This window comes from Leucoraja erinacea, unplaced genomic scaffold (assembly GCF_028641065.1).
Source record: "Leucoraja erinacea ecotype New England unplaced genomic scaffold, Leri_hhj_1 Leri_334S, whole genome shotgun sequence".
Classification (NCBI taxonomy): domain Eukaryota; kingdom Metazoa; phylum Chordata; class Chondrichthyes; order Rajiformes; family Rajidae; genus Leucoraja; species Leucoraja erinaceus.
In genome coordinates, this window is record NW_026576235.1 from 427 (window position 1) to 72515 (window position 72089).

General features: G+C 47.2%; 1 protein-coding gene across 1 annotated transcript; it reads left to right on the plus strand.

Annotated features, from left to right (window-relative positions):
• Positions 1-16966: 16966 nt before the first annotated feature.
• On the plus strand, positions 16967-36642 carry leng1 (leukocyte receptor cluster (LRC) member 1). The gene is made up of 3 exons (XM_055630340.1): positions 16967-17171; positions 34517-34678; positions 36432-36642. The coding sequence occupies exons 1-3, from the start codon at positions 17040-17042 to the stop codon at positions 36564-36566; spliced, it is 429 nt and encodes a 142-aa protein (XP_055486315.1). The 5' UTR covers positions 16967-17039; the 3' UTR covers positions 36567-36642.
• The last annotated feature ends 35447 nt before the right edge of the window (positions 36643-72089 follow it).

Sequence of the window (72089 nt, forward strand, 5' to 3'; positions counted from 1 at the left end):
ATAAAGATACACATCCAACTGCTTTAAACCCCTCATCAACTGTTTCCCCGAGTAACCTCTCAAAAAATCAAGAAGATTAGTTCAAACCCATGACCTTCCAGGCAACAAATTCCATGTTTGGACTGTTTCCTAATCAGACCCTGTTTGTTGTTTCCAGAAAATGCTTTAATCTATATATTTATCTCTAAGTAATATCTGTCCATTAATTTTCCCCTCACCACCCTGACGTCAAACTAAAACAGGTTTTCTATAATTTGGCTAGGTTTACTCTCTTGGAACCCCTTTTCAAAAACCAATGGCAACACCATGCGCGCAGTACGCCAATTTCCTCCGCACTTATCCATTCCCATTTTCTAACTGACATTTTTGAAATTATTTTCTGTCATAGCCCCATGCTATTTTTCAACACTAACTTCCCTCAAATGTCCTAGGGAATATCCTGTTCCGGCACCTGGAGACCCTATCCACTTTTGACTATTGCTGCCACAAGTGTCAGTACTCTTCCCTCTTCTTTGAAAATCTCATAGTTCCCAATTCTACTCTATTTGTTTCGCCCTTATACCCAGCACATAATTCATATCCTTCTCTCCTTAGTGAAAACCGAAGAAAGAAATGACATTTTTCAATATCTCCCCATACTCTGGGGTGGCTGTGCAGATAGCGGTCCCTCTAGACTCGCTATGGACCAATGTTATCCTCGTTCGCTAATTGCTATTAATCCCTCGTTAGAAACCATTTGGATTACTTTCGGCTTACTTAATATAAGCCACCTATAGCTTCTTACCCTTGGAAGTCTTTGAGATTCATTCAAACCTTAACTGGCTTCAAAGCAAACCCCATTTACTACGTGCTGCCTATAATTATTGTAACTCTTTTTTTCCGAACCGTGTCAATTCCCTTGAAAACCAGGGCTCTTCCAATTTTTTTTATTTTCCTTTCAACCGAACAGGAACATAAAGATTCTGTACTCTGAAAATGTTCCCCTTTAAATGTATTCATTTCTCTCCTACATCTTTTCCCAAATAAACAAACTTCCCAGTTCACATCCTTTAAATCATTTCGCGTCTCATCAAAGTTAGCCTTTCTCCAATCAAAATTCAACCCCTAGGTCCTTTTTCCCCCTCTCCATAAGTATATGGAAAAACTAATGGTATTGTGAATCACTGGACCCGCATGCTGTTTCCAGTACCCGGAGGTCCGCCACCTGTCTGTTCTCATTTCCTAACAGGAGGTCCAGCACGGCCCCTTCTCATAGTAGTGTCCTTCTATGTATTGCTGCAAAAAACTATCCTGCACCACATTTTACAAACTTCCAATCCATCCAGCCCATTTACAGAATGTGTTTCCCATTCTATGTGTGGAAAGTTTGAAATTTCCCAAATCACTTACCTTGTGCTTAATACGCATAGCTGCTTTTCCACTCCTTACCATATTTGTGTCTTCCAATTCCTCGTTCCCCCATTTGGCGGTTCTATAATACACCCCTATAAGTGTTGTACAAACCTTTTTCCACTTTCTCAGTTCCACTCAGAATAGTCTCCCTAGATGAGTCTCCAATATCACCTGCCAAAGCATGCTGTTAATATCTTCCCTGACTAAGCAATGTCAACACGTCCACGTCTTGGCCCCTCCAAGTTCTATCACATCTGAAGCAGGAAAGTTGGGGTGGACGTGCTGTTCTTGGAATTACTTGATTTTGTTTGAAGGTGTGTTTCTGCACCATTGTTTCGCACTGATTCGCCACAACATCCATACAGGAGGTGTTTTGGTCATTGGGGTTCATTTTCATTGTTTTTGGTTTTTTTCTTACTTGTTTTGTAGGGGGGGTGCACGAGAAAGTGCACATTTAGAGACACCCCCCGTACCACTTTGGCTCTGGTTTTGGTGTTGTTTTTTTTTTTTTTTTGTGGTTTTGTCCCCGAAGGGGTACCCAATTTCCCCCATGGAGTGACCCGCCGCCCATTCTGTTTTACTGAGCTTTCACTATGTCAATCAAACCCCTTCGTCTTTTAACCATCTATTTTAAAGTCTTCCGAGTGCCTATGCAAATTTTCCCGATACAGTGAGGATGCGAATGGTTCCATAAAGAGTTCATGGGCAACCCATCCTTAAAAAATGGTCCACCTTCCCCAAAGAAGGTATTCATGCTCCAGTTAACTGACATCTGCCTCCCCATGCAAACAAGTGGGGAGAGCAAGGCTTTACTCTCCTGCCCTACCGTAGGGTTACCCCTTCCTTTTAAAAATCCTTTCTGTCCGCGTCTCCTCGCAGTTAGCGTTTTAAATTGTTTAATTTTTTGGTAAGTGTACAACTTTCCTAGTCCCGAAAGTTCTGCCTTCTGGCCCCTTCCCTTTATTTAACTTGGTCATTGTACCTATTGTTATCACGACCTGGCTCCTCTCCCTCTGTTTTCCCAACGAATATCTTCTGTGACGTTGGACATGACCGTCCTCATTAGCCTAAGGGAGGTTACCAGCACCCTGGTCTCTCCCGCTGCGTCTCTAGTTAGTTTATCCTTCTATGTAACAATGCTGCAAAAAATTACTATTGCCCGCTTCTTCTTTTTTTTTTTCACTACTTGCGTTGGTAAGTTAGGCCATGTTCTGTGTTTGGTAAGTGTTTTTGTCTGATGTGTTTGTTTATTAGTGTAGTCTTAAAGTGTCCCCCCCTTGTGTTCGACCTACTTGTCGTTTTATAGTTTCTGTCTCCCCTTATTTCATTTAAGTCTTCCAAATCCTCGCTTGTACATTTGGCCTGGTTTGGACACATTTTAACCCAATAAGTTGTTGCTCAATTTCAGAGCCTTGGTCCCATTTCTCATAGCACCCGAGTAGCCTCAGCCTAGGTGACGTTCCATCATGTTTTACAATGCCCATGCTCACTGCCAATGTCCAATCGGAATGTTCATGTACATATTTCCTTTGATAAGCAATTAGCAACAACCTCCACCCTCTTTTGCCCCTCCATCTATCCCACCACCCTGTGTCGAAGCTCGGCATCACGTTTGGAAAAGATGAAGAGGATTCCCCGTTTTTTGGAATGGGGATTGTTATTGTGTATTAGTGTTTCTGCGCCCTGACATCGCTCTGCTGTCCAAACTATTTTTATTGTGGTCAAACATGAAAGGATGCCTACATTCATACGTGTTCATTGATATATAAATTTCGGCCTGTATATTTCGTCCCTCCTTGGAGTGGCATGAAAGTGCCTCCCCTCATTGTTTTATCGTATCACCATCCCAGAAAACCATGGGGTCTCTCCTCACCCCTCTCCATTACGCTCTCCTCACCCCCCTCACCCCCCCCCCCTCCCCCACCCTGTTTTGAGAGGTGGGGTCCCCTTCCACCCAAGTTTTTTGAACCTTTACTTTTTATTAACTTTCCCCTTCCGGTAACCCTCCCAATGTTTCCACCACTCCCCCTACAGTGTTAAACCCGAACTTTTTTTCTGGTTTGTTTTCTTCTGGGTGGTATAGAGGTTGAGAGGTCGGGGGGGGGTTGAAGATGGGACGTGCGGGTCTCTCCCCCAGAGGAGGTGGGGGTAGAGAGGATGGGGGAGAGAGGAGGCGGAGAGAGAGAGAGAGTGGAGAGTGAGGGTAAAAAGAAGGTGTAGAAAGGCGGGTCCAGGGGGAGAGGGGAAGGGAGTTGAGGGGGGGGAAAGAGTGATGGGAGAGAGAGAGAAGAGGGACGAGAGGGGTGGGGAGGGGTTGAGGGGGGATAGGTTGAGTAATTTGAATAACCTGTGGGGGGGGGGGAGGGAGGGATCAAACAGGGGTATGGGGGAGCCAGCCCTGAGTCTTTGAACGAACGCGGGGGGGGGGGATGAGGAGAGAGGGGTGTTCGCGGGGGGTAGGTGATTCACTTGCACTGCGTGTGTCAACACAAACATTACCACAAACGTTGCTCAGTGCTTCTCGGGCTCCACTCACAGAACAAAGTTAGCACAATTAAAGATTTTTCTTAACAGTAAAACACTCCTACCAAGTCTGAATATAGCATGATTGAAAGATTCGATATCTTTTCAGAATTTAAGAAAAGCTGGATCCAAATCAAGCTCATCCTCAGCCTACAACGCACATCATTACTTATCTCTGGAGCGTCAGCTATTTTTTTAAATCTTGGCTTCTTTATGGCCTTGAAAGAAGCACATGTTATTGCACCAGATTCCATCTTCATGTCTTTATTAAAATATATTGAGCCGATATTGGGGTTGTGCCATAAAGTTTGCACCTGTCTGAGGGTGTTGCCAGTCTCTTTGGAGAGCGTTGCACAGGTGTGTCCCCCCCCCCCCCCCCCCCCCCCCCCCCCCCCCTCAGCCTGTGGTGGGGTTCACCACCTTGAGCGAGACGCTAGCCCATCCATGGGTTTGGACAGCTTCTCCCAGCAGGTTTTAGGTGGCCTGTTTCCACATCACCAAGTAGAAGCGCCTGCTGGACTGGAAGCCAAAGACAAAGCCACTGTATATTGTGGTCTGGGTTGACGTAGAAGGTGCCACTGAAGTTGATGGCGTTGAACTCCTCAAATTCGACAGCAAGGCCAGGGTCAGAGTTGGCGTTCTGCAGTAACTCCCTGCCCTTGTTGCGCACTACCCAGTTAGGATCGATCTGCATCCTACCCTTTGGAACTTCCTCAGGTCAGTCTCACTGATGGCGCTGTTCTCGGGGCACATGTCAAAGATATCTGGGATGTTGTCAAAGTCGTCCTTGCAGGTTTCTCCACTACTGTCACCATCGCATTGATCTGGTCAGGGTTGGGAACAAAATGTCAATTTTTCTTCTCATCAGAAACGTCATCATTGCCATGCTCATCAATGACCTGATTGTCATCACCCACCACACCTGAGTCATTGGCTTCCTGGATAGCGTGATGCATATCTCTTTCAAGAGGTCCATCAGTTTCGAAATGTTTAGCATCCGTTGATTATACGATAGAGCTCAAAATACTTCCAGATTGTTGATCAAATGTGGTTTGTCTTTCCGAAGTTGTGACCACTTCCTCCTGATCTGCAAAGATGTTCTTTCTTCTATATGGATCAGCTTTACATGGAGCTGCAGGTCACAAACACCTTGATACCTCCTGGGTGGGGGCAAGGTCTTTCACACACCTCTTCATGCTGCTCTTTTTTGTGTTTCTTAAGTCCGTCAACTCCTCTGTAAACAGCACAGCAACCCTTATACTGACATCGATACACGGTGGGGAAATCTTTCCTTTCCAAGTTTGACTTTGGTTTCCGGCCATGTTTTTGACCAGATTGTTTCTTTACATCCTTAATATTGTACTTCTTAACTGGTAACTTACTCTTCTTCTTCTAATATGGTTGAAAAGACTAATCTGAAGAGCCGTTCTTAACTTTTATTTCTCTGTCATCTTCACTTGATAAATACCTTTTAGACAGATCACTGGACCAATCCATCCACATCATCATTTCTTATATAACAAGATGCTTCATTTACTTGAGTGCTTCCCCTCCTCCCCCACCTTTCCCCCCCTCACCCACCCTCCCTCTTACCCTCCTCTCCACCCCCCCTACCCCTATTGCCCCTCTCTCTGTGTCTCTGTCTCTCTGTGTGTCTGCCCCTTCTCTCTCTGCCCTCTCTCTCTACCCCCCCCCCCCTCTAGATGTGACTTTGGGGGCTATGCGTCAGTAGATAGGGTGGTTATGGGGTAAAAGGAGCAAATTAATAATATTAATATAATATCAAGGGGGGTAATTAGCGTGAGTGCGGGGGGGGGGGGGGGTGGGGGTGGGGGATAGTTAATGTGTGACACTGCATGCCGCCTCCACACACCACACAACCGCACGTTGGGGGGAACAGACCCGATGGGTCTGCACTTGGTCTAGTAACATATAACAATTACAGCACGGAAACAAGCCATCTCGGCCCTACAAGTCCGTGCTGATCAACTATTTTCCCCTAGTCCCATCTGCCTGCACTCAGACCATAACCTTCCATTCCTTTCTCATCCATATAACTATCCAATTTATTTTTAAATGATAAAATCGAACCTGCCTCCACCACTTCCACTGAAAGCTCATTCCATGCAGCTACCACTCTCTGAGTAAAGAAGTTCCCCCTCATGTTACCCATAAACTTCTGTCCCTTAATTCTGAAGTCATGTCCTCTTGTTTGAATCTTCCCTACTCTCAATGGGAAAAGCTTGTCCACATCAACTCTGTCTATTCCTCTCGTCATTTTAAAGACCTCTATCAAGTCCCCCGTTAACCTTCTGCGCTCCAGAGAATAAAGACCTAACTTATTCAACCTTTCTCTGTAACTTAGTTGCTGAAACCCAGGCAACATTCTAGTAAATCTCCTCTGTACTCTCCCTATTTTGTTGACCTCCTTCCTATAACTGGGCGACCAAAATTGTACACCATACTCCAGAATTGTTCTCACCAATGCCCTGTACAATTTTAACTGCGGCAAGCCTCAACGACTTCCGCCCAGTTGCACTTACCCCCATCATCACCAAGTGCTTCGAGAGGCTGGTCCTGGCACACCTCAAAAGCTGCCTACCCCCCACAGTGGATCCCTATCAGTTTGCCTACCGCAAGAACAGGAGTACGGAGGATGCCATCTCAACGGCACTTCACTCCGCCCTCTCCCACCTTGACAACAGAGACACTTATGTAAGAATGCTGTTCATCGATTACAGCTCAGCATTCAACACCATTATTCCATCAAAACTGATCACCAAACTCGGTAACCTGGGCATCGACCCCTCCCTCTGCAACTGGATACTGGACTTTCTAACCAACAGACCCCAGTCTGTGAGGTTAGACAAGCACACCTCTTCAACCCTCACCCTGAACACCGGCGTTCCTCAGGGCTGTGTGCTGAGCCCCCTCCTCTACTCCCTCTTCACCTATGACTGCACACCTGTACATGGTACTAACACCATCATCAAGTATGCAGATGATACAACGGTGATTGGCCTCATCAGCAACAACGATGAGCTGGCCTACAGGGAGGAGGTCCAGCACTTAGCAGCATGGTGCGCTGACAACAACCTGGCCCTTAACTCCAAGAAGACCAAGGAGCTCATTGTAGACTTCAGGAAGTCCAGAGGCGGCACGCACACCCCCATCCACATTAACGGGACGGAGGTGGAACGTGTTTCTAGCTTCAGCTTCCTGGGAGTCAAGATCTCCGATGACCTCTCTTGGACCCACAATACCTCTACTCTGATCAAGAAGGCTCATCAGCGTCTCTTCTTCCTGAGGAGACTGAAGAAGGTCCATCTGTCTTCTCAGATCCTGGTGAACTTCTACCGCTGCACCATCGAGAGCATCCTTACCAACTGCATCACAGTATGGTATGGCAACTGCTCTGTCTCCGACCGGAAGGCATTGCAGAGGGTGGTGAAAATTGCCCAACGCATCACCGGGTTCCACGCTCCCCTGCATTGAGTCTGTCCAAAGCAAGCGCTGTCTGCGGAGGGCGCTCAGCATTGCCAAGGACTGCTCTCACCCCAACCATGGACTGTTTACCCTCCTACCATCCGGGAGGCGCTACAGGTCTCTCCGTTGCCGAACCAGCAGGTCGAGGAACAGCTTCTTTCCGGCGGCTGTCACTCTACTAAACAACGTACCTCAATGACTGCCAATCACCACCCCCCCCCCCCCCCCCCCCCCCCCCCCCCCCCCCCCCCCCCCCCCCCCCCCCCCCCGGACACTTATTTTTTTTTTTTAATTCAAATCGTTTGCTATGTCGCTCTTCAAGGGAGATGCTAAATGCATTTCGTTGTCTCTGTACTGTACACTGACAATGACAATTAAATTGAATCTGAATCTGAATCTGAATCTGAACATTACATCCCAGCTTCTATACTCAATGCTCTGATTTATAATGGCTAGCATACCAAACGCTTTCTTTACCACCCTATCTATATGAGATTCCACCTTCAGGGAACTATGCACGGTTATTCCCAGATCCCTCTGTTCAACTGTATTGTTCAATTCCCTACCATTTACCATGTACGTCCTATTTTGATGTGTCCTGCCAAGGTGTAGCACCTCACATTTATCAGCATTAAACTCCATCTGCCATCTTTCAGCCCATTTTTCCAAATGGCCTAAATCACTCTGTAGACTTTGGAAATCCTCTTCATAATCCACAACACTCCCTATCTTGGTATCATCTGCATACTTACTAATCCAATTTACCACCCCTTCATCCAGATCATTGATGTACATGACAAACAACAAAGGACCCAACACAGATCCCTGAGGCACCCCACTAATCACCTGCCTACAACCCGACAAACGGCCATCCACCATTCCCCTCTGGCTTCTCCCATTCAGCCACTGTTGAATCCATCTTGCTAACCCTGCATTTATACCCAACAGTTGAACCTTCTTAACCAATCTTCCACGAGGAACCTTGTCAAAGGCCTTACTAAAGTCCATATAGATAACATCCACTGCTTTACCCTCGTCAATTTCCCTAGTACCTCTTCAAAAAATTCAAGAAGATTAGTCAAACATGACCTTCCAGGCACAAATCCATGTTGACTGTTCCTAATCAGACCCTGTTTATCCAGATGCTTATATATATAATCTCTAAGTATCTTTTCCATTAATTTGCCCACCACTGAAGTCAAACTAACAGGTCTATAATTGCTAGGTTTACTCTTAGAACCCTTTTTAAACAATGGAACAACATGCACAGTACGCCAATCCTCGGGGACTATTCCCGTTTCTAATGACATTTGAAATATTTCTGTCATAGCCCCGGCTATTTCTACACTAACTTCCCTCAATGTCCTAGGGAATATCCTGTCAGGACCTGGAGACTTATCCACTTTTATATTTTTCAAAAGTGTCAGTACTTCTTTTACTTTGAAAACTCATAGTATCCATAGCTACTCTACTCGTTTCCCTTACCTCATATAATTCAATATCCTTCTCCTTGGTGAATACCGAAGAAAAGAAATTGATCAATATCTCCCCCATCTCTTTTGGCTCTGCAGATAGCTGCCCACTCTGTCTCTCCAATGGACCAATTTTATCCCTTGTGCTATTAATATAGCTGTAGAAACCCTTTGGATTTACTTTCACCTTACTTGCCAAAGCAACCTCATATCTTCTTTTAGCTTTTCTAATTTCTTTCTTAAGATTCTTTTTACATTCCTTATACTCCACAAGCACCTCATTTACTTCATGCTGGCTATAATTATTGTAGATCTCCCTCTTTTTCCGAACAAGATGTCCAATTTCCCTTGAAAACCAGGGCTCTTTCCAATTTTTACTGTTTCCTTTCAACCGAACAGGAACATAAAGATTCTGTACTCTTAAAATTTCCCCTTTAAATGTCCTCCATTTCTCTTCTACATCCTTCCCATAAACCAAAATGTCCCAGTTCACTCCTTTTAAATCCTCGCATCTCACCAAAGTTAGCCTTTCTCCAATCAAAAATCTCAACCCTAGGTCCAGTTCTGACCTTCTCCATAATTATATTGAAACTAATGGTATTGTGATCACTGAACTCGAAGTGCTCCCCAACGTATACCTCCGCCACCTGTCCCATCTCATTTCCTAACAAGAGGTTCAGCACTGCCCCTCCCCTAGTAGGTACCTCTATGTATTGCAGCAAAAAACTATCCTGCACACATTTTACAAACTCCAAACCATCCAGCCCATTTACAGAATGTGTTTCCCAGTCTATGTGTGGAAAGTTGAAATCTCCCACAATCACTACCTTGTGCTTGCTACTAATATCTGCTATCTCCTTACATATTTGTTCTTCCAATTCTCGTTCCCCATTTGGCGGTCTATAATACACCCCTATAAGTGTTACTACACCTTTCCCACTTCTCAGTTCCACCCAAATAGCCTCCCTAGATGAGCCCTCCAATCTATCCTGCCAAAACACTGCTGTAATATCTTCCCTGACTAGCAATGCAACACCTCCACCTCTTGCCCCTCCAATTCTATCACACCTGAAGCAACGAAATCCTTGAATATTTAGTTTCCAATCACAGCCCTCCTGCAACCATGTTTCACTGATCGCCACAACATCATACTTCCAGGTGTCTATCCAGACTCTAAGCTCGTCCACCTTTCTTACAATGCTCCTAGCATTAAAATATACACATTTAAGAAACCCCCCACCTCTTATTCTCTGTTTATTTCCTTTTTTTTCTTTCTCCTCTTGTGTCCGAGTGCTTCCCTTTTCTGCTTCCTGCCTCCCATTCTGTCTACTAGCTTTCTCTATTTGAGTCTCTCGCCCCAACCATTCTAGTTTAAAGTCTCCCCAGTGGCCTTTGCAAATTTCCCCGCCAGGATATTGGTCCCCCTCGGGTTCAAGTGCAACCCATCCTTTCTGTACAGGTCCCACCTTTCCCAAAAGAAGTCCCAATGATCCAGAAACTTGAATCCCTGCCCTCTGCACCAGTCTTTCAGCCACACATTTATCCTCCACCTCGCTCCATTCCTACTCTCACTGTCGCGTGGCACAGGCAGTAATCCTGAGATTGTTACCTTTTTGGTCCTTTTCTTTAACTCTCCTCCCAACTCTCTAAATCCTCCCTTCAGGACCTCTTCACTTTTTTGACCTATGTCATTTGTACCTATATGTACCACGACCTCAGGCTCCTCTCCCTCTGATTTCAGGATATCTTGGATGCGTTGAGACACGTCCGAGACCTTGGCCCCAAGTAGGCAGACCACCATCCTGGTCTCCTGACTGCGTCCACAGAAATGCCTATCCGACCCCCTAACAATAGAGTTCCCAATTACTATTGCCCTCTTCTTTTTTTCCCTACGTTTCGGGGCAACAGGGCCGGTCTCTGTGCTGGAGGCCCGTCCGCTGTCGCTACCCCCAGGTAGGCTGTCACCCCCATCCGTACTCAAACAGGAGTACTTATTTGCAAGGTGTACCGACATTAAGTACTCACTCGTTCCTGCCTCTGCCCCTTGCCCTTCCTTAGCGTGACCCACATGTCTCTCGCCCGTGGTTTTGGAGTGACCACCTCCCTATAACTCCCCTCTATGACCTCCTCACTCTCCCTGACCAGACAGAGGTCATCGAGCTGCTGCTCCAGGATCCTAATACGGTCCCTTAGGAGCCCCATCTCAGCTTGGCATAAGCTCAGGGGCGACCACACCTTTAAAGCCCCTAGACTGTGGAACAGCATCCCCTTTCCCATCAGAACTGCCCCCTCCATCAACTCCTTTAAGTCAAGACTAAAAACTCATCTATACTCCCAAGCCTTTCCTGACGTCCACTGAGCGAGGGCTATAGGGAGGTTTCACGGCAGTCAGGTCACGACCCATGACGCGTACTGTTGCTACGCTACTCCAAATGTATTACACGCGATGAACTGCAGGTAGGCACTTACGATTGTTTCCAGCGTAGCGGGCCCGTTAAAACCCCACCGCTGAAATTGTCCATTTTTGCCTGTAAATAATTATGGAAATCGGGATAAGCGTGTGAGACATTTAGCCTACTTCACAATTCCAAAAGTGAGGAGAAATGACGGTAGATAAAAACAAGAGCTGAAGGGACAACAACAGACAGAGTGCTTGGCGAACATTGCCGTTTGCTCACTACATTTCATCAACTAAGGCATTATTTGTGTTTTTTCTTGATTCCTTTGGCATCTAAAAAGTTTCAGAAATTATAAATCTGGCTGTAATTTTTTTTTTAAATCGCCCATGGTTCTCGTGGGTTTTTACATACAAAATGAAAACGCATCTGAAGAAAAATTTATAGCCAGATTTATCACCTGAGAATTTTTAGATACCAAAGGAATCAAGAAAAAACAGAAATAATGCCTTACTTGATGAAATGCAGTGAGCAAACGCGATAATTCCCAATATTTTTCAATGTTTACCAAGCACTTTAGCTGCTGTAGTCCCTTCAGTTCTCGCTTCTCTATGCCTTCATTTCGCTTCACGTTTGGAATTCTAAAGTTGGGTACATGTCTCTCACACTTAACCCGACTCCCACAATTTTTTTCAGCGTAAAAATTGAACATTTTGGCGGTTTTTAACAGGTAGGAAAGTACGCGGATCTAGCATTAATAACATATACCGGAAGTGACGGATGTCTTCCAGTTGGATTTAGCGGCTCCGTGCGTCGAGCCCTATGACCCAGTGACCTTTCGTGCAACCTCCCTATATGCATATATGTATGTAGTTTGTTTGTTTATACTATTCTTATAATAAATGTAAAGCACTTTGGCCAACAAGAGTCGTTTTTTAAATGTGCTATATAAATAAATGTGACTTGACTGAGTTACTCCAGCTTTTTGTGTCTACCTTCAGTTTAAACCAGCATCTGCAGTTCCTTCCTACACTCATACCAAGCCAATTAACCTATAAACCTGTACGCCTTACAGATCTCGGAGAAAACCCACATAACTCACAGCGAAAGAGATGAAAACGCCATATAAACCAAAGATCCTATAGCAGAGCAAGATGGCTTACTCTCACGCAAACGCATAGTACGGTCATGGGCAGATTCATGGGTGATTATAGGACTAATTTTAGCAACCACCCTCCGCCATCTTGTTCCGCTATCTTGCTCCGCCATCTTGTTCCGCCATCTTGCTTCCGGTCAAAGATCGGATCTTTGCTTCCGCCTCCGCTCCCATATCTTCGCTTTGGTCTTTGACTTGGGCGGGGAGAGGGGGTGTGCGGCCCGGGGCAGCGGGGAGAGGGAGGTGCGCGGCCCGGGGCAACAGAGTGAGGGGGGTGTGCAGCCCAGGGCAGTGGGGAGAGGGGCATAGGAGGGGGGAGAGACATTGTAGCGTGGGGGGAGGCGAGGGAGTGCCAGGGGGGGGGGGGGGGCGAGAGAGAGTTGAGGGGTGGGATAGGGCCTAGTGTGTGTGAAGTTGCGGGGAGGTTTACAATGTTTCTTATTTAATGTCCCTTGTCTAGTCTGAAATAAAGTTCATCATTGGATATAAAAATCAGAAGAAATATAATTGTGTGTGTTATATGAATATACACATTTATATCACATTCATGTATGTGTGTTTATAAACATTTTATTCTTTAACAAGAATTAACAGAATTATGAACTAACAGAATTATGAATCTAACCCTATATCACGCACAAAAACTGTTCCCCACAACGTTGATTACACTGCGAGTCGGGTCGGGTAGGTTCAAAATCAACTCAAACACAGCTTGTGAGCCATTTAAAAAGAAATAATTTAAAAAACATTTAAAAAAAAAGACAATTACCAGTGTGGTATTATGGAATAATAGTGTAAGGAATACCTTTATTTTGTGGTGGCCGGATGTGACGTGGGAACTGGGGGTGGCAGTTGAGGAGATGCCCGGGCATGCACACGAGCCTGCGGCTGCTGTACAGAGTTGCTAAATAAGACAGGCTCCGTTTACATCGTCGTACGAACCTTATTATAAGAATAACTCGACATGTTGTCAGAAGTGGGAGATTAGTAAGCGAAAAAAAAGAAGAAGGAGGTGTATCGTTTTGGCGGGAAATGGGAGAGGAGCTGGCAGATATGGCGCAACCCACACCAACTGCTACGTTCACAATACAAACTCCAGAGCCATTCGATTTCACCCAGCCTCAAGAATGGGAGCGTTGGATCAGGAGATTCGACCGCTTTCGGCTTGCAAGCAATTCAAACGTTTTTCTTTTCTTTTTCTTTCTTTTCTAGGGTCTACTTTCTCACTTTACTTCCTTCTCTAACTTCTGTTCTAAGGGGCTTTCTTTTCCCAACACTCTTGCACTTCACGACTCTTGCGCACTTTCTTTACTTTCTTTACTTCTATCTTTTTCTTAAAGCTCAAAAAAAAATGAAGCGGTACAAAAAATGTATTAAGATATATGTGTTGTGTAGTATTGTAATTTACCGTACTTCTAATAAAAAAAAAATAAAAAAAAATAAATAAAAAGAAATTACCGTACTTCTAATAAAAAAAAAATAAAAAAAAAATAAATAAAAATAATTTAAAAAACATTAAAAAAAAAGTTGGATCAGGAGATTCGACCGCTTTCGGCTTGCAAGCAATTTAAACGTCGGCAGAAAACCAGGTGAACACGTTAGTGTATTGCATGGGCGATGAAGCAGAAGATGTGCTAAAGGGGCTAACGCTAACTGCAGATGAGAGGAGGATGTACACGGATGTCAAGGTGGGCTTTGATGCATTTTTTGTACCTAAAAAGAATGTAATCTACGAAAGAGCCAAGTTCAATCAGCGTGTTCAACTGCCAGGAGAAACGGTGGATTCCTTCATGACTGCTCTATATGGATTAGCTGAACACTGCAACTATGGACAGTTACAGAACGAGCTGATCCGCGACAGGTTAGTGGTCGGGCTGAGAAACGTCTCATTGTCAGAAAAGCTACAGCTAGACAGAGACCTAACCCTTGAAACTGCTATAACAAAAACAAGGCAGTCTGAAGAAGTTAGACGACAGCGGTCTGACAAGAAGAGAAAATAGCGGTGCTGGCAAGGGCTCTAATGTTGATGCTGTGCATGCTAAAAGCTACAGAAAACCCAAATTTCCCTCAAAGCCTCAGCCACAAGCACAAACACCAGGCAAAAATAAACTTAATACACGGCCACAGCCAGGTTTAAAGGCCTGTTATAGATGTGGAAAAATGCCCTCGCATGGAAAATTGGAATGCCCTGCTAAAGATGCTGTGTGTCACAACTGTGGCAAAAACGGACATTATGGCAAAGTGTGCAGAAACAGTGCAAAATCTCTCAATGCTGTCACTACAGAGGAAGAAGAGAGCTTTTTCCTGGGAGCCGTGGATGCTGGAAAAGACCCGTGGACGGTGCAGCTACAAGTGAGACAAAAAAAAGTGTGCTTTAAAATAGACATTGGTGCTGATGTCACTGCCATGCCAGCGGAGGTGTACCATGACATTACAGAGGGGCATGATGTGAAGTGCCTGGCAGTGTCGACACGCCCATTGTTTGGGCCAGGGGGCAATGCACTCTCTGTCCTGGGCGTAGCCAGAGAAACACTGCGCAGAGGCAAAAAGACAGCCATAGAGAACATTTATGTAGTCAAAGACCTGCACACTGCACTGTTGGGAAGGCCTGCCATAGAACGGCTTCAGCTTGTGTGCAGGGTTGACGGCATCACCGTGGAATCAGTGAAACAACAATATCCGAAGCTGTGTAGCAGCTTGGGTCTTGTTCGGAGGCTATACTCAATTAAATTGAAGCCAGAGGCTGTGCCCTTCTCTCTCCACACGCCACGCAGAGTCCCTCTGCCGCTTATGGGAAAAGTGAAGGAGGAGATAGACCGTATGGAGAAGATGGGCGTAATCACCAAGATTGAGGAGCCGACTGATTGGTGTGCCGGGATGGTGGTGGTGCCGAAAAAAACAGGTGATGTTCGCATTTGTGTGGACTTCACAATAATGAATGGATCAGTATGCAGAGAAAAGTTTATCCTGCCTTCTGTCGCGCACACTCTGGGCATGCTAGCTGGCGCAACAGTATTCAGCAAATTAGATGCCAACATTGGCTTTTGGCAAGTACCATTGACAAAAGAGTCTGCCAAATACACCACCTTCATCACGATTTTTGGGCGCTACTATTTTAACCGTCTACCCTTTGGCATAGCATCAGCCCCCGAGCACTTTCAAAGGATGATGATGACAGAAGTGACTGGTGGCCTGGAGGGGGTACTGTGTCATATGGATGACATCCTGGTCTGGGGACAGACGCAGGAGGAGCATGATGTGCGGCTACATGCGGTGCTAGAGAAGGCACATAAGGCCGGCATTACACTCAACATGGACAAATGTGAGCTCACACGCCACACAGTCAGATTCCTGGGTCATGTGATTTCAGCAGATGGAGTGAAGCCAGATCCGGAGAAGACGAGAGCAGTACAAGAGATGGATGCACCCAAAAATGTCAGCGAACTCAGGAGTTTTCTGGGCATGGTCAATCGGAGTGGCGGCGGTGGTCCGGCTCAGGGCTGGAAGAGGTTGGGACGCTCCCGTGAGGGCGGCCAGCCCGAGGGTGGAACGAGGCTCCCGTCGGAGCAGCCGAGCTCGGGGCGGTGCGGCGCTTGCAGCCCGAGGGAGGTTCGGCGCCCAAGTCGGGGCAGCCCGGTCCGGGGGAGAACGACGCCCAAGTCGGGGCGGCCCGATCCGGGGAAGAAGCGACGCCCATGTCCGGGGCGGCCCAGCCCGAGGCTGAAGACGGCGCAGTACTCATGTGAGGGTGGCTGGGACGGTGTTCTGGGGGCGGTGGCCTGAGTCCGGGGTTCGGCCGCGGGCCAGCAGCTGCTTCTGCAGGACTGGTGGGCGGCAGCTTCAACCACCCCGGGCCGCGGTGTTTGAGCCGCGTGACTGTTCTTAACATCGCCGGGGGGGGGGGGGTATCGCCCCAGCGCAGAGGGAGAAGAGGAGGGAAGAGACTGCGACCTAAGACTTTTGCGTCCATCACAGTGAGGAGATGCTGGGTGGACTCACTGTGGTGGATGTTAATGTGTGTTTATTGTTGTTTTATTGTATGGTATTATATGTATGACTGCTGCAATTTCGTTCAGACTTCGGTCTGAATGACAATAAAAGGCTATCTATCTAAGCTGCAACCCGACCGGATCCCCGGCGCTGTGACGCAGCAATTCTCCCGCTGCGCCACCGACCGCTCCCCCACTGGACCTCCCCACCGGGGATTGCACTGTCGCTGGTCCTCCCACCCTTCCCCCACTGGACCTCCCCACCGGGGATTGCACTGTCGCTGGTCCTCCCACCGCTCCTCCACTGAACCTGCCCATCGGGGATGGCGCTGTCGCTGGTCCTCCCGCCGCTCCCCCAGTGGACCTCCCGGCCGGGGGTGTCGCTGTTTCTGGTCCTCCCGCCGCTCCCCCACTGGATCTCCCAGCCGGGCGTGGCGCTGTCGCTGGTGCTCCCGTCGCTCCTCCACTGAACCTTCCCACCGGGGGTGGCGCTGTCGCTGGTCCTCCCACTGCTCCCCACTGGACCTCCTAACCGGGCGGTGGCGCTGTCGCTGGTCCTCCCAGCAGCGCCTTCTCCCTCGGAGGCGCTCCCTCACTCCCTGAAGGTCCTCCGAGGCTCTCCGCCATGAACATCCTGCCTAAGAAGAGCTGGCATGTCCGCAACAAGGACAACGTGGCCCGGGTCCGGCGCGACGAGGAGGGAGCGGCCGAAGAGGCACGGGCGGCCGAGGAGGGAGTGTCGCGGGCCTCCAGGGAGGTGAGGGGGCGTCTCAGCGGTGAGGGAGCGTCTCGGGGGGGGGGGAGCGTCTCAGGGGGGGGGGGGGGGGGGGGGTGAGGGAGCGTCTCAGGGGTGAGGGAGCGTCTGGGGGGGGGGGGGGGGGGAGGGAGGTCTCGGGGGTGAGGGAGCGTCTCGGGGGTGAGGGAGCGTCGTCGGCGGGTGAGGGAGCGTCTCGGGGGTGAGGGAGCGTCTCGGGGGGAGGGAGCGTCTCGGGGGGGATGAGGGAGCGTCTCGGGGGGGATGAGGGAGCGTCTCGGGGGTGAGGGAGCGTCTCGGCGGGTGAGGGAGCGTCTCGGCGGGTGAGGGAGCGTCTCGGCGGGTGAGGGAGCGTATCTGGGGGTGAGGGAGGCTTCATTCTGTGTGTCTGACCCCCAGGAGGAGTCGAGAGTGTTTTATTGTCATATGTCCGGGATGGGACAATGAAATTCTAACTTACTGCAGCACAACAGAATATGTGAATATGTAAACATAGTACATAACGGGGGAAGAGATAAAATGAAAAAGTTGAATAAATGACAAATACAGTGCAATAATAATATAGTCTTTTGCAGTTCAGAGCTCAGATCTTATTCGTTGTTGTGATTAATAGCCTGATGGCTGTAGGGAAGAAGCAGTTCCTGAAACTGGACGTTACAGTTTTCTGGCTCCTGTACTTTCTTCCTGATGGAAAATGGTGAAACAAATGCGTGGCCAGGATGGTGTGGGTCTTTGATGATGTTGGATGCCATTTTGAGGCAGTGACTATGATAGATCCCTCCGACGGTGGGGATGTCAGAGCCGGTGATGGATTGGGCAGAGGTCACAACCTTTTGTAGTCTTTTTCACTCCTGGACGTTCAAGTCAGAATGCTCTGTGCACCTGTGGAAGTTTAGGAGAATCCTCTTCGATATGCTGAATCTCCGCAATCTTCTCAGGAAGTAGAGTCGCTGATATAATAATAATTATAATCTTTATAATTGCATCGGTGTGCGGGGTCCAGGAAAGATCTTTGGGGGGTGTAATGGGACAATGCGGAGGGAGCTTCACTCTGTGACCCCCTGGGGAGGAGTGTGAGATGGGACAGTGCGCAGGCTTCACTCTGTGCGTCTGACCCCCAGGAGGAGTGTGTGATGGGACAGTGTGGAGGGAGCTTCACACTGCATAGGGTGGGTAGGGTAGCTCTGCCAGTAAGGAATTAAATTCGGCCCTTGGCAAGGTGAGATGTAGGATCAGGAGATATAGAATCCTTGTGGGGAAAGCTGGAGTAACTCAGTTGGTCAGGCAGGCAGCATCTCTGGAGAGAAGGAATGGATGATATTTCGAGTCAAGACCATTTTTTCCGAAATGTCATCCATACTTTTCCCCCAGAGCTGCTGGCGGACCCGCTGAGTTTTATGTGTTTATCTTCGGTTTAAAGCAGCATCTGCAGTTCCTCCCTACCATTTTGTAGTGGAGCCTACCAGGGAGTATTCAACCCACAGTTTGTGAGGGAGGTGAAATACGGGATACGTTGGTATTACTGTTGAGCAAGTGTACATGCACGCGCGAGGAGCTGGCTAAATTTGATTGATAAAGGGACCCTGGCAGGAATGACAGTGGGACAGCAATAGGAAGAATTTCTTTGAATAATCTGTAAGACACAGGATCTTTTCATTCTAAAGTGGAAGAGATATTCTCTGGGGTGAATGAGGTGACCGTAGCTGACAGGGAAAGTCAAAGACGGTCTGGGTGCGGGAGGGAAGTGCCCTGTGAGAAAAGTGCGAGTCTTTGGCTGCGAGACTTCGGCGAGGAGGCTGAGGGAGGAAGTCACACCAAACGGTGGAGAGGGAGAGACGAATGAAGGAAATGTCAAGCAAGCTGATTCAGTGTGATGTTTGTGGGATGTGGGAGGTCAAGGACACTGCTGGTGCCTCTGGCTGCTGCAAATGTGAGAAGTGCATCCAGGTACAGCTCCTGAAGGACCGTGTTGGGGAACTGGAGAAGCAAGTGGATGACCTCGGGTTTGTCTGAGAAACGGAGTCGTTCCTCGACAAGTCCTACAGTAAGATTGTTACACCTAAGGTACTGGAAAAGGGAAGGTGGGTGACGGTGAGAAAGGGAGGGAAACATGGAATGCACAGGTCCCCGGGTGTTGTTACCTCTTGAGAACAGGTTCACCCACTGATAAGTTGTCGGGACAGAAGATGTTAACACACTGAGCAGCAGGCTGGCGAAGCAAAAAGTGCTGTTGAGCCAAACCAAAGATGCCAACGTCAGGCAATGCCGTGGTAGTTGGAGACTCCATTGTGAGAGGTACGGACAGTGGTTTCTGCGGCAACAGACGGGATTCGAGGATGGTGTGCTGCCTCCCTGGTGCCAGGATCCAGGATGTCATGGACAGAGTGCAGAAAATCCTCAAGGGCGAAGGTGATCAGCCGGAAGTGGCAGTGCGTGTCGGAGTTGAGGAATTGTAAAGGCAATTAGACACTAATTGGTGTTATCTACAGACCCCCAAATAGTAGCCTGGATGTAGGGTGTTAGTTGCAGCAGGAGTTAAAACTGGCATGTAAAAAAGGTAATGCCACTATGGTGATTGATTTCAATATGCAGGTTGATTTTAATAATCAGTTTGGTTCAGCACCCCAAGAAAGAGAGTTTGTAGAATGCCTCTGAGATGGATTCTTACAGCAGCTTGTAATGGAGCCGACCTGAGAAAAGGCAATTCTGGATTTGTGTTCTCCAATGAACCAGATTTGATAAGAGAACTCGAGGTAAAGAAACCGCTTGGAGGTAGTGATCATAACATGATTCGTTTTAACCTGCAATTTGAGAAGGAGAAGGTTAAATTGGAAGTGTCAGTGATGCAGTTGAACACAGGGGACCATGAAGGCATGAGAGAGGAGCTGGCCAAGGAAGACTGGAAAGGGATCCTAGCAGGAATGATGGTGGAACAACAATGACAGGTCACAGGGCTCGAAATTAACGGTTGCCCGGGTGCCCAAAGTGCCGCCCAGGACAGAGAGGTCGGATATGGAATGGGAAGGGGAGTTGAAGTGCTGAGCCACCGGGAGGTCAGGTTGGTTAATGCGGACCGAGTGGAGGTGTTCGGCGAAACGATCGCCAAGCCTACGCTTGGTCTCACCGATATAGCTGACATCTCGAGCAGCGGATGCAATAGATGAGGTTGGAGGAGGTGCAGGTGAACCTCTGTCGTACCTGAACGAGTGCTTAGGTCCTTGAATGGAGTCGAGGGGGGAGGTAAAGCGACAAGTGTAGCATCCCTTGCGGTTGCAAGGGAAAGTGCCCGGGGAAGGGGTGGTGCGGGAGGGAAGGGAAGAATTGACATGGGAGTTACGAGGGAACGGTCTTTGCGGAAGGCAGACGGGGGGAGATGGGAAGATGTGGCGAGTGGTGGGGTCACGTTGGATGTGGCGAAACTGACGGAGGACTATTTGTTGTATGTGCCGGCTAGTGGGGTGAAAGGTGAGTACCAGGGGGACTCTGCCCTTGTTGCGAGTGGGGTGGATGGGGAGAGAGAGCAGTGTTACGGGGTATGGAGGATACCCTGGTGTGAGCCTCATCTAAAGTAGGAGAGGGGAACCCTCGTTACCTGAAGAATGAGGACATTTGCGATGCCCTGGTATGGAACACCTCATCCTGGGAGCAGAGCGGAGTAGACGGAGGAATTGGGAATAGGGGATGGAGTCCTTGCAGGAAGCGGGGTGGGAGTAGTCAAGCAAGCCGTGGAAGTCAGTAGGTTTATAATGGATGTCGGTCAGAAATCTATCATCTGCGATGGAGATAGTGAGGTCAAGGAATGGTAGGGAGGTATCGGAAATGGTCCAAGTGTATTTGAGTATTTAATGGAAGTTAGTGGTGAAGCGGATGAAGTCAATCAGTTGTGTTTGGGTGCAGGAGATGGCACCAAAGCAATCGTCGATGTAGCGGAGGTAGAGGTCAGGGATGGGGCCCTGGTACTCCTTGAACAAAGATTTTTTGACGTATCGGACAAAGAGGCAAGCATAGCTGGGGCCCATGCGTGTGCCCATAGCTACGCCTTGTATTTGGAGGATTTGGGAGGAGTCAAACGAGAAGTTATTGAGGATAAGGACCAACTCCGCTAGGCGGAGGAGAGTATCAGTGGACAGGTATAGGTTGCTCCTCCGGTCGAGGAAGAACCGGAGGGCTTCGAGACCATCCTGGTGGGGGATGGAGGTGTAGTGACTGGGTGTCCATGGTGAAGATGAGAGGATGGGGGCCTAGAGAATGGAATGCGCAGAGACGACGGAGAGTGTTTGAGATGTCTGGAACATAGGTAAGGAGGGATTTAACCAAGGGGGACAGAAGTGGAGGGGCAAGAGGTGGAGGTGCTGCATTGCTTGTCAGAGAAGATATTACAGCAGTGCTTTGGCAGGATAGTGCTCGATTAGGGAGGCTATTTGTGTGGAACTGAGAAGTGGAAAAGGTGTAGCAACACTTATAGGGGTGTATCATAGACCGCCAAATGGGGAGCGAGAATTGGAAGAGCAAATATGTAAGGAGATAGCAGATATTAGAAGTAAGCAGAAGGCAGTGATTGTGGGAAATTTCAATTTTCCACACATAGACTGGGAAACACATTCTGTAAATGGGCTGGATGGTTTGGAGTTTGTAAAATGTGGGCAGGATAGTTTTTTGCAGCAATACATAGAGGTACCTACTAGAGAAGGGGCAGTGCTGGACCTCCTGTTGGGAAATGAGACAGGTCAGGTGGCGGCGGTATGCATTGGGGAGCACTTCGGGTCCAGTGATCATAATACCATTAGTTTCAATATAATTATGGAGAGGGTCAGAACTGGACCTAGGGTTGAGATTTTTGATTGGAGAAAGGCTAACTTTGATGAGATGCGAAAGGATTTAAAAGGAGTGAATTGGGACATTTTGTTTTAGGGGAAGGATGTAGAACAGAAATGGAGGACATTTAAAGGTGACATTTTAAGAGTATAGAATCTTTATATCCCTGTTCGGTTTGAAAGGAAATAGTAAAAATTGGAAAGAGCCCTGGTTTTCAAGGTAAATTGGATATCTTGTTCGGAAAAAGAGGGAGATCTACAATAATTATAGCCAGCATGAAGTAAATGAGGTGCTTGTGGAGTATAAGGAATGTAAAAAGAATCTTAAGAAATAAATTAGAAAAGCTAAAAGAAGATATGAGGTTTCTTTGGCAAGTAAGGTGAAAGTAAATCCAAAGGCTTTCTACAGCTATATCAATAGCAAAAATATAACAAGGGATAAAATTGGTCCATTAGAGAGACAGAGTTGACAGCTATCTGCAGAGCCAAAAGAGATGGGGGAGATATTGAACAATTTATTTTCTTCGGTATTCACCAAGGAGAAGGATAGCTATAGCGGTAGGGTAGCTATGGAAACTGAGATTCAAAGAAAAAAAAGTACCGACACTTTTGAAAAATATAAAAGTGGATAAGTCTCCAGGTCCTGACAGGATATTCCCTAGGACATTGAGGGAAGTTAGTGTAGAAATAGCAGGGGCCATGAGAAATATTTCAAATGTCATTAGAAACGGGAATAGTGCCGGTAGGTTGGCGTACTGCACATGTCGTTCCATTGTTTAAAAAGGGTTCTAAGAGTAAACCTAGCAATTATAGACCTGTTAGTTTGACTTCAGTGGTGGGAAAATTAATGGAAAGGATACTTAGAGATAATATATATAAGCATCTGGATAAACAGGGTCTGATTAGGAACAGTCAACATGGATTTGTGCCTGGAAGGTCATGTTTGACTAATCTTCTTGAATTATTTGAAGAGGTTACTATGGAAATTGATGAGAGTAAAGCAGTGGATGTTGTCTATATAGACTTTAGTAGCCTTTGACAAGGTTCCTCATGGAAGGTTGGTTAAGAAGGTTCAATTGTTGGGTATTAATGCAGGAGTAGCAAGATGTATATAACAGTGGCTGAATGGGAGATGCCAGAGAGTAATGGTGGATGGCTGTTTGTCAGGTTGGAGGCCGGTGACTAGTGGGGTGCCTCAGTGATCTGTGTTGGGTTCACTGTTGTTTGTCATGTACATCAATGATCTGGATGATGGTGTGGTAAATTGGATTAGTAAGTATGCAGATGATACTAAGATAGGTGGTGTTGTGGATAATGCAGTAGATTTGCAAAGTCTACAGAGAGATTTAGGCCATTTGGAAGAGTGGGCTGAAAGATGGCAGATGGAGTTTAATGCTGATAAGTGTGAGGTGCTACATCTTGGCAAGACAAATCAAAATAGGACGTACATGGTAAATTGTAGCGAATTGAAGAATGCAGTTGAACAGAGGCATCTAGGAATAACTGTGCATAGTTCCCTGAAGGTGTAATCTCATGTAGATAGGGTGGGAAAGAAAGCTTTTGGTGTGCTAGCCTTTATAAATCAGAGCATTGAGTTTAGAAGTTGGGATGTAATGTTAAAATTGTACATGGCATCGGTGAGACCAATTCTGGAGTATGGTTGCCCAATTATAGGAAGGATGTCAACAAAATAGAGAGAGTACAGAGGAGATTTACTAGAATGTTGCCTGGGTTTCAGCAGCTAAATTACAAAGAAAGGTTGAATAAGTTAGGTCTTTATTCTTTGGAGCGCCGAAGGTTAAGGGGGGACTTGATAGAGGTCTTTAAAATGATGAGAGGGATAGACAGAGTTGACGTGGATAAGTTTTTCCCATTGAGAGTAGGGAAGATTCAAACAAGAGGACATGACCAGAATTAAGGGACAGAAGTTTAGGGGTAACATGAGGGGGAACCTCTTTACTCAGAGAGTGGTAGCTGTGTGGAATGAGCTTCCAGTGGAAGTGGTGGAGGCAGGTTTGGTTTTATCATTTAAAAATAAATTGGATAGGTATATAGATGGGAAAGGAATGGAGGGTTATGGTCTGAGTGCAGGTAGATGGCACTAGGGGAAAATAAGTGTTCGGCACGGACTTGTAGGGCCGAGATGGCCTGTTTCCGTGCTGTAATTGTTATATGGTTATATGGGATAGAATGGAGTCAAGGTATGTGGAAATTAGTTCGGTAGGGCACGAACAGGCAGAGACAATGGGTCTACCGGGACAGTCAGGTTTGTGGATTTTGGGGAGAAGGTAAAATTCGGGCCGTGCGGGGCTGGGGAACGATGAGGTTGGAGGCCTGGGGAGGCAGGGAGTCGGAGTTGATGAAGACGGTGATGGTGCTAGAGATAATGTCCTGGTGCTCGTTAGTGGGGTCATGGTCCAGTGGTAAGTAGGAGGAGGTGTCCGAGAGTTGGCATGTGGCCTCAGCTTTGTAGAGATCAGCGCGCCAGACTACCACGGCACCTCCCTTGTCGGCAGGTTTGATAACCCAGTCTGGGTTGTTGCTGAGTGTCGATGGCAGTACGTTCAGGGGCGGAGAGCTTGGAGTGAGACGGGAGTGGCGAAGTTGAGGCGATTAATGTAGCGACGGCAGTTTTGGATCAAAAGTTCTAAAGCCGGAGAGCCACGAGGGGGGTCCAAGAGGAGGGGGTTTGTTGGAGACGGGAAAAGGGATCATCAATGGGGGGCGAGGACTCGTTCCCATGGAAGAATGCTGTGAGGCGGAGGCGACGGTAGAAGAGCTCCAAGTCGTGGTGGGCGTGGAACTGATTGAGGTGGGGACGGAGGGGGACAAAGGTAAGACCTCTGCCGAGGACTGACCGTTCGGTGTCAGAGTGGGGGAGGTCGGAGGGGATGATGAACACACTGCAGGGATGGGGGTTGGGGCCGGAGGAAGGTAGGTGGGTGGATGGACTGAGGACGAGGCGATGTGTGGTGAGGGTGGTAGGGGCTGGCCAGGGGTTGGGGGGTATGTGGACTGTAGTATGGGTGGGGAAGAGCAGGGGTCAAATAATTTGAGGGGGATGGGCAAGACCCAGTGGAACAGCCACTGAGGTTACCAGGGTTGGGGGGACTAGACTAGGACCCAGTGCAGTCAAACCCAGAGGAGTGGGAGTTAGCAGCGTGGAGGCTTCAGGCCCATTGTTGAGTCCAGTTTGCAGGTAAGGCGACGGCTGCGGGCTGCTGGAGGGCGGTGGAGTGGCGAGGGTCGGCGGACCCGATGGTAGGAGGGAGGGCAGTGGAGTCCGGGTCGGCGGGCGATGCATGGGAGGTTCCGGTGATCGGTGGGGCGGTGGGGTTCGGCCAACCCGGTGAGGCGACGAGGTGAGTACGGTACGGCAGCGATATTCGGCGGGCCGAGTGCGACGCCGATGTTAGGTGGGCCAGGTGCGGCTGTGATATTCGGCGGGCCGGGTTATTCCTTTGGCCATCTCTTGTCAGGTAGTGTAATGTTTAACCTGTCAGATGGGTATAGTCGGTTTTAACAGCTATTATCATAAAATGCCTTTAAAAATGTCCTTGCAATCTGTATAACACAGCAAAGAGCAGCTGGTAGCCAGAGGATTGGAAAACTTTCATATGATTTGAATAGGTACTTCGGATCTGTCTTCACTAAGGAAGACACAAACAATCTCCCAGATGTAATGGAGGACAGAGGATCTAAGTGGGTAGAGGAACTGAAAATTGTTTTCATTAGGCGAGAAATATTATTGGGTAGGCTAATGGGACTGAAGGATGAAAAATCCCCTGGGCCTGATGGTCGGCATCCCAGGGTCCTCAGGGAGGTAACTCTAGAAATAGGGGACATATTGGTGATCATTTTCCAATGTTCAATAGATTCAGGATCAGTTCCTGTGGATTGGAGGATAGCTAATGTTATCCCACTTTTCAAGAAAGGAGTGAGAGAGAAAACAGCGAATTACAGACCAGTTAGCCTGACTTCAGTGGTGGGAGAGATGCTGGAGTCAATTATTAAAGAGGTAATAATGGGGCATTTGGATAATTAGGTGCAGTAGGAAGCCATTTGGCCCTTCGAGCCAGCACTGCCATTCATTGTGATCATGGCTGATCGTCCCCAATCAATAACCCGTGCCTACCTTCTCCCCATATCTCTTGATTCCACTAGCCCCTGGAGCTCTATTTAACTTTCTCTTAAATCCTTCCAGTGATTTGGCCTCCACTGCCCTCTGTGGCAGGGAATTCCACAAATGCACAACGTGAGAAACATGAGAAAAAGTTTTTTCTCACCTCAGTCTTAAATGGCCTCCCCTTTATTCTAACTGTGGCCCCTGGTTCTGGACTCGCCCAACATTGTAAACATTTTTCCTGCATCTAGCTTGTCCAGTCCTTTTATAATTTTATGTTTCTATAAGATACCCTTCATCCTTCTAAACTCCAGTGAATACAAGCCGAGTCTTTTCAATCTTTCCCCATGTGACAGTCCCGCCATCCCAGGGATCAATCACAAGGGTGTCCTTCCTCAAATTAGGAGACCAAAACTGTACGCAATACTTCAGATGTGGTCTTACCAGAACCCTATACAACTGCAGAAGAACCTCTTTACTCCTATACTGAAATCCTCTTGTTATGAAGGCCAACATTCCATTAGCTTTCTTTATTGCCTGCTATACCTGCACGCCAACTTTCAGTGACTGGTGTACAAGGACACCCAGGTCTCGCTGTACCTCCCCCTTACCTAACACCATTGAGATAATAATCTGCCCCCTTGTTTTGCCGCCAAAGTGGATAACCTCACATTTATCTATGTTATACTGCATCTGCCACGCATCTGCCCACACACTCAACCTGTCCCAAGTCACCATGCAACCTCCTAACATCGTCTTCACAGTTCACACTGCCATCCAGCTTTGTGTCATCCGCAAACTTGCTCCTAGTGTTGCTCCTAATTCCCTCTTCCAAATCATTAATATATATGGTAAACAGTTGTGGCCCCAACACCGAGCCCTGCGGCACTCCACTCGCCACTGCCTGCCATTCTGAAAAGGACCCGTTCACCCCTACTCTTTGCTTCCTGTCTGCCAACCAATTTTCTATCCATGGTAACACCCTACCCCCAATACCACGTGCTCTAATTTTAGTCACCAATCTCCCGTGCGGGACCTTATCAAAGGCTTTCTGAAAGTCTAGATACACTACATCCACTGGAACTCCGTCATCCATTTTACTTATAACCATATAACAATTACAGCACGGAAACAGGCCATCTCGACCTTTCTAGCCCGTGCCGAACACATAATCTCCCCTAGTCCCATATACCTGCGCTCAGACCATAACCCTCCATTCCCTTCCCATCCAAATAACTATCCAATTTATTTTTAAATGATAAAAACGAACCTGCCTCCACCACCTTCACTGGAAGCTCATTCCACACAGCTACCACTCTCTGAGTAAAGAAGTTCCCCCTCATGTTACCCCTAAACTTCAGTCCCTTAATTCTCATGTCATGTCCCCTTGTTTGAATCTTCCCTACTCTCAGTGGGAAAAGCTTTTCCACGTCAACTCTGTCTATCCCTCTCATCATTTTAAAAACCTCTATCAAGTCCCCCCTTAACCTTCTGCGCTCCAAAGAATAAAGCCCTAACTTGTTCAACCTTTCTCTGTAACTTAGTTGCTGAAACCCAGGCAACATTCTAGTAAATCTCCTCTGTACTCTCTCTATTTTGTTGACATCCTTCCTATCATTAGGCGACCAAAAATTGTACACCATACTCCAGAATTGGCCTCACCAATGCCTTGTACAATTTTAACATTACATCCCAGCTTCTATACTCAATGCTCTGATTTATAAAGGCCAGCACACCAAAAGCTTTATTTACCACCCTATCTACATGAGATTCCACTTTCAGGGAACTGTGCACAGTTATTCCCAGATCCCTCTGTTCACCTACATTCTTCAATTCCCTACCATTTACCATGTACGCCCTATTTTGATTTGTCCTGCCAAGATGTAGCACCTCACACTTATCAGCATTAAACTCCATCTGCCATCTTTCAGCCCACTCTTCCAACTGGCATAAATCTCTCTGTAGACTTTGAAACTCTACTTCATTACCCGCAACCCCACCTATCTTAGTATCATCTGCATACAATGCTTCCGGGTCACTGCTCGTGCGGTCGACCGGTCGGTGCAGAGAGTAGCTTTGAATGTTTGTCTCTTCGTTACATACGTTACGTGAGTTGCGAGAGTGTTTGTTTTTGTTTTAAGTACGAGAGTACACACTGGGGAAAAGGACGAGTGCGAGAGTGTTTGTTTTTGTTTTAAGTACATCGGGTGTCGATTGGTTAATTGCTGCCGTATAGTTCAGTACTTTCGTGGTGTGTTTGTGCGGGCGCTGCCACTACCTCACACACACACACACACCGGACCAACGAGCTAACGCTAATTAGCCAGCTAGCTTCTTGCGTTCACTGCTCCAAAGTATGGACTTCACATGGACACTATGGACTCTTATGCTTCTACTGTTCGTCTTGGATTATCTGCCCACTGCATCATATGGATATACTCTTCCGGATAACCAACGGATTACTTACTGCAGGGACTTTTTACTTCAGCTGCAATTACACTCTCACCAAGCCCCTGCCATAGACAAGTTGCCGGAGGAGCTACAATGTAAACTCCCAACCAACCGGACAGGCACCCAGCACAACAATAGAAAGAAGGTAACGAGACGGGGGAGGAAGAAGAAGGGTGGAGTTAAAGCAAGACTTAGGCGAGGAGAAAGTAAGCACCGTGCACTTCCCTCAGTGATCCTTGCTAATGTGCGCTCATTGCGTAACAAGACTGATGAACTGCAAGCTAACGTTTTTCACATGTATGAATACCGGACTGCTTCCATTCTTGCTTTCACTGAAACATGGCTGACTGGGAGTGACAACAGTGACAGCATGCACATAGATGGCTTCGGGTCTCCTGTAAGGTTAGACCGTGATACTGAACTGACTGGCAAGCACCATGGCGGTGGTGTCTGCCTCTACATCAATCCACGCTGGTGCAAAACAGTTGTTGTCAGAGAAGAACTGTGCAACCCTGACATTGAACTCTTGGCTGTCTCCCTGCGTCCCTTCTACCTTCCCAGGGAATTCCCACAACTGTTTTTCATTCTGGTTTATATCCACCCCAGAGCAAATGCATCCACTGCTACGGAACATATAAGAAATATGCTCGACAGACTCGAACTGATATCTCCGGATGCCCCTAAATTCATCATGGGTGACTTCAATCACTGTTCAATTGACAAGTCACTTAAAGGATTTTACCAGTATGTCAACTGTACCACCCGTCTAGGGAAAACACTGGACAAATGCTATGGGTCAGTCCCAGACGCCTACAGAGCCGTCTCCCTCCCTCCCCTAGGCTCTGCTGACCACAGCAGCATACTGCTCGTTCCTGCCTACACACCTGTGGTAAAGAGAACAGAGAAAGTCATCAAGGACATCAAACAGTGGACACCGGACAGTATTGACAGGCTTCAAGGGTGTTTTGAAATCACAGACTGGAATACCCTCACATCCTCCTCCACCAACATCAGTGAGCAAGCGGATATAGTCTCAGCATACATCACTTTCTGTGTAGACAATATTATCCCCTCCAAGAAAGTCACAATCTTCCCTAACAATAAACCCTGGGTGACTAAAGATCTGAAAAACATACTGAATAAGAAAAAGAGAACATTTTTTACCGGTTCTGAAGCTGAGAAGAAGGAGGTAAACAGAGAGGTCAAGCGGGCCATAAAAATTGCCAAGCTGAAATATAAGAACAAAGTGGAGCAGACCTTTGGAAAAGGGAACCTCCGTGCGGCTTGGCAGGGCCTCAAGAACATGGCAGCAGTGAACTCTGTCTCTACCAGCCGCAAGCCCATTCAGGTAGCAGGAAGCAGCTTCACTTCACTCCCGAATGATCTCAACTCCTTCTACACCAGATTTGAAAAGGACAATAGCACCCAGCTAGAATCAATCGTCTCCACACTCAGACCTGATGACTCCGGCCTCAACATCAACATATCTGAGGTGGTGAGAGCCCTCAAAAGGACTAAAAAGAACACAGCTCCAGGGCCAGACAACATCTGTGGGCGGACCCTATGGCATTGTGCTGAGCAGCTGGGAGGTGTGTTTCAGCATCTGTTCCAGGGCTCTTTGACCAGCAGCACAGTCCCCGCGATGTGGAAAAACTCAATAGTGATTCCCATCCCAAAGAAGGGCACCACCAAGGTCCTGAATGACCTTAGACCGGTGGCTCTCACCTCCCTGATCATGAAGGCCATGGAGAGGATCATCAAGGAGCACATCACCAAGGCAACTGGCTCGATGATGGATCCATTGCAGTTTGCTTACCAGGCTGGCAGGGGTGTCGATGACGCAAAAATATTCATCTTAAACACCATCCATAAGCATCTGGAAATCCCCAAGGCCACAGCCAGACTTCTGTTTGCAGACTTCTCATCAGCATTCAACACCATGCAGCCACATATTTTGGCTGAGAAGCTCATCACCCGCTTCCACCTCAACCACCAACTCACTCTGTGGATTATAGACTTCCTCACCAACAGATCACAGAGGGTGTTGGTGAACCACACCTTGTCCGACACCCTCTTCACCTTCACTGGCTCTCCACAAGGCTGTGTCCTCTCCCCACTTCTCTTCATTCTCTACACTGATGACTGCAGATCCACCCAGCCAAACTGCCACTTCGTAAAATTTGCTGATGACACAGTTCTCCTGTCTCTTCTTCCCAGCCACACACAACATCACAGCTCAGCCCTGCAGGACTTTATAGTATGGTGTGAAAAGTCTTGTCTTGAGCTAAATATAAGCAAAACCAAGGACATGATTGTGACTTTCCCCCCCCCAACAGAGACAGATGGCTGAGGCAGCCACCACTATCATCCAGCAGGAGCCAGTGGAGATAGTGGAGGTATACAAATACCTGGGAACAGCCTTCGACAACCTGCTAAGGTTTTCCTCTAACATAGAGGAAATCCTTAAAAAGTGCCATCAGAGACAGTACCTACTCAGGAAGCTGAAGTCATTTGGGATTAACAAAGACATTCTCACTACATTCTACTACGCATTCATTGAAAATGTAATAACCTTCTCTTTCACTAGCTGGTTCCACTCCATCACCCTGCAAAACAGAAACCGCCTGTTGAATGTGGTCAAGGTCTGCTCAAAAATAATTGAGCAGCCCGTCCGAACTCTCACTGCCCTATGCGACCAACAGTCTTTAAAGTTAACACGCAGGATTCTTCAGGACCCCTCTCACATCCTGTTTCCTGAGTTTGAGTGGCTCCCCTCAGGACGCAGACTCCGCTGTCCGGGTTGCCGGACACACAGGAGGAAGGCAACCTTCATCCCCAGGGCTGTCCAGCTTTTTAATGCTGATCACTGACTCATGAACATATGAAATGAAATAACCTTCTATATGCACTTTTTTAATTGAAGCACTTAGAAAGCATTTTAAAACTATTACTATGTGTTGAATGTTGATGTGTGATTGTGCAGTGTGTCTGTGAAATGCGTGTGCTGGTTGATTGTGCAGTATGCGTGCTGCTTATGTTTGTTGATTGTGTCCCTTTTTAAAAAGCTACTGTAATGCGCCTTTTTAAATTGCCCCTCGGGGACGAATAAAGTGCTTTGAAACTTGAAACTTGAATACTTACTAATCCAATTTACCACACCATCATCCAGATCATTGATGTACATGACAAACAACAGTGGACCCAACACAGATCCCTGTGGCACCCCACTCGTCACTGGCCTCCAACCTGACAAACAACCATCCACTATTACTCTCTGGCATCTCCCATTCAGCCACTGTTGAATCCATCTTGCTACTCCACCATTAATACCCAACCATTGAACCTTCTTAACCAACCTTCCATGAGGAACCTTGTCAAAGGCCTTACTGAAGTCCATATACACATACTTGTCACATCCTCAAAAAATTCCAGAAGATTATTCAAGCATGATTTCCCTTTAAGATGTTTGTGGAATTCCCTGCCACAGAGGGCAGTGGAGGCCAAGTCACTGGATGTATTTAGGAGAGAGTTAGATAGAGCTATAGGGGCTGGTGGAATCAAGGGATATGGGGAGGAGGCAGGCACGGGTTATTGATTGGGGACGATCAGCCATGGGCTCGAAGGGCCGAATGGCCTTCTCCTCCTGCACCTATTTTCTATGTCTATGTCTATAAATCCATGTTGACTTGGACTAATCCTTTTACTGATCCCCAAATGCCCCATTATTACCACTTTAATAATTGACTCCAGCATCTTTCCCACCACCAAAGTCAGGCTATCTCGTCTGTAATTCCCCGTTGGGTATGGGGAATGATAATGGGGAATAAAAAAATCACAGAGGCATTGAATAACGTTTTTGAATAACGTGCTCAGTAGAAGGCACCAGCAACGTGCCTGAAACTCAAGAGAGTCAGGGGGTGGAAGTTAGTGGAGTGGCTATTACTAAGGAGAAGGTGCTTGGGAAACTGAAAGGTCTGAAGGTGAATAAGTCACCTGATGAACTCTCAGGTTCTGAAAGAGGTGGCTTTAGAGATTGTGGAGGCATGAGTGGTGATCTTTCAACAATTACGAGTGTGTTTCCAGATGATCGGAAAATTGTAAATATGATTCTGCTGTTCAAGGAGGGTCAGTGGCACAACGGTAGAGTGCTGCTGTACAGCCTGAGACCCAGGTTTGACCCTGACCACGGGTGCTGTCTGTAGGCAGTTTGTAAATTCTCCCGTAACTTACTTGGGTTTGTCCGGTTGCTCCAGTTTCCTCCCACACTCCAAACACGTAGATTAATTGGCTTTGGTATAAATTGTCCCGAATGTGTGGGGGATAGTGTTAATGTGCGGGCATTGCTGGTCGGCACGAACACGGAGGGCTGAAGGGCCTGTTTCCATCCCATATCTGTAAAGTAAACTAAACTAAGGGAGTGGGGAATAAGAGAGGAAATTATAGGCCGGGCAGCCTGACTTCAGTGGTTGGTAAGATTTTGGAGTACTTAGAATAATGTGATAAAAGAGGCCAAAGTCAGCATGGTTTTGTGAAAGGGAGATCTTGCCTGACAAACCTGTTGGAATTCTTTGAGGGAGTAAATTACAGGACAGACAAAGGAGAATCAGTAGATGTTGTGCACTTAGATTTTCAGAAAGCCTTTGATTAGGTGCCGCGTGTGAGGCTGCTAATGAAGATGAGAGCCCGTGGTATTGAAGGGCAGATATTAGCCTGGATAGCAGGTTGGCTGGAGTGGCAAAGAGTGGCAATAAAGGGAGCTTTTTCTGGTTGGCTGCCAGTGGCTAGCGGAGTTCTGCAGGAGTCGGTGCTGAGGCCGCTACTCTTCACGACTGATGATATGGATGAGGTGATTGAGGCTTTGTGGCCAAGTTTGCAGATGGTACGAAGATAGGTAGAGGGGCAGGTAGTGTAGAGAAAGCAGGGATTCTGCAAAAGGACTTGGACCGGTCGGGAAAGTGGCTGTTGGAATATAGTGTAGCAAAATGTGGAGTCGTGCATTTTGGCAGCGGGAATAAAGGCGTAGACTATTTTATAAATGGGGAGAGAATTCAGAAATCGGGGGTGCAAAGGGACTTGGGAATGCTGGTGCAGGATTCCCAAAAAGCTAATTTGCACGTAGAATCAGTTTGGCAAATGCAATGCATTTATTTTTGAGATGACTAGAATATAAAAACAGGAACATATGTCTGAGGCTTTTTAAGCCACCCAGGGAAGATTAGGTTAACATAAGATGAGCGTTTGACAGCACTGGACCTGTAATCGCTGGAGATTTAGAAGGGTGAGGGGGGACCTCATGGAAACTTACCAAATAGTGAAAGGCCTGGCTAGAGTAGATGTGGAGAGGATGTTCCCACGAGTGGAAGATTCTAGGACCAGTGATCATAACCTCAGAATGAACGGACATACCTTTTGGAAGGAGATGAGGAGGAATTTCTTTAGTCAGAGGGTGGTGAATCTGTGAAGTTCATTGCCACAGATGGCTGTGGACAACAACTCATTGGGTATTTTTAAGGCAGAGATTGATAGATTTTTGATTAGTACAGTTGTCGGGTAATGGAGAAGGCAGAGAGGGGTGAGGAGAATGATCTTGGAGAGGATCATAACCTCAGAAGGCTAGATCATTGCTGGCATGATTGAATTTTTGATTAGTACAGTTGTCGGGTAATGGAGAGAAGGCAGGAGAATGGGATTGAGAGGAAAGGATAGATCAGCCATGATTGAACGGTGGAGCAGACTCGATGGGCTGATTGACCTAATTGTGCTCCTCTATCTTATGAACATGAACTCTGTGTGTCTGACACCCGGGAGGGGTGTGTGACGGGACGGAGCGGATGGAGGGAGCTTCACTGTGTGTGTGTGTGTGTGTGTGTGTGTGTGTGTGTGTGTGTGTGTGTGTGTGTGTGTGTGCGCGTGTGTGAGGACGCATCTTTACTCTGTGTTTTCCTCTCTTTGTTCACCAGGCAAGGACAGAATTCCTCCGTAAACGTGCGCGCCTCTCGCTCCCCGATGCCCCTGCAGCCGAGGTGTCCCCTCAGAGTCTTAACTTGTTCAGCGACGGGGAGGGGGGCGAGGGGCGGATGGGTGGGAGCAAGGAGTATGAGGAAGAGAAACGGCAGGAGAAGGTGAGTGACTTTGGGGGGGAGGGGGAAGGCGGAGCTCTGCCTTGGGGGCAGTCTAGAGTTCTGCACCAGGGCCCTTCGCGCTGCTTCGCGCGTCGGGGCCCTCCTCTCAGCTCTGCGCCGGGGTCCTGCTCGCAGCTCTTGGCTGGGTCCCTGCTCACAGCTCTGCGCTGGAGCCCTCCTCGCAGCTCCACGCTGCCCCCCCCCTCACAGCTCCACGCTGAGGCCCTCCTAGTTAGGGCCCTCCTCACAGCTCCACGCCGAGGCCCTCCTCACGATGGGACCCACATACAATGTGCTGGGGACAACAGAGAGTCCCATGATGGGGACAGTCCAGAGCGTGCTGGGGCCTGCCTTAGAGCAGTGCACAGGGAACAGTTGGTTGCTCTGTGCTGGAGACTATAGACAGACCTACACTAAGGACCTTCTAGCTCGGTGCTGGGGTCCTCCTTACAGCTCTGTGCCAGGGCCCTTCATGCAGCTCCACATTGGGGAGAGGGGAATCTCCAGCACGCTCAACTCCAGTGGCTCAGAGTGACAGAGGGACGACAGTGGAGAGGGACTGGGTGAAGAGGAGCTAATACCAGCAAGGCACCAGTGGCCTCCCCTGACCCTGTTGCTCATATGGGTGTGGATTCTCCTCTGGAAAATAATTATTCTCTCTCCCCCTCCTATAACCATATAACCATATAACAATTACAGCACGGAAACAGGCCATCTCGGCCCTACAAGTCCGTGCCGAACAAATGTTTTTTCCCCTTAGTCCCACCTGCCTGCACTCATACTATAACCCTCCATTCCCTTCTCATCCATATGCCTATCCAATTTATTTTTAAATGATACCAATGAACCTGCCTCCACCACTTCCAATGGAAGCTCATTCCACACCGCTACCACTCTCTGAGTAAAGAAGTTCCCCCCTCATATTACCCCTAAACGTCTGTCTCCTCCTCTCTCTCCCCCCCCTCTCTCTCCCCCCCCCTCTCTCTCCCCCCCCTGTCCCCTCTCTCTCTCTCTCTCTCTCCCCCCCTCTCTCTCTCTCTCTCTCTCCTCCCCCCTCTCTCTCTCTCCCTCCCCCTCTCTCTCTCTCCCCCCTCTCTCTCTCTCCCCCCCTCTCTCTCTCTCCCCTCCCTCTCCCTCTCCCTCTCTCTCTCCCCCCCTCTCTCTCCCCCCCTCTCTCTCTCCCCCCTCCTCTCCCTCCCCCCCTCTCTCCCTCTCCTCTCTCCCCCCCCCTCTCCCCCCTCTCTCTCCCCCCTCTCTCTCCCGATTCCCTCTCTCCTCTCTCCCTATTTCTCACCTCTCTCTCTCTCTCACTCCCTCTCTCCCCCCCTCCCGCCCCCCCCCCCCCCCCCTCTCTCCCCCCCCCCCCCCCCCCCCCCCCCCCCCCCCCTCCCCCTCCCCCTCCCCCCCCCTCCCTCCCTCCCCCCCCCTCCCCCCCCCACCCTCTCTCCCTCTCCCCCCTCCTCCCCTCTCTCTCTCCCTCCTCTCTCCCCCTCTCTCTCTCCCTCTCTCCCTCCCCTCTCTCTCCCCCCTCCCTCCCCCTCTCCCCCTCCCCTCTCTCCTCCCCTCCCTCCCCCCTCTCCCCCCCCCCCCCCCCCCCCCCCCCCCCTCCTCCCCCCCCCCCCCCCCTCTCTCCCCCCTCTCTCTCCCCCCTTTCCCCTCTATCTCTGAACCCCTCTCCCCCTCCCTCTCCCTCCCTCTCCCTCCCTCCCCCACCCACCCCCCCACTCTACCCCCCTCTTTCTCCCCGCTCTAGGAGAGGCGTGAGCGTTCACTGGGGATCCTGACCTACCTGGGACAGAGCGTGTGGGAATCGCAAACGGCCGGCCCGTGGTACGCACGTGTGCCCGAGCACGGGACGGAGGCCGAGGCTGAGAAGGGGCGCAAGTGAAGAATGGACCCACTGAGGAACATGAGAGAGTGGCTGAGAGGAGGGGGAGGGAAGAGTGGGGGTGGAGGAGGAGGAAGAGGAAGGGAAGGAAGATGGCAAAGGGGAGGGGGAGAGAGAGGGGAAGGGAGGGGAGGAGGAAGAGGGTCTGGGGGAGGAGGGAAGGGAGGGGGAGGGAAGAGTGAGGGTGGGGAAGGGAGAGGAGGGGTAGTCAGTCTGAGGGAGGAGAGGCTGCGGAGGGAGGAGGCAGAGAGAAAGCGGGCAGAGGCATTACTGAGGGGGGTGGAGGGGCAGAGTGAGGGTGAGGGGCAGAAGGAGGGCGAGGGGCAGAGGGAGGGTGAGGGGAACTCGAGGGCCTACAACTCCCAGTTCCACCCTGAGCTCAGCCGACGGTATAACAAGAGGCATCGGTGATGGGGGGGGGGAGGGAGGAAGAGAGCTTTGCGGTGAGAGGAGCAGTGCCGTGGGGGAGGAGTGAGGGATGGGGAGCAGTGACGGGAGAGGGAGGAAAGAGGGGGAAGGGCTGTGCCATGTGGGGAGTGGGGGGAGGGGTAGTGCCGTGGGGGGGAGCAGGGAGGGGTAGTGCCGTGGGGGGGAGCAGGGAGAGATGGGGGGAGGGGGGTAGTGCCGTGGGGGGGGGGGAGGAGGAGGTGGGGAGGGGTAGTGACACGGGGGAGGAGTGAGGGATGGGGAGCAGTGATGGGAGAAGGTGGAAAGAGGGGGAAGGGCTGTGCCATGGGGGGAGCGGGGAGAGATGGGGGGGAGAGGTAGTGCCGTGGGGGGGGGGGGGGTGTGTCGCAGTGAGAGGATCAGTGTGGTTCGGGGGAGGGAGGGGGACAAGCGTTGCTGGAAGCGTTCAATCGTGGCCACAACTCAGTCACAAGGGGAGTCTTGGATTAAACAACATCTTTAATAAAACAACAATAAAGTAAAGTTTGTTTCACTTTCCCCGCTGCCCATGGATCCCATCTCCGTATCCCACACACGTACACCTTTCCACAGGGCACTGGCGGACAGGGAGAGGGGAGGGAGAGGGAAGAGGATAGTGGGGGAAGAAGAGAGTGGGATGGTGAGAGGGAGACACAAGGGTGCAGAGTGAAAGAATGGAGGGGGAGGGAAAGTGATAAGGGAGTGGGGGTGGGAGGGGAGAGAGAGGGGGCAGAGAGAGAAGGGGAGAGCAAGAGGGGAAGGGGAGAGAGAGACTGGCCAGGAAGAGAGGGAGGAGGCAGTGGCTCTTGCCTCTCGTCACATATACCATGTGTGCAAATTATTATGTTCTCACCTACACCCTTTCCCCATCATTCTTCCCCTTACACTCTCCCTATCTCTCTGACAAGAGAAGTTAGGGATAAAATGAAACTAAAAGAGAAGTATAACACAGCAAAGAGTAGCCAGAAGCCAGAGAATTTGGAAACTTTCATAGGACAACAAAAGGAAACAAAACGGGCAATACAGGCTGAAAAGATGAAGTACGAAGGGAAGCTGGCCAGGAATATAAGGAAGGACAGGAAGAACTTATTTCGATATGTTAAGGGAAAAAGAGTAGCAAAGTCCAATGTGGGTCCCTTGAAGGCAGACACGGGTGAAATTAATATGGGTAACAAGGAAATGGCAGAAGAGTTGAACAGGTACTTCGGATCCGTCTTCACTAAGGAAGACACAAAACAATCTCCCGAATGTACTGGAGGACAGGATCTAAGGGGGTAGAGGAACTGAAATAGATTTTCATTAGGTGAGAAATAGTTGGGTAGGCTAATGGGACTGAAGGATGATAAATCCCCAGGGCCTGATGGTCTGCATCCCTGGGTCCACAGACCAGTAAACTGGATGAAGGGGAGCCAGGGGATGTAGTGTATCTATACTTTCAGAAAGCCTTTAATAAGGTCCCGCACGAGAGACTGTTGACTAAAATTAGAGCACATGGTATTGGGAGTAGGAAGTTGGCATGGATAGAAAATTGGTTGGCAGACAGGAAGCAAAGAGTAGGAGTGAACGGGTCCTTTTCAGAATGGCAGGCAGTGGCGAGTGGAGTGCCGCAAGGCTCGGTGTTGGGGCCGCAACTGTTTACAATATATATCAATGATTTGGAAGAGGGAATTAGGAGCAACACTAGCAAGTTTGTAGATGACACAAAGTTGGGTGGCAGTGTGAACTGTGAAGAGGATGTTAGGAGGTTGCAGGGTGACCTGGACAGGTTGAGTGAGCGGGCAGATGCAGTATAATATAGATAAATGTGAGGTTATCCACTTTGGCGGCAAAAACATTCAGATTATTATCCAACAGGCGAGTCCCAATTCTACATCCGTGGCGTAACGGCCAACAAGTCCCGTTACCACTATGTGGTAAGCGCTCTTGATCAGGAGAAGGCTGGTCGGGTCGTACCTTTCTTCGATAATCCACCGGTGGAGCGTAAGTACGCAAGCTTCAAGGAGCTGCTGGACCGAGCCGAATGGAGCGCGCGTGTCGGGTCCTCAACATGGGCGGGCTCGGCGTCCGGAAGCCCTTGGCCCTGATGAGAGAGATGCTCACGTGAACATCAGCCCTGCCTGCTGCTTGAATTTACTTACCTGCACCATTTGCCATGCGGCATTCACCGGCAGCTCTCGTGAGAGCTTTGCGCGAGAGAGCTTCGAAGGCCCGCTCAGACTAGCGGCGTGCGCCTATAAGCTGTGCTGTCCGACCGGCAGCAAGTGGGTGTTCCAGAATATAAGGAAGGAATAGGCCATTCGGTCCTTCGAGCCAGCACCGCCATTCAATGTGATCATGGATGATCATCCCCAATCAGTACCCCGTTCCTGCCTTCTCCCCATATCCCCTGACTGCTATTTTTAAGAGCCCTATCTAGCTCTCTCTCTTGAAAGCATCCAGAGAAACTGCCTCCACTGCCCTCTGAGGCAGTGAATTCCACAGACTCACCACTCTATGGGGAAAAAGCATTTCCTCATCTCCGTTCTAAATGGCTTACTCCTTATTCTTAAACATCAGGAACATGTTTCCTGCCTCTAGCTTGTCCAAAACCTTACCAATCTTATATACTTCAATGAGATACCTTCTCATCCTTCTAAGTGTACAAGCCCAGCTGCTCCATTTTCTCAGCATATGTCCTGCCATCCCGGGAATTAACCTTGTAAACCTACGCTGCACTCCCTTAATAACACAAATGTCCTTCCTAAAACATTTGGCGACCAAAACGTCACACAATACTCCAGGTGTGGTCTCACTAGGGCTCTGTACAGCTGCAGAAGGACCTCTTAGCTCCTATATTCAGTTCCTCTTGTTGTAAAGGCAAACATGCCATTCACTTTTTTCACTGCCTGCTGTACCTGCATGCTTACTTTCATAGACCAATGTACAAGGATCCCCAGATCCCATTGTACTTCCTCTTTTCCCAACTTGACGCCATGTAGATAGTAATCTGCCTTCCTGTTTTTGCTACCAAAGTAGATAACCTCACATTTATCCGCATTAAACTTAATCTGCCATGCATCTGCACACTCCTCTTAACTTGTCCAAGTCACCCTGCATTCTCATAGCATCCTCCTCACAGTTCACACTGCCATCCAGCTTTGTGTCATCTGCAAATGTTACTTTGAATCCGTTCATTCAAATCATTGATGTATATTGTAAATAGCTGCGGTCCCAGCACCGAGCCTTGCAGTACCCCACTAGTCACTGCCTGCCATTTTGAAAGGGACCCGTTAATCCCTACTCTTTGTTATCTGTCAGCCAACCACTTCTTTATCCATGTCAGCACTCTACCCCCAATACCATGTGTCCTAATTTTGCCCACTAATCTCCTATCTGGGACCTTATCAAATGCATTCTGAAAGTCCAGGTACACTACATCCACTGGCTCTCCCTTGTCCATTTTCGCACGTGTGCCCGAGCACGGGACGGAGGCCGAGGCTGAGAAGGGGCGCAAGCGAAGAATGGACCCACTGAGGAACATGAGAGAGTGGCTGAGAGGAGGGGGAGGGAAGAGTGGGGGTGGAGGAGGAGGAAGAGGAAGGGAAGGAAGATGGCAAAGTGGAGGGGGAGAGAGAGGGGAAGGGAGGGGAGGAGGAAGAGGATCTGGGGGAGGATCTGGGGGAGGAGGGAAGGGAGGGGGAGGGAAGAGTGAGGGTGGGGAAGGGAGAGGAGGGGTAGTCAGTCTGAGGGAGGAGAGGCTGCGGAGGGAGGAGGCAGAGAGAAAGCGGGCAGAGGCATTACTGAGGGGGGTGGAGGGGCAGAGTGAGGGTGAGGGGCAGAAGGAGGGCGAGGGGCAGAGGGAGGGTGAGGGGAACCCGAGGGCCTACAACTCCCAGTTCCACCCTGAGCTCAGCCGACGGTATAAACAAGAGACATCGGTGATGGGAGGGGGGAGGGAGGAAGAGAGCTTTGCGGTGAGAGGAGCAGTGCCGTGGGGGAGGAGTGAGGGATGGGGAGCAGTGATGGGAGAGGGTGGAAAGAGGGGGAAGGGCTGTGCCATGTGGGGAGCGGGGAGAGATGGGGGAGGGGTAGTGCCTTGGGGGGGGGGGGGGGGGGGGGGGGTGTGTCGCAGTGAGAGGATCAGTGTGGTTCGGGGGAGGGAGGGGGACAAGCGTTGCTGGAAGCGTTCAATCGTGGCCACAACTCAGTCACAAGGGGAGTCTTGGATTAAACAACATCTTTAATAAAACAACAATAAAGTAAAGTTTGTTACAACATCGCCTCCTTTCCCCGCTGCCCATGGATCCCATCTCCGTATCCCACACACGTACACCTTTCCACAGGGCACTGGCGGACAGGGAGAGGGGAGGGGATAGTGGGGGAAGAAGAGAGTGGGATGGTGAGAGGGAGACACAAGGGTGCAGAGTGAAAGAATGGAGTGGGAGGGAAAGTGATAAGGGAGTGGGGGTGGGAGGGGAGAGAGAAGGGGCAGAGAGAGAAGGGGAGAGCAAGAGGGGAAGGGGAGAGAGAGACTGGCCAGGAAGAGAGGGAGGAGGCAGTGGCTCTTGCCTCTCGTCAAATATACCATGTGTGCAAATTATTATGTTCTCACCTACACCCTTTCCCCATCATTCTTCCCCTTACACTCTCCCTATCTCTCTGACAAGAGAAGTTAGGGATAAAATGAAACTAAAAGAGAAGTATAACACAGCAAAGAGTAGCCAGAAGCCAGAGAATTTGGAAACTTTCATAGGACAACAAAAGGAAACAAAACGGGCAATACAGGCTGAAAAGATGAAGTACGAAGGGAAGCTGGCCAGGAATATAAGGAAGGACAGGAAGAACTTATTTCGATATGTTAAGGGAAAAAGAGTAGCAAAGTCCAATGTGGGTCCCTTGAAGGCAGACACGGGTGAAATTAATATGGGTAACAAGGAAATGGCAGAAGAGTTGAACAGGTACTTCGGATCCGTCTTCACTAAGGAAGACACAAACAATCTCCCGAATGTACTGGAGGACAGGATCTAAGGGGGTAGAGGAACTGAAATAGATTTTCATTAGGTGAGAAATAGTTGGGTAGGCTAATGGGACTGAAGGATGAAAAATCCCCAGGGCCTGATGGTCTGCATCCCTGGGTCCACAGACCAGTAAACTGGATGAAGGGGAGCATGGGGATGTAGTGTATCTATACTTTCAGAAAGCCTTTAATAAGGTCCCGCACGAGAGACTGTTGACTAAAATTAGAGCACATGGTATTGGGGGTAGGAAGTTGGCATGGATAGAAAATTGGTTGGCAGTCAGGAAGCAAAGAGTAGGAGTGAACGGGTCCTTTTCAGAATGGCAGGCAGTGGCGAGTGGAGTGCCGCAAGGCTCGGTGTTGGGGCCGCAACTGTTTACAATATATATCAATGATTTGGAAGAGGGAATTAGGAGCAACACTAGCAAGTTTGTAGATGACACAAAGTTGGGTGGCAGTGTGAACTGTGAAGAGGATGTTAGGAGGTTGCAGGGTGACCTGGACAGGTTGAGTGAGTGGGCAGATGCAGTATAATATAGATAAATGTGAGGTTATCCACTTTGGCGGCAAAAACATTCAGATTATTATCCAACAGGCGAGTCCCAATTCTACATCCGTGGCGTAACGGCCAACAAGTCCCGTTACCACTATGTGGTAAGCGCTCTTGATCAGGAGAAGGCTGGTCGGGTCGTACCTTTCTTCGATAATCCACCGGTGGAGCGTAAGTACGCAAGCTTCAAGGAGCTGCTGGACCGAGCCGAATGGAGCGCGCGTGTCGGGTCCTCAACATGGGCGGGCTCGGCGTCCGGAAGCCCGTGGCCCTGATGAGAGAGATGCTCACGTGAACATCAGCCCTGCCTGCTGCTTGAATTTACTTACCTGCACCATTTGCCATGCGGCATTCACCGGCAGCTCTCGTGAGAGCTTTGCGCGAGAGAGCTTCGAAGGCCCGCTCAGACTAGCGGCGTGCGCCTATAAGCTGTGCTGTCCGACCGGCAGCAAGTGGGTGTTCCAGAATATAAGGAAGGAATAGGCCATTCGGTCCTTCGAGCCAGCACCGCCATTCAATGTGATCATGGATGATCATCCCCAATCAGTACCCCGTTCCTGCCTTCTCCCCATATCCCCTGACTGCTATTTTTAAGAGCCCTATCTAGCTCTCTCTCTTGAAAGCATCCAGAGAAACTGCCTCCACTGCCCTCTGAGGCAGTGAATTCCACAGACTCACCACTCTATGGGGAAAAAGCATTTCCTCATCTCCGTTCTAAATGGCTTACTCCTTATTCTTAAACATCAGGAACATGTTTCCTGCCTTTAGCTTGTCCAAAACCTTACCAATCTTATATACTTCAATGAGATCCCTTCTCATCCTTCTAAACTCCAGAGTGTACAAGCCCAGCTGCTCTATTCTCTCAGCATATGACTGTCCCGCCATCCCGGGAATTAACCTTGTAAACCTACGCTGCACTCCCTTAATAACACAAATGTCCTTCCTAAAACATTTGGCGACCAAAACGTCACACAATACTCCAGGTGTGGTCTCACTAGGGCTCTGTACAGCTGCAGAAGGACCTCTTAGCTCCTATATTCAGTTCCTCTTGTTGTAAAGGCAAACATGCCATTCACTTTTTTCACTGCCTGCTGTACCTGCATGCTTACTTTCATAGACCAATGTACAAGGATCCCCAGATCCCATTGTACTTCCCCTTTTCCCAACTTGACGCCATGTAGATAGTAATCTGCCTTCCTGTTTTTGCTACCAAAGTAGATAACCTCACATTTATCCGCATTAAACTTAATCTGCCATGCATCTGCACACTCCTCCTAACTTGTCCAAGTCACCCTGCATTCTCATAGCATCCTCCTCACAGTTCACACTGCCATCCAGCTTTGTGTCATCTGCAAATGTTACTTTGAATCCGTTCATTCAAATCATTGATGTATATTGTAAATAGCTGCGGTCCCAGCACCGAGCCTTGCAGTACCCCACTAGTCACTGCCTGCCATTCTGAAAGGGACCCGTTAATCCCTACTCTTTGTTTCCTGTCAGCCAACCACTTCTTTATCCATGTCAGCACTCTACCCCCAATACCATGTGCCCTAATTTTGCCCACTAATCTCCTACGTGGGACCTTATCAAATGCATTCTGAAAGTCCAGGTACACTACATCCACTGGCTCTCCCTTGTCCATTTTCCTAGTTACAACGTCAAAAAATTCCAGAAGATTAGTCAAGCATGATTTCCCCTCCGTAAATCCATGCTGACTCGGACCGATCCTATTTCTGCTATCCAAATGTTCGGCTATCTCATCTTTTATAATTGACTCCAGCATCTTCCCCACCACCGATGTCAGTCTAACTGGTCCATAATTTCCTGTTTTCTCTCTCCCGCCTTTCTTAAAAAGTGGGATAACATTAGCTACCCTCCAAGCGAAGGGGAACCCCTGACCCGGGCGTCCAGTTCACCTCTTAACTGTAGTCCGCCATGGTCCGCCTGTTGGGGACACAGCTCCACCCCTCGACAGTGTACCATCCCCAGTCAAATGGGTTTGTAGAGCGGTTCCACCGCTGCCTGAAGGCCGCCCTGACGCCTCGTCTCACGGGTCCCGAGTGGATGGACGAGTTGCCGTGGGTCCTGTTGACTTCCAGCCAATCCGATCTCTCGCTGCGTCTGGCTGTTGATTCTCTCCTACGAGAGAGAGAGAGACGTGCTAGATCAACTTACAAAATCATCCGTTCTACTTTCATTGCCAGTCCAACAGTGGTGAAGGAAAAATATAATAAAAATACCCCCAACCCTCCCGTCTACCCCGGTCAGCGATGTTATTGACAAGAGGGTCTGGACTAATCGCAGGTCTCAGAACAAATTCCGTCACCGGATACATCATGTCCGTTATTTGGCTTTGGGGCGTCGCATCCGTTAGGTTTTTCAGGCTTTTCCGTTGGTGAGTTTTGAATGCAGGTTTAAACAGAGGGCAAAGAGCAATTTAGCAGTCTTTGAGTGCAGGTCGGACAAAGCACATACTTACAAGACTGGAAGATTGTTAAATTGGACAATTAGGCAATTTAGCATCTGATATAAGCAAGACTTGCTCAAGGTAAGTTGAGCGAAGTGCCCTGTGAGAAAAGTGCGAGTCTTTGGCTGCAGGGCTTCGGCGAGGAGGCTGAGGGAGGAAGCCACACCAAACGCTGGAGAGGGAGAGACGAAAGAAGGAAATGTCAAGCAAACTCGGAGAGTGATGGCTGTGTGGAATGAGCTTCCAGTGAAGGTGGTGGAGGCAGGTTCGTTTTTATCATTTAAAAATAAATTGGATAGTTATATGGACGGGAAAGGTATGGAGGGTTATGGTCTGAATGCAGGTGTATGGGACTAGGGGAGAATACGTGTTCGGCACGGACTAGAAGGGTCGAGATGGCCTGTTTCCGTGCTGTAATTGTTATATGGTTATATGGTTAAACTGATTCAGTGTGATGCTTGCGGGATGTGGGAGGTCAAGGACACTGCTGGTGCCTCTGGCTGCTACAAATGTGAGAAGTGCATCCAGGTACAGCTCCTGAAGGACCGTGTTGGGGAACTGGAGAAGCAAGTTGATGACCTCAGGTTGGTCCAAGAAACTGAGTCGTTCCTCGACAAGTCCTACAGTAAGATTGTTACACCTAAGGTGCTCTGTTTAGTTTTCTTGCATCACAAGAATAATTTGGCGACCAAAATTGAGACCAAATCTGGAGTATGGTGTACAATTTTGGTCGCCAAATTATAGGAAGGATGTCAACAAAATAGAGAGAGTACAGAGGAGATTTACTAGAATGTTGCCTGGGTTTCAACAACTAAGTTACAGAGATAGGTTGAATAAGTTAGGTCTTTATTCTCTGGAGCGCAGAAGGTTAAGGGGGGACCTGATAGAGGTCTTTAAAATGATGAGAGGGATAGACAGAGTTGATGTGGACAAGCTTTTCCCTTTGAGAATAGGGAAGATTCAAACAAGAGGACATGACTTCAGAATTAAGGGACAGAAGTTTAGGGGTAATACGAGGGGGAACTTCTTTACGCAGAGAGTGGTGGCGGTGTGGAATGAGCTTCCAGTGGAAGTGGTGGAGGCAGGTTCATTGGTATCATTTAAAAATAAATTGGATAGGCATATGGATGAGAAGGGAATGGAGGGTTATGGTACGAGTGCAGGCAGGTGGGACTAAGGGGAACAAAATTTGTTCGGCATGGACTTGTAGGGCCGAGATGGCCTGTTTCCGTGCTGTAATTGTGATATGTTATACAAGGATGGTTATGGTCTGAGCGCAGGTATATGGGACTAGGGGAGAATATGTGTTCGGCACGGACTAGAAGGGTCGAGATGGCCTGTTTCCGTGCTGTAAAATTGTTATATGGTTATAAGCAGGGTATTGAGACTGCACTACTGTTGTTGTATATTTCAGTTTGAGGAAGTCTTTCTTATATCGTTTAAGCCTTTTGATCGTTTCAGCCTTTTCTCTTGTGCCTTTATTTGTCTTATGACTTTCCGATACCAACTTCTACGGAGTACTGACTGCACTTTTGCAGTAGCTCTCTTTTGCTTAACCCACTGCCTAACCACCATACACTTGTAGGCAGCCTGAATGGTAATAGTTGCATCCCTCATTGACTGATATTGCACAAACTGGGAATGCCCTATTTTGAATGATTTGTACCATCTCTGGATTGAAATGACTGACGCACAGCTCTGTAGTGTACCCTTAATCGGTAACCACGCTATGCAGCTTGCAGAGTGACTACAGCCGCCTTTTGCATCAATAAATGCTTTCTTGTAATGCACATCCATATGAATGACTTAATACAGCGTGCAGCCTTGATTTTCTCTACCAATACTCTGGCTTTGATCCCGCGGTATAAGGCCTGAATACACACCACTGCTTTTCTCAAACTATTATAATGTCTCACTTGGACATTTCTTATCTGGCAAGCTCTGTATCTTTGTTGTACCGCAATGGCAGACCAGTGTAGTTTCTTGAAATGCTGACGCTGTTGATGCATCTGATAATAAGTCTGTATGACCTTGGCAGATTTGTGCATGCCCCGCAATTGCTTTCGAACAAGCATTCCTCGGTAGGCTGCCTGAAGCAGTACAACACTGCTGCGTACCTTCATGTAAATTTTGTGATCACTTTCCATTTGAAGGTGTGCCCTATAATGGGTTTGTACTATTATAGCTGCCAATCTCATTCCCTTGTATTGACGGTATACTCTGTGCATTCTAAATGCTGCTTGTATTACCGTATCTCTCTCCGTACCTTCATACCCCTGAATGCAGCTTGAATAGCTAGGGTTGGCCTCAGGATGGCAATTTCCATTTGCATTTGACCTATCCATTTGCATTTGACTTCTATCCATTTGCACTTGACATTTGTCCGTTTGCACTTGACCTTTGTCCCTTTGAACTTGACCTTTGTTCTTTTGCACTTGACCTTTGTTCTTTTGCACTTGACCTTTGCATTTGACCTTTGTCCCTTTGCACTTAACTTTTGTCCTTTTGCATTTGACTTTTGTCCTTTGAGGGACTCCCTGCCCTCTTTAGTTCAGGCTCATTTTGCCTCTGGGTGCCCTTGGAGGTTTTGGCGAGGAATGAGCTCCTCTTACACTCCTCGTACGTTTTATCCGTGGGCTTTGCTGGTCGCAGTAACGTATGTAAGGTGTGATACTCCTCTCTTCCTAAGCTGCATATGAACCATGCCCTCTTCTCCTCTGCTGATATAATTGGAAATGAACGAAGCCTCCAAGACTTCAGTCCATTTCTTAAAATTGCACCCAGAATCTACCTGGGGAATAGCCATGCTACCTGTTGCTACCAGGTGCCCTATATTGTGTTATCTTTACTGCCCTGGACTTAGTCCTTTTACATTCTAAGAGATTATCCAGCTCACTGTCTATTACTTAATCTTTTAATAATAGATTATACTATTAACCAACATTTCCTGTTAATAGGCAAACTAGACCATTTTAAGCTATATACCTTCTATGCACATATGTACTTAAATCATTGATAACAGTGACCAATACATTAAATTCGTACAGTCCGGGACTCAGCCTCAGCGACCTCTCAGGCTGTCCTCTCGGACTGGCTTTGCTGTTGTCACGGGCTGGCCCTCGCTAGCTTCGCAGGCTGGCTCTCGCTGTCTCCACGGGCTGGCCGTTGCTGGCCTCCCAGGCTGGCCCTCGCTGCTTTGCTGGCTTGCTTGCTTGCTGACCTTCCTCTCTACCGCTGCACTGCCACCTTGCCTGCCTGCTGTCTCCACAGCCCTCCCGGCTGCTACTGGACCTGCTGTTCGGCTAAAGGCGAGTTGCTGCCTTTCTACTGCTGCTCCCCGCTGCTCCAGGCATCAGGACTGTGCCTCTCTCGTAGTAGGCTTTCTCCGCTTTCGGCTGTCTCCTGCGACCGGGCTTTCTCAGCTTTTTTCCATGGCCGGGCTGACTCTGTTCCCGCCCGGGCTGAAGTGCTTGAATGCCATGTCCCGCTTCTCTAGCGCGGAACCACTCCTTGCTCGGGGCCGGACTTCCTTTCACGTCCAGCTATCCCCGCTCTCGGCCGTCCGTTGCGACCGGGCTTTCTCAGCTCTCGGCTTCTCTCCACTTCTCTCGCGGGCCTGTCCGCTTTTCCGCTCACCATCGGGCTGACTCTGTTTTCGACCCCCCACCGGGCTGACTGTACCCGGCCGGGCTGAAGACTCAGCTCCTGTAGGAGTAAACGTGTCCTTTTCACAATGGCAGGCAGTGACTAGTGGGGTACCCCAAGGCTCAGTACTGGGACCCCAGCTATTTACAATATATATTAATGATCTGGATGAGGGAATTGAAGGCAATATCTCCAAGTTTGCGGATGACACTAAGCTGGGGGGCAGTGTTAGCTGTGAGGAGGATGCTAGGAGACTGCAGGGTGACTTGGATAGGCTGGGTGAGTGGGAAAATGTTTGGCAGATGCAGTATAATGTGCATAAATGTGAGGTTATCCATTTTGGTGGCAAAAACAGGAAAGATGGGCTGAGGAGCAGGGGCCAACGCTGCCTGTCCCATCAGACCACAGAATGCACAGACACACGGCAGTGGGAAAGTCCCAAGCTCTGCTCCCACCCTATGGGCCTGGGCTCTCAAGCAAGGCCCAGGCTTTACTCTCGGCTTACGGTTCTGGACTCCCAGGAAAGTCCCAAGTTCTTATCCCCCTACAGGCCTGGGTTCCCAGGAAGGCCCAGGCTCTGCTCTCGGCCTATGTACCTGGGCTCCAAGGAAAAGGCCAGGCTCTGCTCCCTCCACAGGCCTGGGTTCCCAGGAAAGGCCCAGGCTCTGCTCTGTTCTGCTCCCTCTAGAGAACTGGGTTCCCAGGAAAGTCCCAGGTTCTTCTCAAGGCCTACGGGCCTGGGCTCACAGGAAAGGCCCAGGCTCTGCTCCATCTACAGGCCTGGGCTCCCTGGAAAGGCATTAACTGATCTGCCAGGTTTATCCAACATTTATTTCTATTTATCATCACTATCTTGCTTTTGACACTAATGTCAATTGATGTAAATGACTTGCTTGAGGAGATCTGTGCACAGTGATAGCAGTGCCGTTCTCTCTTTGCGGATATCTGTGTTCACAGATAAACATCTTTGTACATGTACTTCCTTTCTCTCCAGTTTGTGTTGACTGGTTTTCTGCCACTCATCCTTGAAGCAGTATCCTGGACCTCCTCAGCTGCAAGAGCACCAGTGTTTTACTGAAATGACTACATGAAGCCAACTACAATTCAAAGGTCTTTTATTGTCACCAATTAAGGTACAGTGATATGCAAATTATCATTCAGCTACACGAAATACTAAAGCAACAAGACACACAACTACATAAACATCCACCACAGCGGATTCCCCACAATCCTCACTTTGATGGAAGGCAGTAAAGTCCAATTGTCATTATATTTAACACTCTTTTGAATTTAACATCAAATTGATTGATGAATGTAAATTTGAAACCTTTAAAACCAAATCGAGTCAAAGGCCAATTTTAAAATTTTTGCAGCATAGCCAATAATTTTGAGAAAGAAGAAATCTTTTGCAGAACTATAATCCCCCTGAAGCTGCCACATGCAGGGAGATTTGGGATTAATTATTGAATTGTTTTTCTTTACATTCTTTACATTCTTCATAACTGACATTCAAAAACCCATGGACCCACCTGAAATTGATGGTGTGGGATCATTGACACTTTAAAATGATTCTTCAATCTTGCTGCTCCAAAACAATGAAGTTTAGTTTAGTTTAGCGATATAGTAACAAACAGTCCCATCGGCCCAGCGATTCTGTGCTGAACAACGATCACCTCTACACTAGTTCTATCCCACACGCAGGCCAATTTACAGAGGCCAATTAACAGACACACCTATACAGACACGCCTTTGGAGTTTAGTTTAAAGAAACAGTGCAGAAACAGGCCCTTCGGCCCACTCAGTCCGTGCTGAAGCAACATGCCAAAGGGGAAGAAAGGTTCAAAGGGGAATAAGAGGCAACCGTGGCTGACAAGGGAAGTCAAGGACAGTATAAAAATAAAACAGATGACGTATGCCATAGCAAATATGTGCGGGAAGTCAGAGGATTGCGAAATGTTGAAAGATCAACAGAAGATAACTAAAAAGGCAATACGTGGAGAAAAGATGAGGTACGAAGGTAAGCTAGCCTTGAATATAAAGGAGGATAGTAAAAGCTTCTTTAGGTATGTGAAGAGGAAAAAAATAGTTAAGACAAAGTTGGACCCATTGAAGACGGAAACGGTGGCAAAAACGGGAAAGCAGACTATTATCTAAATGGTGGCCGATTGGGAAAGGGGGAGATGCAGCGAGACCTGGGTGTCATGGTACACCAGTCATTGAAGGTAGGCATGCAGGTGCAGCAGGCAGTAAAGAAAGCGAATGGTATGTTATCTTTCATTGCAAAAGGATTTGAGTATAGGAGCAGGGAGGTTCTACTGCAGTTGTACAGGGTCTTGGTGAGACCACACCTGGAGTATTGCGTACAGTTTTGGTCTCCAAATCTGAGGAAGGACATTATTGCCATAGAGGGAGTGCAGAGACGGTTCACCAGACTGATTCCTGGGATGTCAGGACTGTCTTACGAAGAAAAAGACTGGATAGACTTGGTTTATACTCTCTAGAATTTAGGAGATTGAGAGGGGATCTTATAGAAACTTACAAAATTCTTAAGGGGTTGGACAGGCTAGATGCAGGAAGATTGTTCCCGATGTTAGGGAAGTCCAGGACAAGGGGTCACAGCTTAAGGATAAAGGGGAAATCCTTTAAAACCGAGATGAGAAGAACTTTTTTCACGCAGAGAGTGGTCAATCTCTGGAACTCTCTGCCACAGAGGGTAGTTGAGGCCAGTTCTTTGGCTCTATTTTAGAGGGAGTTAGATGTGGCCCTTGTGGCTAAGGGGATCAGGGGGTATGGAGAGAAGGCAGGTACGGGATACTGAGTTGGATGATCAGCCATGATCATATTGAATGGCGGTGCAGGCTCGAAGGGCCGAATGGCCTACTCCTGCACCTAATTTCTATGTTTCTATGTTTCTATGTTTCTGTCGGTGGCTTCTCTGGATCTGTCTGCGGCCTCAACGGTACTAGGCCCTCACCCGCCATCTGTGGCTGATACTGGGGCTGGCCTTGGGCTACATGGTCCTCTTTTGTCGGTGGCTTTTCCAGACCTGTCCGTGGCCTTCACGGTACTAGGCCCTCACCCGAAGTCTGTGGCTGCTGCTTGGGCCTGGCTGTGGGCTGCAGCGCCCTGGATACATTCCAGGTAAGCTGACACCGTGCTCGGTGACCATTACTGCCCTGCTTGTCTTCCCTGCCCGTTCCGACCTTTTTTTCTATTTGGCACCAATCCAAAACCATTTGGCGCCAAATTTTTGCTTGGCGCTGTTCCACTGTTTTTCCAAAATACAACCTCTGTTTTAAACTTGTTTTCGATTTTTCTTGGCTGTCCTTCTTATCTTCTTTGTTCTTTTATCCTCGTTGCCAATTGTTGTCTGTTTGGATGCTTGGAACAGACTTGAATAAGGCTTGAACACGGGAGTAATCTAACGTTACTTTATTCTAGGACGCCACCTTGAGTCTCCCCCGCACATGCTTACTTGCACAAGACATCACAAGACTAATTACATATGCTAATGATCACATACCTAACGCTCCTCCCCCTTTAACTTAGGGGCAGGTAACACCATTTCTATTACATACCTAACAGACAGTAAAAGCTTATTTAAGTATGTTAAGGGAAAAAGAGTAGCAATGTCAAATGTGGGTCCCTTGAAGGCAGGCACGGGTGAAATTATTATGGGTAACAAGAAAATTACAGAGTTGAACAGGTACTTCGGATCTGTCTTCACTAAGGAAGACACGTACAATCTCCAAGATGTACTGGAGGATAGAGGATCTAAGGGGGTAGAGGAAGTGAAATACATTTTTATTAGGCGAGAAAAAGTATTGGGTAGACTAATGGGACAGAAGGATGATAAATCCCCTGGGCCTGATGGTCTGCATCCCAGGGTCCTCAGGGAGGTGGCTCTCAAAATAGTGGACGCATTGGTGATTATTTTCCAATGTTCGATCGATTCAGGATCAGTTCCTGTGGATTGGAGGAAAGCTACTGTCACCCTACTTTTCAAGAAAGGAGCAAGAGAAAAAACATGGAATTACAGACCAGTTAGTCTGACTTTGGTGGAGGGAAAGATGCTGGAGTCTATTATTAAAGAGGTAATAATGGGGCATTTGGATAGCAGTAAAATGATTAGTCCAAGTCAACATGGATTTATGAAAGGGAAATCATGCTTGACTAATCTTCTGGAAGTTTTTGAGGATGTGACAAGTAAAATGAATGAAGGGAGCCAGTAGATGTAGTGTACCTAGACTTTCAGAAAGGCTTTGATAAGGTCCCGCATGAGAGAATGGTGACTAAAATTAGAGCACATGGTATTGGGGGTAGGGTGTTTACATAGATAGAAAATTGGTTGGTAGACAGGAAGCAAAGAGTAGGAGTGAACGGGTCCCTTTCAGAATGGCAGTCAGTGGCGAATGGAGTGCCGCAACTGTTTACCATATATATCAATGATTTGGAAGAGGGAATTAGGGAATTAGGAGCAACACTAGCAAGTTTCATCTCACTCAACCAGGGTTGCAACAACAACATTATGGACGTTCCGCTGGACCATATCCAAGCGGCTGCAGAATGGTCAAACGAACGACCTTTCCAAACATTTTATAACAAACCCATTGCCAGACCAGGGGTATTTGCCAACTCTATAATTAGGTTCTGTTTTATAGTTTCCTCTCGGACGAGAGGGGTTACTATTATTATTATTTGTTCATTAAAAAGCATCAGCATGTCTATATCAATGTCATGTCTGATTGCATTATTAATGTTCACTCATCCTTGCTCAACTGATGCAGTGTGTGACGCATGAACTCGTGTTCACGGCATGAACTCAGAGCTTTGAAATCTTCACGTAGTCACTCACGTGACTCCGAAGTAAAATAGTAAGATTAAACGAGAATTTACCGGTTTGAAGTTTGATCTTTATTTGATGAGGATTTATGATGAGGATTTATGATGCCCTCCGCTCCCAACCCTCTCTCATAACGGTCAGCTGGTAGTTCTAGTTTATCAAATCTTCCTATCTTCAGTTCAACAACTGTTATCTGTGATTTCACACCGCTGCTTTGAAGGTTGACGCGCATGCGGGCTTCTTCACGTAATCCCTCATCGTAACTCCTCATAAAATAAAGATCAAACTTCAAATCCGGTAGGCGGCGCGACTCTCGTCAGCAGCGGCCTCTGCAGCCCGTCTGCGTTTTCATTATTTTTTGTCTATGTTTCTATGTAGTTTTTGTTATTTTTTGTTGGGGTGTGTGTGTGGGGGGGGTGGGGGTGGGGTGGGAGGGAGAGGGTAACTTTTAAATCTCTCCCTGCACGGGAGACTTGACCTTTTCTTTGTCGGGTCTCCGTTGTAGTTGGGGCAGCAACGAGGAGCGGCCACCAACAGGAAGACCGGGGGTTCTGGTGCCGACGACTCACCTCACCGTTGCGGAGCTGGCCGAGTCCAGAGCAGGTGGAGCGATGGTGGAGCGCTGCTGCGGCCCGACCTCCAGAGATTCGGAGGCTGCAACTGCGGGTCTGGCGGACGGCGGCACCGGGAGCCCGCGGGTCCCTGGAGGGAGACCGCTTTTCAGGGCTCTCGCAACGGCGACTTCTCCCGCCCGAGTTGCGGGGTCGAAGAGCTCCTGGAGCGGGGCCTGACATCACCGCCCCGTGCGGCTTGGAATGGCTGCGGGACTCTGCGAGCACACGCCGGGGGCTCCAACATCAAGAACCCGGTGTGCGACCTTGCATCACCCGGCGTGGCTTTAATGGCCGCGGGACAATCGCCATCGCCAGCCGGGGGCTTTGACTTTGACTCTGACTTCGAGAGTGCAGTGGAGAGATAATTTTTTTGGCCTTCCATCACAGCGATGTGATGGATGTTTATGTAAATTATGTTGTGTCTTGGGTCTATTTGTTTGTAATGTATGGCTGCAGAAACGGCATTTTGTTTGGACCTCAAGGGGTCCAAATGACAATTAAATTGAATCTTGATCTTGAATTGAATCTTGATCTTGATCTTGATTTGGATACTTAGGCTATTTAAAAAATATATCATTTTCTTAAGAAATGTAATCTACAGGACATTGTTAATGGGAAAGTAGTGGGCAGAAAGGCATGTCATGTGTGGTTTGAAGAGCAAAAACCTGTAGTTTACAATGCCAAAACTGAAAGGTTGAGGAAAAACAAGGCATACAGAATTGCTTATTGGTTACAATCTGAGCATTATGATGATGCTACTGATTATGATATGCCAATGTACCAGCTAGGAACCTGTCTTCTCCATAAAGACTTGGTCTATTGCTAGAAATTGTAATTTATTTACCTATCTGTTACGGATTTCAAGCATATAATAAAATAATATGCAAGTTCTGACCTTGAGATTATCACATTTTTGAATTTTCAAGGCAGTCTGGGTTTATTACTATTTCCGGCCCAATGGTCAATTTTGCAATTAACTACAATTAGATAGTTAACTAATTATATGTTTTAATTTCAGGTCATCCAAGTAAGATGGTTTAGATTTGTTTCTGAAGGCTTCAATCTATAATAAATGAAAATGTCATTCAGTTCTCTTGCTTTTTAAGAAAGTTATGGGCTTTTGACTGTCCACGATCACAGGTTTTGTGTTAAGTCAATGGAAAAGCAATAGGGAACAAAATGCTAATTTCCGAATATGAAAATGGCCATAACTTGTTTAATACGGAAGATATGAAAGTGAATTAGGTGTCAAATTATACTTATTTTTATGCTTTATCCGATGGGATAAATTGCAGACTTGATTTTTAAAATCTCAAAATTTTGTAACATTGCTACTACAACCACTCCAACCTTAAAACTCTACTCCCCAGGTTCCATCAACATGTCTCCTGTCCAACCAGAGGAGACAATATTCTGCATTTAGTATACACTAATATTACTGAAGCCTACAAAGCCCTCCCCCTCCCCCACCTGGGTCAGTCTGACCACCTTTCTCTGTTCCTGCTCCCCAAATACACACCTCTCATCAGACGTGTGAAACCAACTGTGAGGACAGTGAAGGTTTGGCCTGAAGGGGCTGTCTCTGTACTACAGGAACAGTTTCAGCAAACAGACTGGAGTCTGTTTGCCACCCAGGCCACCTTTGACTCCCAAGTGGACATTAACACATACACCTCATCCGTTTTGGACTATATAAAATTCTGCACCGACAACGTCACTACCCACAAACAAATAAAGACTTTCCCTAATCAGAAGCCGTGGATGAGCAGAGAGGTCAGACTCTTGCTGAAGGCTCGCGATGCCGCTTTTAGATCCGACGACGCTGAGGGATACAGTTCATCCAGGGTCAACGTGAAAAGGGGAATCAGGAGCGCAAAACTTAAATACAAACGGCGGATCGAGGAGCATTTTCAAAACAACTCCGACTCCAGATGCATGTGGCAAGGCATCAAGTCCATTGCCGCCTACAATAAAGTTACCCCCCCCCCCCCCCCCCCCCCCCCCCCCAGACAATGCCTCCCTTCCTGACAAACTAAACCACTTCTATGCTCGTTTTGACCAGGACAACAAAACACCAGCCATCAAAGCTGCCCCACCCCCGAATGAACAACCCCTCAGTCTCTCCACCTCTGCTGTACAAGGTGCACTGAGCAAAGTGAATGAGCACAAAGCTGCCGGCCCCGATGGCATCCCCGGGCATGTGCTCAGGGCATGTGCTGGACAACTATCCCTGGTCTTCACTGACATTTTAAATCTGTCACTGGCCCAGGGTGTCGTTCCTACTTGCCTCAAGACCTCAACCATTGTGCCAGTGCCCAAACAGTCAACTTCAGGGAGACCGCCTGCTTCACGGTATGGTACAGCAGCTGCACCACAGCTGACAAGAAGGCACTGCAACGGGTGGTGAAAACTGCTCAGCACATCATCGGTGCCCCGCTCCCTGCCATGGATGCCCTCCACCACAAACGGTGTCAGAGATGGGCCGGGAAAATCATCAAGGACCCCTCTCACCCTAACCATGGACTATTTACCCTCCTCCCATCAGGGAGGTGGTACAGGAGCCTCATGTCTCGCACAAGCAGGCTGAGGAACAGCTTTTTCAATAACACCATTACACTGCTGAACTCACAGTCCCGTCGCTAGCTATCTTTTATACTCTCTTTTATACTATTTGTATACATTTATTTGGCTATTCATCCACAGTGCACACATTGTTTAACCAGTATTTCTATTTTGTATTTTTATTTTAATTTCTACTATCTTGCACTGTGACCAGACGCTAAACTGCATTTCGTTGTACCTGTACTCGGATTTGTGCAATGACAACAAAGTTGAATTGAATTTAATTGAATTGAACTATAAGAAAGCCATGATGAAAAGTCATTATGTGGTGGTGCCGAATGCTACATTTCAACGCCATTTATTCCGCAAAACAAGGCAGGAGGAGGGCGAGACTGTTGCTGAATTTGTGATGAGGCTCGGACAGGTGTCTGTAGGATGCAAATATGTGGTTGCTGATGTGGAAAACCAGAAATTGGATTAGGTTGTCCAGCATTGCAGGTCAGACAAGGTCAGGAGAAGGCTGCTAGAAAAAGGGTGCGAAGCATCACCTTAATGATGCTTTGTCGATTGCAGCAGCACTGGAAACTGCTGAGGGACAATTTCACAGCATGAAATTGCAAGATTCCAAGACTGGGTAAGTTAACCAGCTGTCCTACAGTAGACCAAGAAGTAAGCCTCAACATGAGATCGACTATTACAGGTGTGGCAACAATGGTCACATAGTGAAAGATGCATGTTGTCCAGCAAAAGGTAGAACATGTAGAAAGTGTGGAGACAAAGATCATTTTGCAAAGAAATGTAATGGAAGGTCAGGGACAAGACAGGTGATTAACAAGAGCGAATCTTACAAGGCAGAGTCATGTGAAAAGAAAGACAGACCTTGTCAGAAAAAGAAGGGTCACGCAGAAGGTGATTGCGGAAATGATGAAGACAGTGATGAAGCTGGTGAGCGTGCTGTTGAAAGGAATTATCAGTTTGCCATTGAATGAGAGCCATCACAAAAAAAGTGCTGTGACGATCAGAGGTGTTACAGTGCCAGTGATTGTAGATTCTGGTAGCGACAGCAATGTGATTGACAGATCACTTTGGGAATGCTTGAAACAGCAGTAAATCAAATGCAAGTCAAGGGGATGTAGTAGGAAGCTATATCCATACACCACTACTAAATCATTGCAGACCATTCACGGCTAATGTATAAGTTGGAGATGGAAAAAAATAATTTGTGGTGATGGAGGAGAAGGGAGAACTAGAAGTACAGCTCGAGACATGGAAATGCTTCACATCGGAGAGCATGTCATATGATGACATGAGGCAGGAATTTCACCCTGCATTCCAAGGGGTTGGAAAATTGGAAGGTCGGCAAGTGAAGTTAGCCATTGATGAAACTGTCAAGCCGAAAGCTCAACCGGTGTGGAGAACGCCATTTGGACTTTGTGGAAAAGTAGAAGCTAAAATCAAGGAGTTGGTTGATCAGGAACATTGAACCAGTTGAATGTTCGACGCCATGGGTGGGCCCAGTAGTGATTGTGCCGAAACACAATGATGACACCAGACTGTGCGTTGACATGAGGAGAACCAATGAGGCAATAATCAGAGAAAGACACCCAATTCCTACGGTCGATGCGGTGCTACAAGAGTTATCAACCAGTAAAGTTCTCCAAAATTCATCTTAAGTTGGGATATCATCAATTGGAATTACATCCAGAGTCAAGATAGGTGACCACATTCATCACTCACTGCAGATTATACCGGTACAATAGGCCAATGTTTGGAATGAATGTTGCACCCGAGACCTATAAGTACAGAATCCACAGTGATTCAAGGTGTACCAGGAGCAGCAAACATATCAGATGACATCATCGTCCACGCATGAATTCGTGAAGAGCAAGACAGGAGGTTGAAGCGAGTGTTGACTAAACCTCAAGAAGCAGGACTCGCCGTGAATTAAGATAAGTGCAAGTTTGGCGTCTCTGAGATGGATTTCATGGGGGACAGACTCACAAATGAAGGGCTGAACCCGGGCAAGGCTAAAGTGAAAGCTATTGCAGATGCAGGTGAACCTCAGAATGCAGACAAACTGAGCAGCTTACAAGGACTGGCTAATTACTGCGCAAAACGTATTCCAAATTTTGCTACACTGTCTGAGAAATTTGACCAGTAAAGATGTACCGTTCCAGTTTGGTAGTGAACAGAGAAAGACATTCAAATCACTGAAACAGAGTCTAATAAGTGCAGAAACCCTTGGATATTACGACCCAGCTACACCAACAAAAGTCATAGCAGATGCTAGTCCGGTCAGCCTGAGAGCAGTGCTGGTACAGCCACATGCAGATGGATCTAGAATCATAGCATATGCCAGTCGATCTTTAACCAGCGTGGCGAGAAGGTATTCCCAAACAGAGAAAGAAGCACTGGGCCTGTGAAAGGTTCCATGCACACTTGTACGGCATTGAATTTGAACTTGTTGCAGATCACAGCGGTTGGAATTGATCTATTCAACAAGGTTTAAGCCATGTGCCAGCTGGGTGCTGAGTCTCAAACAGTACAAGTACAAATTAGTCCACATTGCTGGAAAAGCAAACATCGAGGACCCGCTGTCGAGAGTGTTGAAGGATGAACAGCTGAGAGCAACATCCACGCTAGAGATGAAATTAGACAACTGTGCGCTTCGTTGAAAATAGGTGCAGGAGTAGCCATTCGGCCCTTTGAGCCTGCACCGCCATTCAATATGATCATGGCTGATCATCCAACTCAGTATCCTGTACCTGCCTTCTCTCCATACCCCCTGATCCCTTTAGCCACAGGGGCCGCATCTAACTCCCTCTTAAATATAGCCAATGTACTGGCCTCAACTACCTTCTGTGGCAGAGAATTCCAGAGATTCACCACTCTCTGTGTGAAAAATGTTTTTCCTATCTCGGTCCTAAAAGATTTCCCCCTTATCCTTAATAAGCTTCCTAATCCACGGGAGCTCTGAGTAAAGTCTGCGTGTGCTTTGCCTCTACTTTGCAACTGTTTTCCCCCCCTGACTCACTTCTAACTCTCCTCCCACTTGGGCTAGAGCCAATCAGTGTTTTATTTTGCTTCTCTTTTTTGCCGTTGCTGTTGCTTCCAAATCCACAGGAGCTCTGAGTAAAGTCTGCTTGTGCTTTGCCTCTCCTTTTCAACTGTTTTTCCCCTCTGACTCACTTATAACTCTCCTCTCACTTGGGCTAGAGCCAACAAGTACCGTACCGGAAGTGGTGGCGCTGCCTTGCAGCTGCGGCTCGCCTGCAGTCTATTTGTCTTTTCTGTTTTTTTGTTTTCTCTTGTCCCGTTTTCACAGTTTATTTAGTTGTGTATGTGTGTGTGGGGGGGGGGGGGGGGGGGGGGGGGGGGGGGGGGGGGGGGGGGGGGTGTGTTTTTTCGACTCTTTCTTCGGGGGGGATGCGACCTTTCCTACCGTATCCCCCCCGTCTCCGTGTCCGTCTGCGCTGAGGCCTATCGTGGAGCTGGCGGCCTCCAACTGCAACCGACCTCGAGGCTATGGAGGCAGAGCCAGGACTTACCAACGCGAGCCTGGCCGACTTCGGGGCTGTGGTTGCGGGGCGACCCAACTTTGGAGCCTCGGAGGCTCGGCCACGGGCCAGTGGATGACATCATCGGGAGCTCGAGTTCTGTTTTCCGGAGCTCCCGCAACTACAGCTGCGTCCGCTGGACTGGAGGGCGGCAGCTTCGACCGCCCCGGGCCGCGGAGTTTGAACCGGCCCGTTTGCAGAGCACGGATTCAGCCGCGGGACTTACCTACCATCACCCGGCCGGGTCACAACATCGGAGGCTTGGATTGCCTCAGCGCAGAGGGAGAGCAAGGAGGGAAGAGACAATGACTTTGGGACTTAAACTGTGTTGAGTACAATGACAATAAATTGATTTAAATCAAAATCAAATCCTTAATAAGCTTCCAAATCCACTGGAGGTCTGAGTAAAGTCTGCCTGTGCTTTGCCTCTCCTTTTCAACTGTTAACCCCCTCTGACTCACTTCTAACTCTCCTCCCACTTGGGCTAGAGCTAATCAGTGCTTTCTCCTGCTTCTCTTTGTTGCTGTTGCTTCCAAATCCACGGAATCTTCTGCTCAAATTGAGCAAGGAATGCATTATGTTAATCAGGGAGGGTTACATTATTACCAGCTATGTTCCCTGATCCCGCTTTGCAGACAATGATACAACACGAGAAACGACTTTCCTTCAGACGCTTATAGCTAATCATAGGGGAAAGACCCAACTAATTATGCTGCGTGGAGACCATTCCACCACAGACAATATGTCCCTTTGCCTGGTGCTGTGGACGTCATGTGACTTACACGAGGGAAATTGGTGATTCAGTTGGTAAAATAAACCTTTGTCTGCCTCAAGAGATCCGCTCCACTCACAATTAATCTAAACCTTGAAACAGTCCACTCCACACATCCCATCACACAGAATGGCCGCACTACATCTGTGAGGGTGAAGCAAGGGAAGAGGTGCTTGTAAATTCCAAGCGTCCTAAAACCCCGTTTCCTTGTGATTTAGCCTCATGCCATCACAGATTTATTCCGCATGGCACAATTCTTCAACCACTGTAATTATCTGTGTTGTTGAAACCTCATTTTGAAACACAGCAATGTTACCGCATCTCCTTCTCCCCGAGTTCCGCACGGCACTCGCCACACAAATATAAGCTTGCCCCAACATCTTTAAACATGATATTTAAATAGGAAGGGACCGTGTGGTCTCATGGATAAGGCGGTTCACTTCAGCGTCTGTTACGATGTTCAGAGTCTTGTCACGATCGTTTTATCAACCTGAACGTTTGGGTTCCATTCGATCAACCATTCTAATCACCGCATTTCCCCAATCTATTTGAAATGAAATGAAATGAAATGAAATGATTGAAATGATTCAATTTATTGTCATTGTCAGTGTACAGTACAGAGACAACGAAATGCATTTTTAGCATCTCCCTTGAAAGGGAGACACAGGGCGTCGCGGTGTGCCCGCGCCTGCCGCCATTCCATTACAGGCAAAGGTGGGTGAAGTGTCTTGCCCAAGGACACAACGACAGTATGCACTCCAAGCGGGATTTGAACCGGCGACCTTCCGGTCGCCAGCCGAACTCTTAGCCCATTGTGCTATCTATCTATTTCAAACACCAACTACAATTAAATAACTACTTATACATTTTAGTACTGGCTGCAAAGCCTGAGGTTGGTGATGGGACGTTAAGTGGCGCCTGCAAACCTACAGGAGGTTATTTCCCTCGGCGGACAGTCCCGGACTCAGGGTTTCAGTGACCAATAGCGTGACACTGAAGCAGTGAAACTTCAGAGGAATTGCAGACGAACCGTAAAAACCTCGCTTCCTTCACTGCAAAAACGGCAATTGGGCATGGCGTGATTGACATGTTATGTGGCGGCAAAGGAAGTTATGCTGATTACAGAGACACCGCGTACTAAGTGGTTAACTTTAAAACCGTAATGTCTAATAATTACAATGTTTTGTCTCTCGTGGAACTGTCAACGTGTGACTAGTTTGTTCTTTCCTGGTCAAAGATCAACAGATGCTAGGAGAAACTGTTAGCAACTGTTTATCAAATAAGCATTAAGTTGAAACATTTTTCTCAGTCATTACCCAATCCTCTTGCTTCCCGCTCATCTTTGCTACGTTGTATTTTGCTTTAATTTTTATACTGTCCCCAACGTCCCTTGTCAACCATGGTCGCCCCTTTCTCCCCTTGGAATTTTTCTTCCTCCGAGGAATTAACTGATCCTGTAACTTCTTTATTATTCCTAGAAATACCTGCCATTTTTGTCCCACTGTCATCCCTGCTAGTGTATCTTTCAAGTCAACTTTGGCCAGCTCCTCCCTCATGGCCCCATAGTCCCCTTTAGTCAACTGCAACACTGACACCTCCGATCTACTCTTCTCCCTCTCCAATTGTAGATTAAATTGACCATGTTTTGCCTCCTAATGGCTCATTGACCTCTAGTTCCTTTATCAAATCCTGTTCATTACATAGAACTAAATCCAGAATTGCGTTCTCCCTGGTAGGCTCCAATAAAAGTTGTTCAAAGAATCCATCACGCAGGCACTTTATAAAGTCCCTTGCTTGGGGTCCAGTACCAACCTGATTTTCCCTAGTCTACCTGCATGTTGAAATCACCCATAACAACCACAGCATTACTTTTATTACATGACAATTTTAACTCCTGATTCAACTTGCGCCCTATGTCCAGGCTACTGTTTGGGGGCCTGTATATTAGACCCATTGGGGTTGTTTTACCCTTACAATTCCTTAGTTCTATCCATACTGACTCCACATCTCCTGTTTCAATGTCACCCCTTGCAAGGGACTGAATTTCATTCCTCACCAACAGGGTAACCCCACCCCCTCTGCCCACCTGTCTGTCTTTTCGATAGGAGGTATACCCTTGAATATTCAGTTCCCAGCCTTGGCCCTCTTGCAGCCATGACTCGGTAAATCCCACAACATCATAGTTGCACCTGCATGCTTATTTTCAGTGACTGATGTACAAGGACACCCAGATCTCGGTGTACTTCCCCTTTACCTAACTTGACACCATTCAGATAATAATCTGTCTTCCTGTTCTTGCCACCAAAGTGGATAACCTCACATGTATCCACATTAAACTGCATCTGCCTTGCATCTGCCTACTCACTCAACCTGTCCAAATCACCCTGCATTCTCATAGCATCCACCTCATCGTTCACACTGCCACCCAGCTTTGTAACATCTGCAATTTTGTCAATGTTAATTTAAATCCATCTAAATCATTAATGTATATTGTAAATATACGGTCGCACACCGATCATTGAGGTACCCCACTGGTCTCCGCCTGCCATTCTGAAAGGGACCCGTTTATCCCTGCTCTTTGTCTGCCAACCAATTTTCTAGGTATGTCAGTACATTACCCCGATACCATGTACTGTAAGTTTGCCCACGAATCTCCTATGTGGGGCCATATCAAAGACTTTCTGAAAGTCCAGTTACACTACATCCACTGTCTCTCCCTTGTCTATTTTCTTAGTTACATCCACAAAAAGTTCCAAAAGATTAGTCAAGTATGATTTCCCCTTCGTAAATCTATGTTGACTCGGACCAATCCTGTTACTGCTATCCAAATGTGCCGCTATTTCATATTTTATAATTGACTCCAGCATCTTCCCCACAACAGGCTAACTGGTCTATTTTTACCTTGTTTTCCCTTTCTCTCCTTTCTTGTGGGATAACATTAGCTACCCTCCAATCCACAGGAACTGATCCTGAATCTATATAACATTGGAAAATGATCACCAATGCGTTCACAATTTCTAGAGCCACTTCCTGAAATACCCTGGGATGCAGACCATCAGGCCCTGGGGTTTATCGGCCTTCCGTCCCATCAATCTACCCAACACCATTTCCTGCCTAATGTGAATTTCCATCAGTTCCTCCGTCACCCTATATCCTCTGGCCACCAGTACATCTGGGAGATTGGTTGTGTCTTCTCATAACCACCTTAATTGGCATTACCTTTGCAACATGCCAATTTCAACTCTTAATTCAACCTGCACCCAATATCCAGGCTACTGTTTGGGAGCTTGTAGATAAGTCCCATAGAATTGTAAGTCACCCTTACAATTCCTCAGTTCTATCCATATTGACTCTACATCTCCTGATTCCATGTCCCCCCTCGCCAGGGACTGAATTTCATTCCTTCCCAATAGAGCTACCCAACTCCTCAGCCCACCTGTCTGTCTTTTCGATAGGACGTATAACCCTGAATATTCAGCACAGAGCTGTGGTCCACTTGCAGCCATGTCTCTGTAATTCCCACAACATCATACTTGCCAATTTCTAACTGAGCCTCAAAGTCATCCACTTTATCTTATACTTCGCGCCTACATATACAACACTTTAAGTTTGGTATTCACCTCACCTCTCACACCGGCCACTATTGCCCCTGACCCTCTTATCCTTTCTCGAACCATCCTTCCCATTAATTTGGTGGTCTTTTGTAACATTTCCTGTACTCACTTTACCCTTTAACTTCATCTTTATACCCTCACTGTTTTGTTTAAACCCACATGTGTAACACCAGCCAACCTGCCTGCCAGAATGTCGCCCCACCCCCCTCTGCAGTTAAGGTGTAACTTGTGTAAATGTCACCGCTACCACAGAAGAGATCCCTGTAGTCAATAAATCTAAGCACCTGCTCCCTGCACCAGACCCCCAGCCACACATTCAGATCGTCCATCTCCCTGATCCTGCCCTCACCAGCAAGAGGGACAGAAAGCAATCAAGAAATAACCACCCTCGAAATCCTGCATTTCAGTCTTCTTCGAAACTCTCTAAACTCATCTTCCTCTTCTTCCCGACATCGTTTGTGCCCACATGCACAACTACTTCCGGCTGCTCACCTTCCCTCTCGAGGATGTTCTGAAGTTGGTCCGAGGCATCTTGAACCCTGGCACCAGGCAGGCAAAATACCATCTTCAAGTCGCGCCTGCCACCACAGAATCTCTTGTCAGCACCTGCAACAATCGAGTCTGCCCGAGTCTTATCTCTAGGATTGGAGCCACTGACCTGTCCGTCGCTCGGACTGGAAGTGTCGTCTGCCCCGACAGCGCCCAAGAGGCTGTACCTGTTTTCATTGGTTACAGCCATTGGAGTCTCCTGCACTCCACGTTTACTCCCGTTTCTCACAGTTACCCACCTTCGCTCCTCCTGTATCTTTGGCGTGACAACCTCACTGTAGGTCCTGTCCAGGAAACTCTCGTTTTCCCTGATGGCCCTCAGGTCATCAAGCTGTTCCTCCAGTTCCCCAACATTTTCATTCATGAGCTGCACCATGGACGTAATTACTGCAGGTATAGTTTCCAGAAGCACCAGCAGTGTCCCTTACTTCCCACATCTTGCAGGAAACAAACACACTGTCCCAACTTGTCTGCCATTTCTTCAGTGCAAAAAAATCACAAAATCATAAATGTTGTTCAAGTGTAGCCTCCTTTGACTCCATAGTGAAAGACTCACACTTTACTCACTGTAGATTGGCTATTTCATACTAGCCAATTATATTGTTTGTTGGTAGTGAGTCGGTCTGCAATGTACTTCATATTATCAAAAGCCTGCTTAACCTAGTTAGCAATTAATAGCAGCTCGGAGATGTGATAACTACAGATCCTTGCAGTATGTAGATTTAATAAATATGTGTTTATCTTGACGTGGGTTTGAGTTGACTCATTACATGGTGTCAGAAGTGGGATTGAGTTTGAGATAAATGTCTTTTACTCGTTCAAGTACTTTTCTCAGATTGGCGTCATGTTCAGCCAAATCTAGTCTGTAGACGAGAATATCATCAACAATGATAGCGCATGGGTATTCTGCAAACAATGGTTCCATGGTGCGCTGTAAAATTTCGCTGGCGGAGTTTATTCCAAAGGGCATTCTCAGACATTTGTATCGAAAGGGTGTGCCGAACGCAATGAGATTGGACGAGTCTAACACAAAACGAGATTACACGGGTAATGAGTCATTGATTTATACGGCACGGATATGGCCCTTCGCTACAGCCTGTCCATTCCCGAGCAAGTTCCATTTCCCTGCGTTTGAGCTTCTTCCTTCAAAAACATTTCATATACCTGCCAAGTGTCTTCACATTTGTTTTAATACACGCTTCCCCTCACTGCTCTTTCCACCTAACTACCACCGGCTGTGTGAAAAACTGTTTCTTGGGTTGTGAAATCTGTGTCCTTTTGTGTTATAAATTATGAAATGTAGATACTAGTTTATCCAAAATATATACAAAAAGTGCTCGAGCAACCGGCAGCCTGGGCAGCATCTCCAGAGAAAAAGCATTGTGTGATGTTTGGATTCGCGAACCTTATTCAGACAGGTTTAAACCCAGTGTTAAATTCCCCTATGCTAGGTAAAATACAGACTATTCTCCTGATCTAAAGACATAATCGGAGCACGACCGACCCCATGGCGTAATGACCTAAACACCAGATTCAATGAGAAAGAGGGGAGAGAGTGTGGAGGATTAGGTTTGAATGTAGAATATAACAGGGAACAAATGAAAATATATTTCACTTCGGTAAAGTGGTACTCAGCCAGGCATAGGATCAAAGGTCCACTGCAGTACTGAGGGAGATCGAGAGGTTCGGAGTGGTCATGCCTGAAGGGAGGTACACTGCCAAAGGGACATTGCCACCTTAGTACCATAAAATAGACAATAGACAATAGGTGCAGGAGTAGGCCATTCGGCCCTTCGAGCCAGCACCTCCATTCAATGTGATCATGGCTGATCATCCACAATCAGTACCCTGTTCCTGCCTTCTCCCCATATCCCGACTCCGCTATTTTTAAGAGCCCTATCTAGCTCTTTCTTGAAAGCATCCAGAGAACCTGCCTCCACTGCCCTCTGAGGCAGACAATTCCACAGACTCACCACTCTCTGTGGGAAAAAGTGTTTCCTCGTCTCCGTTCTAAATGGCTTACTCCTTATTCTTAAACATCAGGAACACGTTTCCTGCCTCTAGTGTGTCCAAACCCTTAACAATCGTATATGTTTCAATGAGATCCCCTCTCATCCATCTAAACTCCAGAGTGTACAAGCCCAGATGCTCCATTCTCTCAGCATATGACAGTCCTGCCATCCCGGGAATTAACCTTGTAAACCCACGCTGTACTCCCTCAATAGCTAGAATGTCCTTCCTCAAATTAGGGGACCAAAACTGCACACAATACTCCAGGTGTGGTCTCACTAGGGCTCTGTACAACTACAGAAGGACCTCTTTGCTCCTATATTTGATTCCTCTTGTTATAAAGGCCAACATGCCATTCGCTTTCTTTACTGCCTGCTGTACCTGCATGCTTACTTTCATAGGCTGATGTACAAAGACCCCCAGGTCCTGCTGCACTTCCCCTTTTCCCAACTTGACGCAATTTAGATAGTAATCTGCCTTCCTGTTTTTGCTACCAAAGTGGATAACCTCACATTTATCTGCATTAAACTTTATCTGCCATGCACCTGCCCACTCCCCCAACCTGTCCAAGTCACCCTGCATTCTCAAAGCATCCTCCTCACAATTCACACTGCCATCCAGCTTTGTGTCATCTGAAAATTTGCAAATGTTACTTTGAATCCCTTCATCCAAATCATTGAGGTATATAGTAAATAGCTGCGGTCCCAGCACAGAGCCTTGCAGTCACTGCCTGCTATTCTGAAAGGGACCAGTTAATCCCTACTCTTTGTTTCCTGTCTGCCAACCACTTATCTATCCATGTCAGCACTCTACCCCCAATACCGTAATAGAAGAAGTACATTGGGACAGGTACTGTTGTGGACCTGGTAGCACTGTAACGCTGGAGAGGTAGTGCCTATGGTGTGTGGTAAGGCATATCATAGAGTCACACAATGCAGAAATGGGTCATTTAAAGAATATGGAGCATACTTAATAGCATTATCAGAAATGGTCCGGGGAGAACAAATTACCCAAAGTATTTTATTGATAAGGATAAGGAAAATTACAATATGGAAGATGTAACTAATAGCTTTAATAATTTTTTTGTAAATATTGGACCAGACCTGGCTAAACAAATCCCTGATCCAGGGACATCTGGAGAAACTCCTGAGAACTTAGTGGAGAGAAATCCCTGCTCTATGTTTCTTACGGCAGTAGAAGAAAAACAACTGCTGGATATTGTCAAAACATGTAAAAATAAAAAGTCTACCGATTTCAACAACATTGACATGTCGCTAGTTAAGATGGTCATTGAGGGGATCTCCAAACCTTTAACATTCATCTGTAATTTATCTTTCCAAACCGGTACTTTTCCAATTCAAATGAAAATAGCAAAAATAATACCAATATACAAAACTGGGAACAAGCATCATTTTACAAACTATAGACCTGTTTCCTTACTCCCACAATTTTCCAAAATACTAGAAAAAATGTTCAATAATAGATTAGATAAATTTGTAGAAAATAATAAATTAATCACTGAAAGTCAATATGGATTCAGAACAAACAGATCAACATCACTTGCAATATTAGAATCAATTGAAGACATCACAAACGCCATTGATAATAAATTATATGCAGCTGGGATATTTATTGACATAAAGAAAGCATTTGATACAATTAATCACGATATTTTATTTTAAAAATTGGAAAGGTATGGAATCAGAGAAATAGTACTGGACTGGATAAAAAGCTACTTAAGTAACAGGCAACAGTTTGTGAATCTGGGTAGTCATAATTCTACATGCTTGGATATTGTTTGTGGTGTACCACAGGGGTCAGTGCTGGGCCCAAAATTATTTATCATGTACATAAACGATATTTGTAATGTGTCCAATGCCTTGAGGCTGGTTTTGTTTGCAGATGATACAAATATTTTTTGTTCTGGGGAGAATTTAAAACAGCTGTTGGATAAAATAATAAAAGAAATAGGTAAATTAAAAATATGGTTTGATAGGAATAACATTTCATTAAATTTGAGTAAAACTAAAATAATGTTATTTGGTAATTGCAGAATAAATAAACTAGTAAGTATAAAAATAAATGGGGTGGAAGTTGAACGAGTGCATGAAAATAAATTTCTTGGGGTTAGAATTGACGATAAAATAAGCTGGAAATCACATATTAAACATGTAAAATTAAAATTGTCAAAAAGTATCTCTGTATTATACAAAGCCAAGCAGGCTCTGGATTACAAATCACTCCGCATTCTTTATTGTTCATTAATCTTACCCTACGTACATTATTGTGCAGAAGTCTGGGGCAATAACTATAAAAATTCGATACACTCATTAACCATGATGCAAAAAAGAGCAATTCGTATTATACATAATGCCAAGTATCTGGGTCATACGAATCCATTATTTTTAGAGTCAAAATTATTAAAATTAGAAGATTTGGTTACATTCAAAACAGCTCAGATAATGTCTAGGGCCAAAAATAAAAATTTTACCTGGAAACATTCAAAAATTATTTAACGAGCGTGTGGGGGGTTACAATTTAAGAGGAGTATTTAATTTTAAGAAACAAAGAGTCCGTACGACTAGAAAAACCTTTTGTATTTCGGTTTGTGGAGTAGGAGTGTGGAACAAATCCAACGAGGAATTAAAGCAATGTACAAACATGAATCATTTTAAAATGATATATAAAAAAATAATTTTCAAGGGGTGGAGGGGATGGTTGACAAGTGAGGGTTAATGTTTATCTATTGCTTTACAATTGTTTACTTATGTTTGGTTACTTCATATATGAAGTTTGTATGTGTATAATAGTTGTATATATATATATATATGTCTGTAGGTATTATGGGAAATTGCCTGGGGTACTATTATTATTATTAATTAATTGATTTTTAAATATGGTAGAAGTGTTGGGGAAAAGGGGTGAGATTTAATAAGATTCTTCTTCTCACTCCTTTTCGAGCTTGTACAGACTTTCGAGCTTGTACAGAGTTGGACATTGGAAATTTGCTTTTTGTTCTTTTCATTGCTTGTAAATATTGATTGTGATGTCCAATTGTTTGATAATTTCGATTTTGTTACTATTAATGTCTTTAATGTCTTTACGTGTTCGGAATAAATAACATAAGTAAAATTTAAAAAATAAAAAAAATTCATGCATAACACCTTACGACTAGTTTTAATTACTTTGAGATATACAACATGAAATAAGCCCACAGCACACCAAATCAACGGCGATCAGCGATAACCCTTTTGCACTAGTTCTATTATCACATTCTAGCATTCACTCGCTACACGTTGTGACAAATCTACAGAGGCTACTTAACCTCCAAACGCCCCATGGTTGTGGGAGGACATCGGAGAACACGGAGGAATTCCGGGTAGGTAATGTAACGAGGAATTATAGACCAGTTGGCCTTACATCAGCATTAGGGAAGATACTTGTGTCTAGTATTAAATATGTAATAGCAGCGCCTTTGGAAAGCAGCGACAGGATCGGTCAAGGTCGGCAGGGATTGGTGAAGCGGTGATCATGCTTGTCTAATCTTCTGGATTTTTTTGAGGATGTAACAAGTAGAATCAAAGAGGGAGAGCCATTGGATGTGGTGTATCTAAGGTCCCATGTAAGTTAAGTCAAGTCAAGAGTGTTTTATTGTCATGTCCCAGATAGAACAATAACATTCTTACTTACTGCAACATAATAAATAATAAATAATATAACAAAGAGAAAAAAAGAACAAACATAATAATAATAACAATAATAATAATAATAATAATAATAATAATAATAATAATAATAATAATAATTAATAATAATAACAATTATTATAATAATAATAGTCAATTGTTGTTCATAGCTTATGAGTAGAGCCAGGATGTTTAGGCGCTAAAATCTCTGAAATAGGCAGGCAAATAAGCATAATAAAATTACAAACAAGGCACGATAAAGGCATTTATTGACAAAATACAGAATGCATTTACACCACCAAAATATGGTTAACGAAGATAATATGAAGGTACTAGACTAAGTGGGACCCGTTGGGTCCCATGTTCACATGGGTGGGCTGGTCCCCCGACGCAATATTCCACGTCTCCACCAATTCCAATATTGGTGGACAGTGGGGGGGCTTTCTGGAGCGCTGGTATGGGTTCTTGGGGTGGCAGCTCAGTCCCTCAAGCCTGATGTGCTGGCAGCTAACTCACGGCTGGTGGGCTGGCAGTTGACTCATGGCTATTCCTTGAAATTCCATTTCAAGCAGGGTGCAATGCGACCAAATTCAAATCCATTTTCCTACCATTTCAAGCAGGGTGCAAGGCCACCGAATTCAAGTGCAGTTTCATACCACTTCGAGCAGGGTGGATGGCCACCAAATTCAAATGCAGTTTCCTACCACATCAAGCAGGGTGCAAGGCGACCAAATTCAAGTGCAGTTTCCGACCACTTCAAGCAGGGTGCAAGGCCATCGAATTCAAGTGCAGTTTCATACCTCTTCAAGCTGGATCCAAGACCACCAAATTCAGTGCAGTTTCATGCCGCTTCAAGCAGGGTGCAAGGCCATCAAATTCAAGTGCAGTTGCATTCCATTTCAAGCAGGGTGCAAGGCCAACAAATTCAAATGCAGCTTCATACCATTTCATGCAGGGTGAAACCACCATAAAACCACACAAAACACCAAACTCACAATTCAGTAGACATTCAGTGTGTTCAATTGATTCACATCTCAGACAGAGTCGTGACCTCTCCCTCCCCCCATCATGCAGAGACTGACCAATACCCACACTTCCGGGTTTTATAACCCCTCCCCTCGCACCAGAAAAGGTGTGGCCTTCATGGCCTGATTGGCAGGAGAGAGATTCTCACCATTTTAAACACTAATAACACTTTTATGTTTCATTGATGAAAATAATCCTCTGCACCT

Bases quoted from the DNA above. Each gene is read 5' to 3' on its own strand.
- leng1 (XM_055630340.1), top strand. From the start codon at position 17,040: ATGAACATCCTGCCTAAGAAGAGCTGGCATGTCCGCAACAAGGACAAC. The intron at 17,172-34,516 runs GTGAGGGGGCGT...TTTGTTCACCAG, and splicing joins TGTCGCGGGCCTCCAGGGAG to GCAAGGACAGAATTCCTCCG. The intron at 34,679-36,431 runs GTGAGTGACTTT...TCCCCGCTCTAG, and splicing joins AAGAGAAACGGCAGGAGAAG to GAGAGGCGTGAGCGTTCACT.